General features: G+C 38.0%; 2 protein-coding genes across 6 annotated transcripts; both read left to right on the plus strand.

Moving 5' to 3' along the window:
- The first annotated feature begins 386 nt into the window (after window positions 1–386).
- dip2bb (disco-interacting protein 2 homolog Bb) lies at window positions 387–47926 on the plus strand. 4 transcript variants are annotated; one of them, XM_077198360.1, is made up of 40 exons: window positions 387–609; window positions 14443–14514; window positions 14900–15109; window positions 15988–16113; window positions 16756–17022; window positions 18674–18811; window positions 19116–19133; window positions 20137–20256; window positions 20350–20547; window positions 20650–20741; window positions 21656–21766; window positions 21843–21966; window positions 22080–22189; window positions 22273–22375; window positions 22499–22563; window positions 22903–22996; window positions 23069–23188; window positions 23290–23404; window positions 23482–23621; window positions 23840–23976; window positions 24070–24150; window positions 24744–24871; window positions 24971–25085; window positions 25632–25833; window positions 25957–26069; window positions 26196–26219; window positions 26342–26422; window positions 26511–26634; window positions 30205–30326; window positions 30435–30546; window positions 42529–42638; window positions 42940–43070; window positions 43231–43399; window positions 44139–44309; window positions 44436–44497; window positions 44812–44869; window positions 44967–45041; window positions 45529–45703; window positions 46217–46340; window positions 46432–47926. In XM_077198360.1, the coding sequence occupies exons 1-40, from the start codon at window positions 525–527 to the stop codon at window positions 46682–46684; spliced, it is 4875 nt and encodes a 1624-aa protein (XP_077054475.1). In that variant the 5' UTR covers window positions 387–524; the 3' UTR covers window positions 46685–47926. The 4 variants fall into 4 exon arrangements, with proteins under 4 accessions (XP_077054475.1, XP_077054478.1, XP_077054476.1 ...); XM_077198363.1 differs by lacking the exon at window positions 26196–26219; XM_077198361.1 differs by lacking the exon at window positions 19116–19133.
- Window positions 47927–50590: 2664 nt separating this feature from the next.
- Window positions 50591–56179, plus strand: atf1 (activating transcription factor 1). Of its 2 annotated transcripts, none has more exons than XM_077198365.1 (8): window positions 50591–50776; window positions 52546–52649; window positions 52770–52889; window positions 53003–53100; window positions 54099–54232; window positions 54499–54675; window positions 54777–54924; window positions 55063–56179. In XM_077198365.1, exons 2-8 carry the CDS (start codon window positions 52551–52553, stop codon window positions 55205–55207), a joined length of 921 nt encoding a protein of 306 aa, XP_077054480.1. In that variant the 5' UTR covers window positions 50591–50776; window positions 52546–52550; the 3' UTR covers window positions 55208–56179. The 2 variants fall into 2 exon arrangements, with proteins under 2 accessions (XP_077054480.1, XP_077054481.1); XM_077198366.1 differs by lacking the exon at window positions 50591–50776 and adding an exon at window positions 50875–51003.
- The last annotated feature ends 1670 nt before the right edge of the window (window positions 56180–57849 follow it).

Genomic DNA, 57849 nt, shown 5'->3' on the forward strand with positions numbered 1-57849 from the left:
ATCGACCCGATGCCAGTATCGGTATCGGGCCATCCCTAATTATTTATTCACCGTTATGTCGTTTATAATCTATATAAACTCTTTTTTGATAGTCTTGGTTGCTATGAGCTAGCCTTCCAAGGAAAAGGTCTGCGTGAAGCTTCGATCAAATGTGTCCTTTTGTGCATCACAAATTAAACAACTGCGGATTTAGAAAGACGTAAATAACGACAGAATTTTTATTTGAGTGGAAAACATTTCTTTAACCATAGTTGTTCAAGAGAGTGCATTAGACAAAGATTCTCTCTCACCACAGCAGAGGGAGCAAAATCGCCACGGCTTCTGACCACAGGCTCAGACTCCTCATCCCGAGCCCTGGTCATGTGACTCTTCCCATCGGTTGGGATTTCTCTCTCGGCATGGCGGGGATGATGGAGCTCGGTCTGCTTTCTAATACCATTTGTTATTCACTGTAAGGAGGACACGGGCATTTTTGTTGTCGGTAAACCTTTCTGCGCCGTTCTTTCCCCCGGTTTGTTGCCATAATGGCGGAGCGCGGTGTGGATGTGTCCGCTCTCCCCCAAGAGGTCCGGGAGCAACTCGCTGAGCTGGACCTGGAGCTGTCGGAGGGTAAGCCTTTAAACAACCATGGCTTTTCCTCTCTTGTTTGAATGCGTGCGTTCGGATAGATATGTGTTGATTTGACAGGCTCAGTCGTGCATCCTCAATAACAGCATCCACACACAGGTTCCGTGCTGATGATGCTTCAATGTCGCCGCCGATCGCGGAACCATAGGCTCCTGACCTCTTTTCTGCATCTCACTTGTTCAACCTCGCGTTTATCTGCATTTTAAACGTCTGTTCAGCTTCGGTTTGCTCTTTAATTTGTCCTGACATTAGTCTAATGTTTCCTTATTTACTGTTATGTTGTGCAAAACAAAAACACCGAGTCTGTGAAGCGCTGGACGTTTTATGTGGTTATTTACAGGCCATGGATATTCTGCATGTGTCCTCCTCATATTTACAGACTTCATCAACTATAGTATTCATTGGCAGTTGTATAACTGTTATACATCTTTACTGTCATTGGAAATAATATTCATATGTATAACAGTTTTAAAACAATAGCTTCAGTATTACAATAGGCTAATAGGTATTCTCTTTATGGTCAATCTATTGGGTAAACTAACGTTTATTTTAATGGTCGATACTTTATTAATAATGAGTGTAGGCCTACAGCTTGACATACTGACAGTGCTATTAATAGACAAAACTCATTTTTCCTCCATAAACAATCAACACCCAGGCTATAGCCTAAGATACAATGAGAGGTCAGGTATGGCAAGCTATTTAAACACTTACGAACAAGGTAATAATTCTTATTCCATGGTATTAAATTATTTAGTTAAGAATATCATTTATAAATTAATCTTTATGTAATTAATGTAGGTTAAACAGAAGTTGACTGTCAACATCCCAACCACAGACCACCATATAAATCACTGACAAAAATTTGCAGTTTATATCCAGTAAGTACTAGTGTCTAAAAAATAGTCAGTTGCAAATTTGACAAAGATACTAATCACTATTGAATTACTTGTAATAAATAGTATCATAAAAATAGAAACTTGTTCTAAGGAATAAATGTTTAAACAGCTTGCCACAGGACATGTAAATCGCTCACTCAAACAATGGAACTTGAGTGGCATGGTGTCACCTGTGAAACTTTTTTCTGGGCCTTTAAATGAATAGCATCAATATAATGCCGTATGCATGTGTATGAAATTGATATAAATAAAATATTACTCTTTTTTTTTAATTTCAAATGGTTTACAGCATGAATGGTGTGTCTAAACCTCTGCTAATCAGAAATACATTGAAGAATTATAACACAGATATGTGCGTGTTGTTGTTTACATTTTAGTGTGCCGTTATTGTCATTGTGATTCACTGCAGAAGGGGCTCGGTTTGTTTGTGTGTTTAGTCATCCTTATGTGTTATATAAGCCTTTCAGCAGTGGTGTGTGAAAGATTCAGAAGAGCAAAACAATATCTTAAACAGCATTACCCAAATATTAAAAAGAGATTCTCATTAATCTCTGCATCAGAGAATTGTTTGGCATAACAGCTGATCTGCCATCAGTGCAGTCTGGATTCATTCTCAGTATGTCTCCCACACAGCAAATCAAGAGAGCACCTGGAGGCTGATAACAAATGATGGACTAGTTTGCTTTTGGCTTCACTTACTATAGTTGGTGTGCTTTTGGATATCATTGCAGTTGTGAACATCATCTTGTCTCCTTGCTGGTGCAATTTTGCAAACACACACCCACTTTTTTCCTCCTTTCTGTCCTATTATATATGTTTATGTATGTTATGCCGAAGACTGTTTCTCAAAGCCCACAATGCAGTCCTGGCACAATTCACAGTCCCCACCTACAGTCCTCACTTTTTGGCTCTTAGACAGGAGATGCCTGCTGCAGCCCTTAGAATTTAAAATGGACTTATTCATTAAGTAGCGAGGTTTGCTTTAGTGAAATGTTTCTCATGTATATGAGCATATGTTTAGCGTCACGCCCATATCTTATGTCCTTTGCACTGAAGACTTTATAGGTGACAGCACAAAGAAAGTGTCACAATGAAAGACTCTTTATGTCAGTCTCTGAAGGACCAGTGGGAGTAGTAAACCTCTTTAGTGATGACTACCTCCAGCTCACTTCTGATGATTTTTGTTTAAGTTCAGGGCCATAGACGATAGTTTATAGAGCTGCTGTTATTTCCTGCTGAAATGGCAGGCTTTTTATTGTTTTAATAGCAGAATAATGTGTTATGACAATATTAACACTTTTGCATGAATAGTAACAGTTTTTACTGTACTGTAAAATATGATTGGATATGCTGGAATCAAAATATGATTTGGATCAGGGTTAACTAAAACTAAAGCTAAAATCATGTGGGGGAAAAAAAAATGTTTACAATATTTGAAGTAAAATAAACGTGAACAGAAATAAAATAAAATACACCGGTATAAAAAATTAGACTTATTTTATTTCAGCTAGTAGCTAAGATAATAACTTCTCATTTTCTTTTAGTTTAGCTTGAAGTACTAAAATAACTGAAGTAGGCCTACTAAATAAAAGTAAAATAAAAATGATTAAGAATTACATGGATTTATAAAAAACGAATAAAAATGACAAAATACACAACAAAATTACTAAAACTTTAACTCAAATGAAAAAAAAGGCAAATATAATAAAGACTAATCCAAAATATTAATAAAAAATAAAATGGTATAAAAATTATACTAAAGTAACACTTTTTTGGACATATACCACACAGGTGACAAAGGATATGAATCATTAATTTATACAGTATAATTCTCCCTCTCTGGGGAAGTGCATGTACTGCCGATTGTACTTTTGTAAAGTGACATATTTAAAAGTGAGATATAGGAGGATATTCAACGACAAATTGCAGTAAAAATATTATTTAATAAAAAAAACTTTTGTAAAGAAATCCTAATAGCCTTAATATATAATAAAAACATCCTCACATATATTTGCATACTTTAAAAAGAAAAATATCCTTATTGTTGAGCTCTGTAAATTATGCAAATTAAGGCATATACTCTACTTGTATATTATACATATTAAAGCAATAAATCACATGTATGTATTTGTTTACAGTAACAAGATGAGTCTACAGAGACTGCACCATATTCGTTATTTGTAATGAACGTGTGTTGTGAATGAAAGAGTTTGTCTCTATGTGTGTGTGTGTGTCTTTGTGACAGAGGAAGAGGGGTGGAGATACGAGGTTTTGACACACTCACACACAATGAGCACCATTGAAAGCATCAGGGCTGAGCAGTCGTGATCTCTGCTTGAATTCCCAGCACATACTCAGACGCTTTTATGCACTTAAGCTGATCAAATGAGCTGTGTGTGTGTGGAAATCCTCTTCCATAGCTAGTCAGCATATACTTAAACTAAAGAGGCTCGGACTAACTGTATAATGGCTGATTGTGTGCATCTGTTCAGGTAACCTCAGTAGCTTAAGCACCATTTGTGACTGTAGGAGGATAGGATGAGTTGTAAAGAAAAAGAGAGAGAGAGACAGAGTGGGAGAGAGAGACCTAGGGACAAAACAGAAAGAGAGAGATTACTTTAATCTAGGTCACAGAGCATCAGGAAGCAAATACACTCATTTACCCTTGATTCACAGCAAGCTTTCTGACATGTTGCGCTGTCTCTCCCACTATCTTCTCTCTCTTTTTTCCTCTTTCCCACCATCCTTATCCCATCCTTTAAAAAAACTCCTGGTTTGCCTAGCTAGTTCGCTCTAAAGCGCACCCCACACAGGACATGTTAATAGTTCATATCTTTTGCAATGCTTGCGATATGGGTTCCTCACTAACTGAATTATTCTGAATTACAAGTCTGTGATGGACATCAGGCTCGAAAAAGAAGAGATGCACACTTTACACACACTATATTCAGAGAGCAGAGTTTTCCATACTGCCAGTTGGAGCTTAAATATCTCTCTCATAACACTTGCCACTCAGGTAACACTTAACTAGAGCTTACGTGACTGAAAGTGGTATGAATAATTCATTTCTATATTATAACACTGCTATTCTCGGCTATGTTAATGTATGTTTGAAAGTTTCAGAATTTAGGTTGGACTATTTATGTGGTCTGAAGTCATAAGTAACAAAAAAGTACCATATTTTTGGATATTATTTATATTTGTAAATACCGTATATGAATATAGTAATAATTCATGGTGCATATCAAAGATCTGAGTTGTGCATTGCATCTGCTAAAGGACTGAATGTAAATGTAAAGTGGATGTTAATAACATGTTAGTAGCAAGCTGTCTGAGTAATGACAAATACAGTTGAATGGCACAGACATTTTTAAAGGGGTCCTATAATGCTATTTTCACAAGATGTAAAATAAGTCTCTGATGTCCCCAGAGTGTGTATGTGAAGTTTTAGCTCAGAATACCCCACATATATTTTATTATAGCATGTTAAAATTGTCACTTTTTGAGGGTGAGCTAAAAAGCGCCATTTTTGTGTGTCCCTTTAAATGCAAATGAGCTGCTGCTTCACAGAAGGCGGAGCTTCAAGAGCTCATGTGTTAGCAGCTCCGATTACCTCACACAGACATGCACTGAAAATGTCAAAAACCTTTTGTCTTTTATGTTCAAACCTGAGTCGGAAAAAGATTGAGAGACTCAAGAAGAAGTGACAACATGTAGAATACAACAGGAAATTTCTGAATGGTTAGTTGATGAATTTATGTAGCTGATGTGGAGTTAACTATCTTCTAGTCATTGATTAGCATGTTCTGTCATGATAATCTATTAATTGCGTTCTGAAGCGAGTATATGTAAATGTTAGGGTTAGCGATGTCACTAACCCGCACAGAAGCTCATCGTAGTCTCTACCAGCCATTTATTGTAATCCTTAAAAAGCGATTTCTGTAAAAGAAAATATATCCTTTTGCTTTGAAATTTGAGCGTTGTAACTTTGCAGATTTGTTTGTTCAAACAGCAACATTACACACTAACTATAAAAAAAAGTGAAATCATAATCAACCACCCCTTTAAAGCTCCAGTAGGTAGCTTTTGTAAACAAATATTTGTTAAAACTCTCATTATGTCCTGAAAGTAGAATATGAGACAGATAATCTGTGAAAAAAATCAAGCTCCTCTGGCTCCTCCCTGTGGTCCTACTGCCATTTGCAGAAATACACCGCTCCCGGTCAGAAACAACCAATCAGAGCCAGGAGGAATGTCTTAGCAGTGTCAATCACGCTCGTGTACGCGCTGATCACCCCTCTCTTGCACAGCGCGAGCGCGTACCGTCGTTCGTGACTCTCCTGTTCAAACTCGTTCATCCAAATGAACGAATCTTTTTTCGAGTCATTTCGTTCATTCAACGAACGAAATGACTCGAAAAAAGATTTGTTCATTTTGAACGAGTCTTTTTCGGAGTCATTTCGTTCATTCAACGAACGAATGACTCGAAAAAAGATTTGTTCATTTGGATGAACGAGTTCGAACAGGATCACGAACGTGCATCACAAAACAGAGCAAGGCGAGCATTTGTGCTTATAAAACTTAAAGTTTTTTATTTATTTTTGAAATGACCGATCGTTTCACTAGATAAGACCCTTATTCATCGTCTGGTATCGTTTAAAACCCTTTGAAGCTGCGCTGAAACTGTCATTTGGTCCTCGAAACGTTTGTGTCCTATTGAAGTCCATTATATGGAGAAAAAGCCTGGAATGTTTTCATCAAAAAACTTAATTTCTTTTCGACTGAAGAAAGAAAGACATGGCCATCTTGGATGACATGGGGGTGAGTAAATTATCAGCAAAAGTTTTTTTTAAAAGTGAACTAATCCTTTAACGTTATTTTAGTAGCTATAACTTATAGAAAGAGTGCAACCTTATAAAGTTACATGTATTGCAAAATACATAATGATTTGAGGACAAAGTTTGTAGTCAAAGTATGGGCAGGCCATAGTCAATGTAAAGCATATTGTTGATGTTTCGTCCCTATTAGTGAATGTTCCATAACTGTTTATAATCCGCCGTCATCGGTGGTCCTGCTTACTAGCCTGCGCGTTCACGGCAGGCTCCGCTGTGGGGGAGGAGCTGTGGAGGGAGGGCTGTAGCGCAGCAGAGAGCAAGGGGGTTGGACCTGTAAGTTGTGCTTGTTCCATTTTTCAGGCTAAGTCAACATTTTCTCAAAACTCCCTGCTGCAGCTTTAAGTTAACTCTTTTGGCCCCATGAGTAGCCTACTAAGGTTTGTTAGCACAAGTGCAACGCAGTAGTGTACATTTGCATTTGCATAAACTGTTTCTGGTCTTACATTCACACAGCAGTTTTGAGAGTTCCTGTACTTTTATTGTGGCTAAAATGATTTCTCTAAACATGCATAAATAATGTCTTATAATCTGAGTAGGCTTTTGTGTTGTTTTGGTATGTGTATTTGTGTGGGTTTTATTTAGAGTCATAGTTGCTATGGTAACAGTTGAGTTTGCCTTAGGCTGTTCTCATTCATAACGAATAAAGCTAAAAGCATTAAGAAGCACATATGCCACAAGAACAGCTAAAACACAACAGCATGACATAAAACCTTTTAACCATATTACTCACACCGCACAGTATGACCTTTATTAGAGTGCTGCTGAAAGGTGAAATGTGAAATTTTTGTATCACAACATAATTGTAAAAATAGCTGAAGACAGGCTGAATGGTGCTTTCCTGCACAAATCTTGCTGCCACAATGATAGAGGGGTCTGATTGTTTGCTAGAGTCTTACTATGTGGTTGAAAATGTGTTGAATGTTTTTTGTATTGTTGTTAGGTGATTATTCTGGGCGGTGGCTATATAGGTGGTTGCTTACTAGCCCTAGTCGAGTCTTCATGATAATTTGCTCCCTATATGCAGAGATGGGGGACTCGAGTCGCAAATTTAAGGACTTGAGACTTGCTTGACTAAATTAAGAAAATTACTTGACTTTGGCTTGAGATCCAATGACTCGAGACTTGACTTGACCTGTATGACCCGAGAAATACTTTATATAAATGTTTATAGAAATCATTTGCAACATCAATTGATGATCAAAATGAAAACAACGGAACCATTGACCCCCAGTCATCAGATTCTGCACGATTGCTTGACGCTGCACAAGCCCAGAAAAAACATAGGCTACATCGCTGTGAGCGTGCTAAATACAAAAATATCTCCCAGCATTGTTTCTTTTTGGATATAAACACTAGAAATTGACCGTATTCATACAAGAAGATTTGCTGTACGCATAATAACTGGCGAGGGATATCGGACACAACCATTACAACCTCGAACTTTTACACCACGCGCGCACAAAGGATGCCAGAGCGGACGATTACGAGCGATCACACGCCGGCCCTGTCCACATGTGCCTCGCTCTCTCCCAGAAAAACCCCCTCGCCGGTCCTGTTCACTCAGGCAGACCAACGCCCCTCTCAGCCAGTGGCCAGTCTCGTCTCTTTCAGTACACGGTCCTACCGTTCGGTCTATCTTTAGCACCCCGTACATTTAAGAAGTGTATGGATATTGTTCCCCGAGTTGACTCGGCTGCTAGAAATAGCCCCATGGCTGATTCCGCTGACGAGAGACCTCCTCTCACAGGCAAACGGAAGGATCTGGCAGCCCCGTCCCGACTTGTGGGCCCTACATGTATGGCCCCTCAACGGGTACCCGGGGACTTTTCAGAAAGGATGCTGAAAACTATTACTGAAGCTGGAGCGCCCTCGACCAGGCATCTCTACACTCTAAAATGGTCAGTTTTCCCCGGCTGGTGCACAGCTCGGAACCTGGACCCCTACTCATGCGGAGTGCCGAAGGTGCTCTCCTTTTTAGAGCTTTTGGACGCGGGTCGTTCCTCGTCCACGCTCAAAGTATATGTGGCGGTCATAGCAGCATTTCACGCTCGTGTGGCTGAGAATCACTTGGAAGAAGCGAACTGGTCGTGGGCTTCCTCAAAGGGGCCAGAAGGTTAAACCCACCTCGACCCCCCTCCGTGCCTGTCTGGGACCTCTCCAAGGTCCTGGAGGCCATTAAAGGAGCCCCATTTGAGCCTCTTTCACTCAAGCCTCTTTCACTCAAAACTACTCTCTTGCTGGCACTAGCGTCGGTCAAGCGAGTAGGTGATTTACAAGCGCTTTCAGTAAGCACTTCCTGCCTTGAATTCGGGCCCAACGACTTCAGAGTTGTCCTTAAGCCAAGGCATGGGTATGTTCCTAAAGTGCTCTCCACTGTTAAGAGCACAGGTCTAAGACCTCTCGAAGAGGAACCTCTAAGTTAATGTAACCTCGGTTCTGTGAGAGAAGGGAACGAGTATTGCGTAACCCGCCTTGCTACTGTGCTTAGATTGGGGGATCGCTTCAGTCGATTTAACTTTGTTGTTTGGCGGAGAATGGGGCCTTATATAATATAAGCCACGGCCATTCTGGCGGGCTATGAACCCTGATTGGTTCGTGCGCATTAGCCGCCTTGCCATAGGTTCGTGCAGTTGCTGCAGCACAGCCAATGACCGCTCTAGACGCTCAGCTTAGTGTCTGCTGTGCAGCTGCACTGCGTTTCAAAAAATTGGCTTCAATATTCTTGAGAAAAGGAGTTTCCCGTAGCATAAGCTACTTACGCAATACTCCTCTTCTCTCAAGGAACCGAGGTTACGTCAGTAACCAAGACGTTCTCTTGAAGCAGGGTCAGATGTTATCAGGGGGTTGGGTGGCAAAATGCCAGCAGATTTAATATGCAAACAAAATTCAAGATGTGGTGGAAAAAATGGCCCTAGTAGGGGTTATTTTTACATTTATAACATATGATATTAAAAATATTTCCAGAATTTTGGCCCAATTGCAAATGTGATAAGTTTTTTTTTTACAACAGTTCAGTAAACAAAGAGTGAATATTGTGATTTGACATTTTAGACGTAATATTGTAAATATTCTGTTTTTGCTCTATTTCTCAATGACAACAGTTACAAACAAAATCTGTGGTTTTTGTGATTCAGTGACTTAGTTGCTTAGTTCCAGAATGAATCAGTTGAATGAATGCTTCTACTCGTACATTAAGACAGTGATTTGGCGCCACCTATTGGCGGTTTTCATTTAATAATTAAAAATATATAGGCTAATTTGTTATTTTTTAGCATCTTATTTTTTCTATATTAAAATTATTATGTTTAAATCCTTAATCTCATAACATTATTTATGGTGTTGTAATTGCAGTGTAAATGCATGGTTAGAAAAAAATGGTTAGAACATAGTTAGAAAATGGTAATGTCTGCCGGCGATATTCCATAAAATAATATATAAGCAAAGTGAAACATATGACGTTTACTATAAAACCAATACAATTAATGCATCACACTTGTGAATTTACCTTCAAATGTTTTATCTTCAATTTTTTTTATAATCTTTTTTTTATCTTAATTTTTTGTATAATTGTAATTATAATAATAATAATAATAATTCCAAATTTTGAAAATCATGTATGCATTCTATAATAGATTATATGAATATTATTAATATTATAATTTAAATGTATAAGAAAGGTTCTGAGGGAAAAATAAATAAGGTTGAGGCCAATATAAACTCTTTCTATTTGGTATTGTAACTTGACTTCGACTTGACACTTAGTAGGACTCGACTTGACTTGCTTGAAGTGAACCACTGACTTGACTTGACTTGGTTGTGTGTACTGTGACTTAGACTTGATTGAGACTTGATTGTAGGGACTTGAGACTCACTTGTGACTTGGACATGTGTGACTTACTCCCACCTCTGCCTATATGGCTTCTTCAGTCTTTGTAGGAATATTTTATAATAGTTATGTTATAGTTATGTTTTGGAGTTGGTTCAAATCCCTAACTTTAAGTTGTAAGCATTAGTACAGGAATGATTGTCTTAGAAAGGGGATAAATCTAACAAAACCTGTAAAGAATTTCCAAGTCACAACTTACCCCGATATAAAATAAAATAAATAGTATGCCTTTCCATAAAGACTACTAAGGTCATTAGGTTTTTTAACATTGTGACATTTATTTTCAGGAAAATGAAATCTATTTTGCCCCCAATTCATATTACTGTAGGGCTTTGATATTGTCTTTCTCATATTTTTTTAAACAATTATTCTCATAACTGTAATTATTTATTTTTACAATCATTATTTTACGGTATTATAGTGAAAAAAATATTTTGCCATGCTTTTAAATGCAGTACAACAAATGCAATACATTTACTTTACAATTATATATTTTAATTATTTGTTACAATAATTAGATTGAGACTGAATTTCACATTTCTGTAATGAGAATTGAGGACTAAAATGAGCTTAATTGTCTCTAAAATAATAGTCATCCTAAAAGTAGACTTCGTTTTCCTTATTTACTCTTGCACATGGTAAACCACACTGTAAACACAGGTCAGATAATTCTATATACTGTATTGCAAAGTGAATTAGGAAGGTTACACCTGACAAGGCATGTTCCCAGGTGTGTGAAGTGGTAATCTGAGTCTTGTTGTCACCTGCATGCACACACCCTGGTAACCCTGACTTTACTGTTTCCATTAGCAAGTTTTCAAAGCCGGTTTGTGGATCTGGTTGTATAATGTAGAAAGAGGCATGAGCAGATAAGAATGAACTGAACTCCCTGTTGTGTCTTTTTCTCTGTCACTCACTGTCTGTCTGTGTTTCTCTCTGTCTCTCACAGTCTGTTGTTATGTTCTCAGCAGAACAGGAAACCATGTCATAGGTTAGAAGATTTAGCACAGGAGAACATGACATCATCCAGAGGGAAAGGAAATGTGTGTGTGTGTGTGTGTGTGTGTGTGTGTGTGTGTGTGTGTGTGTGTGTGTGTGTGTGTGTGTGTGTGTGTGTGTGTGTGTGTAAAGAGAGACAGAATGTTGGATGAGGACAAAAGAACAGGAAAGAAGGGCAATGAAATTCAACTTCAGGACAGTGTGATACAGTGCTGCCAGTTGCTGAATGGTGAGTCACCATCTGGTGGTGGGTAACCAAGAGTGTGTGTGTGTGTGTGTGTGTGTGTGTGTGTGTGTGTGTGTGTGTGTGTGTGTGTGTGTGTGTTTGTGTGTGTGTGTGTGTGTGTGTGTGTAGACACAATAGAGAGATAGCCGTATTGTGTCTTGAGTGAAAGTCATTGTGCGAGCTCTGTTGTGTCATAGTGTTTCAGGGCCAGTGATTCAGCACACAAGAGGGAGGGTGGATATGGGTAGTTAATGCTTTTCAAAGGAACAAGACTCTCAGAACTTGTCTCAGAGACAAGTTCTCTCAGTCAATAAAAAAACCCCTTAAATATGTTTCCCCATCTCTTTCTCTTTCCATACATACATATATACACTACTCAGACACAGATCCAAGATCTTTCCCACAGTCTGAGCAGCTGGTGGGCATGTCTGTTGTACAGAAAGTCACTGAGGGACTAGACGGTTCAGTCTCTATTGTATTTATCTTTACAGAAAATGCTTAATGTGAAACCATTAACATCAACATAATTTTTGCAACATTGAAGAATATATATATATATATATATATATATATATATATATATATATATATATATACAAACTACCATCCAAAAGTTGGAGGTCAGTAAAATACTTTTATTCAGGGCACTAAGTTAATCAAAAGTGACAGTAAATAAATATATAATGTTACAAAGATTTCTATTTGAAATAAATGCTGTTCTTTTGACATTTCTATTTCCACTCTTCCTCATTCCACAAAAATCTTCAGCAACTGGTTTCAACATTGATGATGATTTGTAACAAATTACATTTTAAAATATATTAAAATAGGAAATTTTAAATATTTTTTTTTCCCAATAATCAAGTTTTTACTGTATTTTGAACAAATAGATGCAGTGTGGGTCTAGCATAAGAGACTTCTTTCAAAAACAACTTCTTTCAAAATCTTGTTAGTGTTCATATATATCTTTTATTTACTCCCCCTCCCCAGAATTAAAAATAAATGTATTTTATTGATTTGTAATTTTTTAGTAAAAGTTGTTTTCATTTAAAAAAGTGAAAACATAATCCACAACCTCTTTATGGTAACTATATTGCCCCCATGCTGTTTTCAAAGTTGTTTTTATTTAGGTTACTGGTAGGTTACCAGAGACACTGTTTTATATGCTTTCTATCTTGATAATCACATTCGAACAATAACACTCATGTTGCTTTATCTCTTAAAGGAGTGACTTCCTCCTCCACAACCTTTTTCCCAGGGCCAAAAAACCAAAAAATGTCTGTTTGTGCATGCGTGACAGTAGTTGTTTATGTATGCATAAACTAAATAAAAAATGACAGGAAAAAACTGTTTTATTGAAAAAAGGTCACTTGTCATAGGACTTTTGCCCATAATGCCTTGCAAATACAAGATTACAGAGCTATCATGATTAAATCGATTTTCAATCAAACCCTCTTGATGTTTGGTTATAACCTCAATTCAGATGGCCGCCATTGGCCGGAATACAATACACGATTGTTGCTCATATTTTTTCCCCGATTTGCAGTCTGGATGAGTTGAAAAGAGTTTCCAAAAATCTGCACCAGTGATGGCTAATGTTTTAAAATCTGTTCAGATTGGTTTGATTACAGAGTGGATTTATGACATTGATTCTAGTTAAAATAATATTTAGATCTCAGGCCAGTACAGTTAGGCTTGTAGTCCTGAAATAAATTAATATTTTCAGGACAGGTTTGCAAGACAAGGGTTAAAACAAGGGTTTGCAAATTAAATTCAGATTTAAGGTTACATTTTGGCCATAATGTCTGGATTATATGATAAAATGTACAGATTACATGCAGGTTATGGGTTTTTTTCTGGTAATTTTACAACATGTTTCAAAAGGAACAGTAATAAAATTCCAAATTTAGAATTATGAATGTGATTTTTGGAAGTAAGATTCTGAGGTAGTATTATAGCATAAATGTTACAGGTTACAGTTGCATGGACTGGCAGTGTGTGTTGATGTCTAACTCTATGCCATGCCATGTGTATGAGTGAGTGATCAAGGATAAAACATAAACATAACCCCCTTCACAGCTACATGTGATAGAACAGTCTGTTGAAGCTAAAAATATCCCATAGTGCAGCTGGGTTCGGTCCTCATGCATTACTTATGGGAGTTGATTCCTTCTCTATTTTCCATTTTTATTTTAATGTGGAAAATGCTCTTGAAAGAATGGTTTGTTTAGTGGCCTCTACTTATGAATCCGTGCTGTTTGCGTAATGGCCAATCTGATTTCTATGGGATAATAAATATTTTCATGTTATCTCTTTTGAAATCTTTCCCCTTTAGGGGATGTGTTGAAATGAGCTTGAGCCGCTCACGTATCATAACCAAAGCTCACTCCATCCTGCATAATCCCACTAGATTACACATTCTGCTCTCTTTCACACTCACAAGCAGAATCCAGCATTAAATCGCACAAATCAACTTGGCTGTCAGAATGTAAGAATGTGATGATCTTTTAAGATTTGGGTGTTTGGGTTTTTCTAAGCAACTATTCCTCCTTCATCAACTCCAATAATGCATTTGGGTTTGGTATCAGAGCATGTTTTCTCATGCTTACCAAGACCGTAAAATCAGAATTTTTTTTAAATATTATTACAATTTAAAATAGCTATTTTCTGTTTTATGCAAAATTAAAAAATGTCCATTGCTTGGATGTTTTGTGATCTAATGCATTTTTAGAGGCCACTGTATGTTGAAAATTACAATGAAAAGGAAAAAGAGATCAACTGCAAAGGTGAACCACAATCTATCTGACTGTTCAAAGACATTTGACCAAAAAATGTAATCCAAAACAAAACGTGTTGAATTCATGCTGTTCGTGTTTTTAACTGGTAATAACACTATCTCTCTTTTTTTAGGTGACATCACACAAAAAGGATACGAGAAGAAGAGGGGCAAAGTTTTAGCACCCTACTTGACACAAATACAGAGTAAGACCTACAGAAATATCCCTGCTTTTTCACCCTCCTCCCTCTATTGCCTTTTCTGCCATATTATCTCTCTCTCCCTTTTTTACTTGGTCGTCCACTGACTCATATGATACTGTGGTTATGAAACATCTTCTCAGGCTGTTCCTCTTGAGGTTGAAGGGGTTCCATCCAAAGTCCCTCTGCACTGCCTTCTACTGCTCAAATATAGGACTGCAGCATGAAACATTATTTTATTATCAGTCCCTGTTGTGAGATAGAATTTTTGTTTTATTCTGGAGATATTTTAGATGAAAACCACAGTTCTTTGCATTAATATTTCCCATTTTCTGTATTCATTGACTGCATCTGCCAGTTTGAATGAAGTTCACTCTTATTATCTCTACAGATTTGGCTCCGCCTCCAGCATATGATGCACAGTCCCCTGGTCCAAGCTCCGCCTCCGCCTCCACCTCTGCCTCAGCCTCCGCCTCTGCACCTGAACCTGAACCTGAACCTGGCCCATCAAACTCAAACTCATCCTCTTCCTCTTCACGCCACCGGCGCACAAGGCGACCACATCGAAGCAGCGGGACTAGAGATGAACGCTACAGATCAGGTTAGAACAGCTTGACAACATATAAAATGTTTTGTTTTCTGTTAGATTTTCTTTATCTGTCATTATAGTGCAAGCCAGAGTTTGACTCATGTAAATTCAAAGATTTTTTTTTTGGTTACTAAACAAAATAGCAAAAATAATGATATACAGCCCAAGGCTTACTTATAATCGTTCTTATTGTGGTCTTTGCACTTTAAACTGGGATAGGAGAACGTTTTTCAACACTGAACAAACGAAAACACTTCACCTATAAAATTTTGTTATATAATTCCATTTAGCTGTATATAGACTAGACTTTACTTGAGATTTATGGGGTGTGAGGTTTACAGAGTGCCTGCAGATGGTAATATTTGCCTGTTCTCTGACCACATCCTTGTAAGAACTGTTTAGTCATCTGCCATGGCAGCCGCACTTGGACAAAATGGTTGCCTAGATGAAATGGGTCACTGTGGATTTCTGGTGCTTTGTGGCAATAGAAAGATAGTAGCTTGCTTATTTGATTGTGTAGGTTGTTTGTTCAGTTGCTCGCCACAGACGTGTATATATATTTTACTATCCTACTGTTGTCATAGAGCATGTTCATGAACCTTGTTGTGTAATTAGCACCAACACTCTGATGGGTGACTGCCTATTGGTTAAGAAGCTTTGCTGATAATACAAAAGTTACTGATTTGAATCGAGATCGCAAGGCAAACAGTTAATGAGATTCAAATCAGTCTTGTACTCTGGACCAAAGGATTTAGCCTCAGGATGTTCAAGGTTGACTTTACCTGTCACTTTGGATAAAATCATCTACTGAGGCATCTGCTAACATCACACTAAGTGCAGATGTCCTAGGAACAAAACTGCCTCTTACAAGTTTTTTTTGTCTGTCTCAGATATCCACACTGAGGCAGTTCAGGCAGCATTGGCCAAGCATAAAGAGGAAAAGATGGCGCTGCCCATGCCAACCAAACGTCGGTCCGCATATGTACAGTCACCAATTGACAACTGCACCCCACCAGGTAATGTATACAAGCACCAAATAAAGAAATGAAGATATATATTATCTTATATTTAATAGATAATAATAGTTAATCGAGATCTTACACTTTTCCTCTTTCAAATGGCAAAGTACTTGTATTTCTCTGTAAAACTCTGACAGCGTCAAATCCTTATCCTTATGTATTTTATATAATAATCATGCAGGAAAGATTATACCCTTTATTTCATTTTTAATTAAATCAGATTTTTTTTCTTTTCTTTTGTTTATTTTGTTTTGTATTTTTCAGTTTTTTAACATTTATTTAGCTACATGTAAATGTAATTATGTATATCATAAATAAGTTTATTAAATTTGTATATCTTATAAATGATTATAATTTTAGTTACTTTTTAATTCTTTAACCAATATTAATTCAATATATATAATGTATGTTCATCAGCAAAAAAAAAAAAAAAATTGGTGTGTTGTTAAAATTGATAGCAAAAATTGTGAAATGTAGCAAGTATTGCTATTTTGGTATTGTGACAACTGCATTTACTATTGTTTGGATAAAATAAAATAAAAAATGCTTCAATAGTTCTTGTCTTTATTCTTCAACTTATTCTATCATTCTCTTCCTTGTATTTCTTCCTCCTTGAAAATGTCTCTTTTTCTCTGTCAGACTCCTCATCTTCCTCTGATGATGAGGCGGTGTCAAGTGAAAGTGCAGGGCCTCAGCAGTCTCCAGACACCTGGATTAATAGCTCTCTGCACGGCTCCTCCACCTCCTCCTCTGCCTCCTCCACTCTCTCACATGGGGAGTCTCGGCCCACCCAGGCCCCTCAGCCTCAGTCTCAGCAGGTCCCACCTCCACCCGCACATGCCCACCCACCCCACTCCCACTCCCAACCCTCCGCCCTGGCCGAGGCTCTCGCTCAGACACGCATCGGTGAGTCACCATTACCCTACACACTTTGTGTCATTGTAAATACACTTTAGATTTTACCATTTGATTTTAAGTAATTTTAGCAGCTTAACCAGGCATTTTTTGCAAGTGTTTTCAGTTGCTTCATTATTTCTAGATTTTCTTCTGCCCAATGTTTAATTTCTGTTCATTTATATCTTTTGTGACCATCAGTGAGAAGAATAGGAAGAGGTAAAGTCAAGTGTTCGAAATCTCACCTTGTCCTGTGTGTTTAAGATTTGTTGTGAGTTAGGAATATTATCTACCCCTCCACACACTCCACCCTTAAGCCTCTGCCCCACCTGTGTGTTTAAAGCCTATGAATGATTGGTCTGTCAATAGAAGCTGATGAAAAATTAATAAAGGTTCTTAGAGATCTGGTTGAGCTTGTTATGTGGTTCAGGACTAATCATCTCATGACTTAATACACACTTGATCCCAGACTGTACTTATTCAGAGAGTGTGCTTTTCCTGCACATGACATACCCTGAGTGTGTGTGAAATTGTTAAGAGATGTAGAATAGCTGTAGACAGCATGCAGACTGTGGGGCTATCCAAGAGGAACTAATAAACTCATGTTTGCATTAGACTTGAAACAGAATATTCTGTAGGCTATGATGTTATATTTTTGGTAAATGATATGTTTCTCTGCCCTCACAGCCTTGGTCCACAGAGGCAGAGAAAGTTATTTCATTTTGATGAAAGATTATGAAAACACTGATGTACGATGCTGATGAGACACAGTAAAACCAGAGACAGTTATGTAAGATGTAATATACAGTCAGTCGATCATTAAGGCAAAATAAACCTTGACAGGGTGATCAATATTGTATCACCCTGAAGAGGTTCATTTTGGGATAATGAGCGAGTGACTGTATCTCATAAATTCACACGTCTGCTTAGCAAATAAATGAATCATATAAGATTAAATATTAATTTGAGTTTACATTACTTCATAATGTGAGAAGAAAGAGACTGCAAAGTGATATGAGAGTTTTCGCAAGAAGTGTCTTGCTCACCAAGGATGGATGTATTTAATGAAAAATACAGTAAAATATTAATATTGTGCTTAAAATAGAACTTAAAATATATGTCTTCTATTTTAATTTATTATAAAATATAATATATTCCTGTTATGATAAAGCTGTATTTTCAGCATCATTACTACAGCCTTCAGTGTCACATGATTTTTCAGAAATCATTCTAATATGCTGTTTTTTAAAATATATATTTCTTATTATTATCAGTGTTGAAAACATCTGTGCTGCTTAATATGTAGGAAATTGTATAGAAATATTTGAAGACAGAATGATTAATAAATCAGTATCAAGTATTTTAGAAATCCATATAATAATAGCAAAGGAAATAGTAAATAGTTTGATTTAATTTTACCTTCAAATATCTTTGGCCTCATTACTAGTTTACTCTATGGACATAGTTTTACACAGACTCTTAAAGGAATAGTTCACTATTGGATTGTAAAAAAGCACCTCAAACATGATTCTACTGTATTTCTCCTTTTTTCGTTTTTCCGCGTAAGAAAGAAAGGTGAGCTTTTCCTTTATGAGCAAGGGTAAAATATCTTTAAAACTTTGAGGGTTGATTATGAGTGAGTAATATGTGTTATTTTGATCAGATCCAGGAGGAGTCGGGCCTCCTGATGTGCCATCCCAAGCTCAGGCCAGAGGCTCTCGTGTCGATCTGCCTCCCAACGCCGCGGTGCGAGGCATGAGTCGAGGACAGAGCCGGTCCAGCATGATGGAGACAGCAGACGGTACTGAGTGTGTGTGTGTGTGTAGAGGGGAAAAAAAGAGTAAAAGAAAGAGAGATAAAAAGAGAAACATATATTTGTTGTGTGCTGCAGTAGACATACATACTCTAAAAATGTATGTCAATCTTTAAGCGCCTTTTTCATAACTTTCTTCTCATGTCTCTCAGAACTTTGTGTTAACATCTCAGTAGGGACATTTCAATAAGTCTTTATGAATGCTGTGTTTGATTGCTAAGTTAATCGCATCCCATTTCTTTTTTCTTTTCCACCTTTTATCCACTTGTGTCATGTTGCTTTTCTCTGTCAGTGAGAAGAATAGGCAGAGGTAATTAATGGTCTAGACATGTCCTGTAGGTCGACTTTAAAACTGTGTGTTTGTGTTTGTATACTGTATATGTGCTACACAAAGATACCGGAACCAGAGTGAAACCCTGTACTTTTTTAGGAAATAAATAAATAATAGTAGATCACTCATCCCTCCAGCTCTGCTTACATGTGATTTTTACTCAGTCCTGATCCTTCATAACACATTAGGGCTGCTTTACAGGTTAACCAGTGATATTTAAAGGAATAGTGTAAATCATTTACTCAACCTCATGTTATTACAGTTGGTCACTCTCTTCCATGCAGTACAATAAATGAGGACTGAAGATTCAGAAAGATGCAAAAGCACCACATTTATATGATGAAAAGTCAATATGACTTTTACACTCTATTCCAAAGTCTTACATTTTTTTTATATTGAATAAATACAAATATATCAGTATAAAGAAGTAATAATACACTACCGTTCAAAAGTTTGGGGTCATTAAGATTTATCTGATTAAGTAAAAACAGTAAAACAGCAATATTGTAAGATATTTTTCCAATTTAAATAGTCATTTATTCCTGTGATAATTTATTCCTCATTACTCCTGTCTTCAGTGTCCCTTCAGCAATTATACCCTATTATTCTAATTTGGTGCTCAAGAAACATTTCTTATTATTAAATGTTGAAAATAGTTTCTAGATAAAACTATTGATTTCTTAAAACAAAAATCTCAGTGACACCAAACATTTGAATAGTAGAATATATATAATTTAAATAATAAGTTTATAATTTTAAATAATGATAATACGTTTAATTTGATCTATAAGCCATTGTATATCAGGATATCTTTGGACCAGGACTGATAAAAAGCACTGTAGGAGAGTGTAAAACATGTATATACATGTACACATATAGTCTAGTTGGGATTTACGAATTCCCAGTTCAGTTGAAAGTGTGCGGGAGTGTGTCTTTGTTCGTCTGTCTCATCCCACCCTACCTGACCCCAATCCTGGTGTAGGTGTTCCGGTGTCCAGTCGTGTGTCCACAAAGATCCAGCAGCTGCTAAACACGCTAAAACGACCCAAACGCCCGCCACTCAGTGAGTTCTTCATGGATGACCAAGAGGAGATCGTAGAAGGTACTCCAGGATAAATGTAGTCCTCGCCATTTCTCAGACAAACTCTGAAAGAATGGTGCATTAATGTAGATCAACGTTTTTCCTCCTCCTCAGTTCCTCAGACAGATCCTAACACCCCTAGGCCAGAAGGCCGGCAGATAATCCCAGTGAAGGGGGAGCCGTTGGGTGTGGTCAGTAACTGGCCTCCTGCTCTTCAGGCAGCATTAACTCGATGGGGTGCCACACAGGGCAAAAGCCCTGCCCTCACAGCTCTGGATATCACAGGAAAACCCCTCTATACACTTACGTATGGTAAGACTGAGCTAGGCCACCTGCAAAGCACTTATCTTGATTGAAAGCAGATGCTGGGATTGGCAACAAAGGTCTATGGGCTGATTGGTGTGTGATTGACAGGGAAACTGTGGAGTCGAAGTGTAAAGCTGGCCTACACTCTCCTCAACAAGCTGGGAGCCAAAAATGAGCAGATCCTCAAACCAGGAGACCGGGTACGAAAACAAACAACTCTTTGTCATTTAACATCGTTTTCTGATAATATAACTCAGTTATGGGTGTTTATGACAAGTTTGTGCACATAAACCCAGGCCCCTCAGTCTCAGCAGGTCCCACCTCCACCAGTTGTGCACATTTTATTTTAGTATTATAAATATGCTTTTATAATATTTATCAAATTGTTTTAGCTTTTATTTTTATATTTTGAGTATTCATTTTAATTTTAGGCTAGGTTTTTAGAATTTTATGTGCTTGAGTCATGTTTTGTTTCTATTTAGCTTTATTTTTTCAGTTTCATTTTAGTAATTTTAGATCTTCAACTTTGTTTTTTTCAGTTAGTTGCTAAAGTACGGAGCCCCTAAAGGGATGGTGGTGGGGAAATAAACGAGATGGGAGGAAAAATAATAAGATAATGCTTTTGCGTTCCTCCGAGAAACTTTGTGTACGCTTGCAAAACATTTTGCGTTCCCCCAAGAGACTTTGCGTAACAAGGTTTCTCGGGGTGACGCAAAAGTTTTTGTGAGGGAACGCAAAAGTTTTTGCGAGGGAACGCAAAGTTTCTCTGGGGAACGCAAAACATTTGCGAGACAATGCCAAAGCATTGACAATTTTCTTTCCTTCATCTCAAATTTTTTCCTTAACCATGTCCCTTTAGGGGCTCTGTATTAAAGCAACATTTCTAGTTATTTCCAGTTAATTTCTATTAAAACAGTTTTTTTATTCCTACCTTATTTCAATTAAGAAAATTTATTTTGAATATTTTTTGTTTTAGTTAACAATACAACACTGATTTAAACACTCATTTACTTCACATTGCTATAAGTAATATTCTGAACTGTATATTGTTAGAAGCAAAAATGCTAATCTCTCACTTTAATTTGTTGCAAATCATTTTTTGTTATTAACCCAGGTGGCGCTGGTGTATCCTAACAGTGACCCTGGTATGTTCTGGGTCGCATTTTATGGCTGTTTGTTGGCAGAAGTCATTCCTGTGCCCATAGAGGTTCCACTATCCCGAAAGGTAGCCACTACAGCTAAATGGAGTGGTAACAATTCATATTGCTATTGTTGTCAAAATGTTTTCCGTGTGTTTACAGGATGCGGGTAGCAGCCAAGTTGGTTTTTTGTTAGGTAGCTGTGGGGTGGGTCTGGCTTTGACCAGTGAGATCTGTTTGAAGGGTTTACCTAAGACACCCACTGGAGAAATATTACAGTTTAAAGGTCAGAGACTTCACACATGCAAATTACATCCATTTCTTTTCAAAATCCAGTCAGTAATGAGAATTTTTATTTTTATTTTGAGATGGATCTAAAACTAGTTGGGTTTCTGACAGGCTGGCCCAGGTTAAAGTGGGTGGTGACAGACTCCAAATACCTCACGAAGCCTTCGAAAGACTGGCAGCCTCATATCCCAACAGCCAACACAGACACGGCATACATAGAGGTAAGATCATGTGCTTCATGTGATTCTGTGTGTGTATGTTTGTTGAATACATGTAAATCTCCTCCTCTCTTTCTCTCATGCAGTATAAGGCCAGTAAGGAGGGCACAGTGATGGGAGTTGCGGTTTCAAAAGTTGCCATGTTAACACATTGCCAGTCACTCACTCAGGCCTGTAACTACTGTGAGGGTGAGTGATGCTGTTGCTGTGGAAACACCATCCTTTTGTTGCACTTACACTAAACCAAAGAACTAGCTATTCAGGTTTTCACACTGCTTGTTTGGAGATGTAACGGAATGCGTCTGCACGCAGGTGAGACACTGGTGAATGTTTTGGACTTTAAGAAGGACATGGGTTTGTGGCATGGAGTTCTTACGGTGAGTGACAAAATGTGTACGTGTCATCAATTCTATTACTACAGATTTATTAAGATCAGTGCATAAAATATTACAATGATTAGGGATGCACCGATTTGAAATTTTTTACCAATAACCGATAATTCTTTATATCTGTAAGCCGATAACCAGTATATTGGACGATAAGTTTTTATATAATTTTTGAGAGGCTGATTACAAAAACAAAAGTCTCACCATTAAAATCCGTTTCCCAAGCACACAATTAAATTGATGTTCTCATTATAATGTTATGTAGCCTATGTGACAGACTTGCGCTGCACATATTGCACTTAACTGTATTTTCCTTTTTGTGTGTTTCAGAGTGTGATGAACCGAATCCACACCATCAGTGTTCCATATGCAGTAATGAAGGCCTGTCCACTGTCCTGGGTTCAGAGAGTTCACATACACAAAGGTACAAGACCAAATATTTGACTGTTGTCTACACACATTTGTTCGGATATGATAAATGTCTGTGTTTCTACAGCACGTATTGCCTTGGTGAAGTGTCGTGACCTGCACTGGGCGATGATGGCTCACCGAGATCAGAGAGACACCAGTCTGGCCTCCTTGCGCATGCTAATTGTTGCTGATGGAGCCAATCCTTGTGAGTTACGCTAACAGGCCTCCTGCAGAGACTTCACGGGGGATGATTTTCATTTAATATTTATATTTAACGATTTCTCTCTGTATCTCTTTCTGGCTCAGGGTCGGTTTCGTCATGTGATGCATTTTTGAACGTATTCCAGGCTTATGGTTTGAAACCAGAGGTCATCTGCCCGTGTGCTACATCACCTGAGGCCATGACGGTTGCCATTCGCAGGTATATCACTTTTAGACGATCCCATTTTAAAAGAAACGTATTAGTATTTGTTCCCTGATTGTGTGAAGTTTCTCCAGGCCTGGGGTCCCCGGTGCACCTCTTCCAGCGAGAGCCATCCTCTCCATGACTGGGCTGAGTCATGGGGTCATCCGGGTCAACACTGAAGACAAGAACTCTGCTCTCACAGTCCAGGATGTGGGACATGTTATGCCTGGAGGTGTGTGTTTGTTGAATTGTTTGTGTGTAATTCACATGTCTACACTTAGGAAAAAGAATATGATATTACCTTGGGTGTGTATAGACTATGGTAATACTATGGTATTGACACTCACAGAGATAAAAATCAGTTCATAATACCATGCTATCAAAGTTTAAAATATCTTATGGTCATATGTGCATGCCTGAAGTCAGCATGTGTGTTTATGTGTGCTTTAGCATTGATGTGCATTGTGAAACCGGATGGGCCGCCCATGCTGTGTAAGACGGATGAGATCGGAGAGATCGTTGTGAACTCTCGTGCTGGTGGAACCATGTACTACGGCCTGTCTGGAGTCACTAAAAACACCTTTGAGGTTGGCGATCAACTTAACACTCTCATACACAGACAATGATAAAACTTTGTACTGAATTGCACACCATAAACATATTTTTATGGTATCTCACAGGTGATCCCAGTCAACGCTAGTGGTGCTCCTATTGGTGAAATCCCATTTGTGCGGTCGGGATTGCTGGGTTTTGTTGGACCGGTAAGAGTGTGAAAGAGGAAAACAAGAGTGGGACAATGCCATTTTTTTATGTGTTAATATCAGGGCTGTCAAGGTTAACACGTGATTAAACTGATTTCGCTTCTCCGTTTGCAATCAGATCATTTTAAGTCGCTGAACTCTGTGAAAGTTTTCAGTCCAATAATCCAGTAAGCGAATTTATTCAAACAATCATTCAAACAATCAGTCCAAAACAGCACTAATGTAAAGTAAACCATGCTGATTACATCAGAGATGGCAGAGAGGATAGAGAGTCATGTTGCATTTTCAGTGAATTATTCATTCCAGTGTGTGTTTTGCTTTAAAACACAGAGTATGATCGAACATGTGATCCTGTTCGGTAATGCAACTTGACTTGTCTAAAAAGAAAACAATCTCTTTGCTGTTGCATTGTCCACAAACTATACACAGTGAATTCTGAAAAAAAAAAAAAAATTCATGTTCTAAAATGAAAGTGTTAAACAAGATGAATGGTCTATTCTTAATTTCACAATAAAAAGGGTGTGATTAATTGTGATAAAAAAAATTTGATAGCCCTAGTCAAAATCTATTTTTCATCTCTCCTCCTCCCGCAGGGTAGTCTGATATTTGTGGTGGGTAAGAATGAGGGATTGCTAATGGTTAGTGGTCGTCGTCACAATGCTGACGATCTAGTAGCGACAGCATTAGCGGTGGAACCAGTCAAAACTGTGTACAGAGGCAGGTGAGGGTTCCCCTTTGAATATACAGAACGAAATTTAGTCTTAACCTTTGTTTTAATGAGAACAGATATTAATCTGATGTGTGGGTGTGTGTTTTGTAGAATTGCTGTGTTCTCAGTGACTGTGTTCTATGATGAGAGGATAGTAATCGTAGCTGAGCAAAGGCCTGATGCCAGTGAAGAAGACAGCTTCCAGTGGATGAGTCGGGTGCTGCAGGTACAGACATATTTAATGCAGTAATTATAAAATAGACTGTTTTATACTTTTAAATCTGATCGGATGTACCATCTTAAAGCTCAGGTACATTAGCCAATATATGAAGACCTCCAATGCAAAAGCCTCTAAAAGCCACCTATGTCAAAAAATTAGATAATAATATTGAGTGAATGCTCTCCGCACATAGTATACGTTTATCAAATACTTTCACTTCAAACTCACTAAAAATCCCAGCCTCAGCCCATTCAGAATGTTGATACTTAGGTAGAAACCTATACATGATAAAAATGTTAATATTAACGAAAAACGTTAGGCGGACTTAGAGGCTTTTGAATCTGAACTCTTCATATACACACACCTATGACTGTACTGCCAATATGTGCTATTGACTTTACCATGTTGTGGAAAATTCACAGTGTTGAGTGGCTTATTTTCTTATATACAACATTTATTTAATTGTTTAGTTTAACACACAAATGTTTGATAATCCTTTATGTATGCTTTATTTATTTGTTGGTGGTTTTGTATATTGTTTCTCGACTACAGGCAATTGACAGTATTCATCAGGTGGGATTGTATTGTCTTGCACTGGTTCCTGCTAACACCCTGCCCAAAACTCCCCTGGGGGGCATTCACATCTCAGACACCAAGCAACTCTTCCTGGAGGGGGCGCTGCACCCCTGCAACATCCTCATGTGCCCCCACACCTGCGTTACCAACATGCCCAAACCACGTCAAAAACAACCAGGTGTGTATGCAGGGATTAAATGGAGATCTTGGAGTTGAGAGAACCTTCAAATCCGGAGGTAAAAAAAATCTGATGGGTGTGATATTTTTCTCACAGTGTTCTGTCCTGTTATGTCTTTCATAGTCGGTGTCGGCCCTGCATCCATCATGGTGGGTAATTTGGTTGCTGGGAAAAGAATTGCGCAGGCTGCAGGCAGAGATCTGGGACTCATAGAAGACCAAGACCTGGTCAGGAAGGTAGACTCAGATTTTGCATTGTATTGTTAGGCCGTATTGCAGGAAATAAATAATGCAGACAGATTATTTTAAGCAGTCTATTTGAATTGCACTGTGTGGTATTTTAATGCTTCCGTGTGGATGCAGCTGTGTATGTGGCCTACAATGATGGTAAGCACTGTGATCATTATGGCACAATCACATGTCACAGGCATGACATTAATTTAATGTGTTATTAATGTTATATGTTTGAAGTTATTGTTGATAAACTGTCTGTCTTGCCTTTTTCTTAGCATCAGTTCCTTACAGAGGCTTTACAGTGGAGAGCACAAACTGATCCTGACCATACGCTTTATGTACTTTTAAATGCCAAGGTAAAAAAACACTCATACATTCCAAACAAATAGTGGAAGGAATAAACATATTCCTATAGGATAATGTGTTTTCTCTTTCTCTCTCTAGGGAGTGGCAGTGTGTACAGCTACATGTGTTCAGCTTCATAAAAGAGCTGAGAAGATTGCTGCTGCTCTCATGGAGAGAAGTGGTATTAACATTGGAGAGAATGTGGTGCTTTTGTATCCACCTGGTAAATCACACACACTATGTCTTTTTTTAAGACTGTTATTTAAGAACTGGACAGTTAAAAACTGTATATAGGAGTGAACAGCAAAGTCATTGGTATTTACAGAAAAGTGCTTTTTCTCATTAACATATAGGTGACTTTAAAATGAAACCTTCTAATGAAAATTAAGTCATCTTTTACTCCTGGTGTTGTGCTAATGCTTTTCGAACCACAAAAGAATGTCCCACTCATGCATTTTTGTTAATCTTGATTTCTCACAACTTGTCTGCTCTTTCTGGGCGAGTCGAAGTAAACTTTTGCGCTAACAGAATCTCATGAACGTGCAGTCGTGCACAGAAGACCAATGGCTAATGATTTTTGTTAAATAATACATTACATTTCTGTTTATTTTTCAAAAAACCCTATCGTATACCCACAGATCACTTGGAATATATTACATGTGTCGCATGGGATCATTCTGTGATACTTTTGCTTTTTTTAAAAAAGCTTGATGCTGGTCGCTATTCACTGCCATTATAGTAAGTAAGTAAGTAAATTTTATTTATAGAGCACATTTAAATCAGGAAAGGCTAAAGTGTAAAGATGCTTCTTAAGTCTAGATTTAAAAACAGAAATAGAAGGAACATTCATAATGTTAGGTGCCAACTTATTCTATAACCGTGGAGCAGCAACTGCAAAGGCTCTGTTCAATTTAAGACGTGACCGTGGGACATATAGGAAAGCTTTATTGGCCAATCTGAGGGACTTAAGAGCTGAGTTCAGATAGATCAGAGATGTAAGATGGGGCTTGTCTGTTAAGAGCTTTAAAAACTTCTTGCAAAATCTTGAATTGAATTGAAGCCAGTGAAGGGAAGTTAAAATTGGACTGATATGATCACTTTTTTTGCACTAGTTAACAGTCTAACTGCTGTATTCTGAAACATCTGTAAACGTGCCAATTAAGATTAAGGAAGACGATGGTATAAAGAATTACAATAGTCTCGCCGTGATGTAATAAATGCATGAATAACTTTTCCAAGTCTTGAAAGGAAAGTGTCGATTTAAGTCTAGAAATGATTCTCAATTGATTGTAGTTGTTTTTCACAACTGAGCTTAATTGTTTTTCAAGACAAAGCTCAGAGTCAAAGATAACACCTACATTTTTTGCATGTGACTTAACATATGGAGTGAGATTATCTACAGGTGCTAGTCATATAATTAGAATATCATCAAAAAGTTGATTTATTTCAAGAATTCAACTTAAGAGGTGAAACTAATATATTATATAGACTCATTACATGCAAAGTGAGATATTTCAAGCCTTTATTTGTTATAATTTTGATGATTATGGCTTACAGCTTATGAAACCCACAAATCAAAATCCCAGAAAATTAGAATATTACATGAAATCACACAGTAATTACACAGGAATAACATGGTCATTGAACCAGGTTTTGGTTATTTTGGCAGTGTGGGCAAGTGCAAATCCTGCTGGAAAATGAAGGAAGCATCTCCATAAAACTTGTCTGCTGAAGGAAGCATGAAGTGCTCTGAAAATGTCCTGGTAGACGGCTGCGTTGAGTGGACAGCACAGTAGACCAACTCCAGCCAATGACATGGCTCCCCAAACCAACACAGACTGTGGAAACTTCACACTGGACTTCAAGCATCTTGCATTGTGTGCCTCTCCGTTCTTCCTCCAGACTCTGGGACCTTGGTTTCCAAATGAGATGCAAAATTTGCTCTCATCAGAAAAGAGGACTTTGGTCCACTGTGCTTTATTGAATCCAGAGTCAACGCAGCCATCTACCAGGACATTTTCAGAGCACTTCATGTTTCCTTCATTTTCCAGCAGGATTTGCACCCGCCAACACTGCCAAAATAACCAAAACCTGGTTCAATGACCATGGTATTCCTGTGTAATTACTGTGTGATTTCATGTAATATTCTAATTTTCTGGGATTTTGATTTTGTGGGTTTCATAAGCTGTAAGCCATAATCATCAAAATTATAACAAATAAAGGCTTGAAATATCTCACTTTGCATGTAATGAGTCTATATTCAATTCAATTCAATTCAAATTTATTTGTATAGCGCTTTTCACAATACACATTGTCTCAAAGCAGCTTTACAGAAATTGCATTTCGGAAATGTACATAGAAAAATACAGTTAGTTAATGAGTCGGCTTTGAGTCGTCTCTTCACAGGCGTCGAGTCGTCTCTTCACAGGCGTTGGGGCATCTGAAGTCTCCGTGAGAGGCTGGATACAAACTGGAGCTGACGAACGCTATTTACCTCGGGACTAGCGTCCCGAGATAACAGCAGAAAGGCAGATGGGAAATAATTAGCATAGCTGATGTTCATAATGTTAATGCATTCGAACTGATTCAGCAGTAGTATCAAAGGTTAAGCATTAAGTGAATGCTTGGTTAAATAGATGCGTCTTTAATCTAGTTTTAAACTGGGACAGCGAGTCTGAGTCTCGTACAATATCATGAAGGCTATTCCAGAGTTTAGGAGCTAAATGCGAGAACGCCCTCCCTCCTTTAGTGGACTTAGATATATATAATATATTAGTTTCACCTGTTAAGTTGAATTCTTGAGATAAATCAACTTTTTGATGATATTCTATTTATATGACAAGCACCTGTAAGTAACTAGAGATAGAGTTTCTGGTTTTGGAGATACCAAAGATGGTCACCTCGGTTTTCTGGTTTTCGGTTTAAGCCGGAGGAAATTATTTGCCATCCAGCATTTAATATCCTCAAGACAGTCCATGAGAGGCTGCACAAAGTCTCTAGATTTTAGTGGAAGGTACAGCTGAGAATTCTCAGCATAGAAATGAAAAGGAATTTTATATTTCCTAATTATTTTACAGAGTGGAAGTATGTACAGATTAAAGAGTAATGGCCCCAGAATGGACCCTTGAGGAACCCCACAGGAGATAGATACAGAATTATATGTACGAGCAAGAGTGAGACATTTATTTTATTTCTCATTTTGTGGTCCGAAAAAGAAAGAATGGCATACTGCATTAGAATAACACCAGGGTGAGTAAATGGTGATTTAACTTTCATGGACTTAACTATCCCTTTAAAGGCAAAAAACAGTGTTGATATTGTTATTACTATTTTATTAAACTATTAATACTATTATAATTTTTTTTTGCAGTAATTGAAATTAAGCTGAAATAAATTAATTGAATTTTTAAATAAATTGGAAAAAATTCATAAAACTTAAATGAAATGAAAATTTTAAATAACTGAGATGAATAAGTTTTAGCTGAAGTACTAAAATTACTAATAGTAAAGCTGAAACAAAAAATTAAAGCTAAATGGAAATACAAAAAAAATACAAAGTATAAAAGAAAACTAAAAATATATCAATAAGAGCAAAATATGAATCAATATTATATATATATATATATATATATATATATATATATATATATATATAAAATACTAAAATAACACTTATTATATATATATAAAATAGAGAAAAATGAGCATAAAAACTTATTTTTGACTGTTTTGGCATAAATAAATAAATGTGCATTAAAAATTTTTATTGCATATGAATTGTCTGTATGTGCAGGTATAGATCTGATCGCAGCATTTTATGGCTGTTTGTATGCTGGTTGTATTCCTGTCACCGTGAGGCCTCCACACCCGCAGAACCTCTCAGCCACTCTGCCCACTGTCCGCATGATTATCGATGTAAGTCTCTGTGTTGCATCTATTAAACATCTTTATTTGTGTGTGTTTTCCTTTAACTGCTTGGTAGCTTTGTTAACTTTTTTTGCATCTCTCTCCTGGTTTCCTCAGGTCAGCAAGGCTGCTTGCATTCTCACTACTCAGGTTTTAACGAAGATTCTCAGATCTAAAGAAGCAGCAGCTACAGTCAACATAAAAACATGGCCCATCATAATAGACACAGGTAACATACAACAATCAATTTTCCATATAGCTACTGTGCAGATTGCAGAACATACTGTACTTTGTTCATATAATAATAGGTTAAAGTCATCTGTAGCATCTATATTGGATCAGGGTTTGCTCTTTCATTGAAACAACTTTTAGTTTTGTGTAACAGTTTGTCCAACAACAGACTTACCACCACAGTAGTCACTTTAAGCACTAACAAGTCTCAATGTTACATAAAATAACATAACATGTAAACTTTTTATCCGGTCTCACACAAAGCATGCAAGGAAAATATATGTCTTGATTTGTCATGTCAGAAATGTTTTAAAAAAATATAACCCTATGACAACAAACTCAGAAAAAATCGTATCATTAGAGACTAGTAACAACAACTATCATTAACAAATCAAATATGTTTTGATAAATTATTATTAGAAATATCAACAAATCACTATTATAACTTTGCAGAGCTAATTGGTCTGTATGAAAATGCCAAATGTCTAATAATATTTTCATTACGTTTATAAATAAGCACTACAATCTCTGAACAAATGACACACATCAGTTTAACAGAAAGAATGAAGGCATAGTTACTTTTTTGTCAATTCTTCTTTGAATTTTCAGTCTATGTCATTGCCTTCTGTGTATCAGATTAATCAATTGAGTCATCGCATTCATAATCAGACATACCGCTTTATCAGTGTCCTTATTTGCACATGGAAGATGTACGGCCCGCCCAATCGGCCCAACAACTGTTTCCAATAGAGTGGGTGAATGATTCCGGTGTAACCCAGGTTACTAAAGATGTTTTATTTTTTGAAATAGAAAAGAAAGAAACTGACACTTATGTGAATAAACAGTTATTTTATTAAATATCTGTAAAGAAAAGAGAAATCAAGAATACATAAATTAGAGAAGAGTGATTTGATTAAATGAGACAATGATTGGTCCTAATAGACGAATCAGAGTTGGCCGCCTTAGTGGGTGGAGTCATCGGAGTCGAGAGATGATGCAATGATCTTTTTTTTTTCCGAGAGAAGCACCGAGAAAGAAGCACTGAGCGCGATCTGAGAAGAGAAAGAATTAGACTGAGCGAGCTAGTAGTTTGTTTAGAGAGATTTAGAGATATAGAACATAAAGATTTTGAGAAATAGAAACAGAACTTGATGCTGTGATTGATTGATTTTGAGTAAAAGTGAAACTAGCTTTTGTACGTGCATTGAAGTACGGGCCTAAAGCTGAGAGAGCTGCCGCGAACTTTTTCTAATTGATATTAGAAGTACTCTTGGTTGGGTTTTTTTCTTCCCCCCCCCCCCTTGGGCTTTCCATTTCTTTTTATATCCTTTCTGGATTTTCTTTTGGTTTTGTCTGATATTTTCTATTTGCTGAGTTTGGATGCTGAACGAGAATCGAGAAAGCTGCACGTGAGATGTCCCTGCTTCACAGCGAAAGTTCGAGAGTTGGTGCAAGCAGGAACTGGCGAGCCATGCCCAAATAAGGATCGAACTGCGAATCGAACTGTGTGAATATTGTGGTAGGATTGAGTACAGGTTTTCTCTTCCTGTTGCTATTGAACTGTGAGTTAACTTGAGTTGCGGAAGAAGGATCTCGTGAAGGAACATCGAACTGGAGCTGAGAACTGAGATAAAATCTCATATCACATTGAGATTTCTGTGAACACTGAGATAATTGGACGGTGATTTATTTTCTTGTTATTTTGTTTCAATTCTATTGTGATTTATTTCTTTTGATTTGTCTATTAAGTGTTCATAATTTCTATTTTTGGGTAATAAGAGTGAACTGAAAGGTAATTTGAAAGGTTGAAATTGAAAAGTTACATTTAAATCAGACCAGAGGAGAAAAGTATTCTTAATATAAATAAGTCAAATTAGGAATAATTCAAATAACTAAAGAAACCTTATATCTTACTTATACCAAAATAAAAGCTAATTAGGTGAAATTAGATTTAAAACTAAATAGAAAGTATAAATTATAGTAGATAAAAAGAAAGAATAAAAGGTTACAATTAGGATTCAAATAAGAGTTTATTTATTTCTGGTTTATTTTCTTTTATGTGATGTGGTAATAATTTAATTTTATTGTCTTTTTGAACATTTTCTTTTTTTTTTTTGTCTTAATTGCTTGTTATTCCTTTTAGATATATCGTACCTGTTTTTCTAACTCAAACAGTGTGTCCCTGTGCTTCTTTGCTGCTAACACAGTCTCTTGAGCGAATTCTGGTCTTCTGATCGCTGGTCCATAGATTGAAGCAGTGTCTTCTTTCACTTCCCTCTGTGTCTTTTACTGAGGAGAGTGAGGGTAACACACTTGCCACGACACGGGTTACAGAAAGTTGGCGAGCCAGCCAGGAGACTGTTGCTTAGCAACAAGGATAGTAGTAGGAAACGAGCTAATTAGTAACCGAAAGTTTCTCAGAGTGTTGATCTTACATTGTGACGATGGAAATCATTGAGAGAGAGAGTGTGGACGTAGCAAATGCGCTTCTTGTCAAAGGTCTCACGTTGACCGAAACGGATGATGAGCTGAGTATTTTCTTGCAAAGGTATGGCTCGGTTAAACGTAATTTGATAATTGACGATCAAACGTCTGAGTTCCATCAGCATGCCGTTGTAGAATATGCTCACAGCTCTGCAATGCTGGACTTAGCGCCAATGTTACCCATAACTTTGGGAAGTCTTTCGAATCCAAGCGTCATGTTCCAAGTACGAGCTTTGGCTAGTGTCCGTAACCAGACGACCAGTGAGAAACCTCTTTCAAATGTGTTTCAGGAGGAGTTGAATGAACTCCAGGAAGTTCACTCTACCAACTGTACTCCAGAGAGAGTGCGAAATGTGAGCTGTGATGATTCTAGGAAAGCAGAAACAGTAGAAATGCGAGATTTAGAATTCAAAAACCCAATCAAGAGACAGACGGGCCCTATGGCCTTTCCAGAAACCACCGTTGATGGTGTTACAGTGACTACTCGTTCTGGTTTCCCCATGAACATTGTAGACCCACCAGGTGTTCAGAAGATGGTTGTAGAGCACATAGTGAAGTCGGCTGATGCTACGATGTTACAGCAAACGTCAGTCCGTCTTAGGAATTTCTCAGGGAGGTGCCCGCGTCCTCCAAATGAACCTGACTTTGACACCTGGCGAGTAAGTGTAGAACTCCTGCTAAGTGATCCGGCTATTTCCGATTTGCAAAGAGTACGTAGGATCCTAGATAGCTTGTTGTCCCCTGCCGCAGACGTAGTGAAGCATGTACGACCTCCCGCTTTGCCTGCGGTGTACCTTGAGTTGCTAGAATCAGTGTATGGTTCTGTAGAGGATGGTGACGAACTGTTGGCCAAGTTTATGGGCACCTTGCAGAACCAAGGTGAAAAGTCATCAGATTTCTTACACCGGTTGCAAGTTCTTCTGAGTTCAACGATTAAGAGGGGAGGCATCGCGGAGAAAGATCATGACCGTTGTCTTTTGAAGCAATTTGTAAGGGGATGTTGGGACAATGGTCTCATTGACAGCCTTCAGTTAGGGAAAAGCGGAGCCCAGCCACTCACTTTCGCTGAGTTGGTTGTGTTAATTCGAACAGAAGAGAGTAAACGTACTTCCAAAGAAGAAAGAATGAAAAAGCACCTTGGGTTGCCAAAAACTCCTGTTGTTTACCCGAAACCTCGAGCTGCCACCCAGCAAGTGGCAGTGTATTCTCATGAAGCACCAAATGCTAGTAGTTCTGAAACAGATTCTCTAAGAAAGCAACTTGCAGAAGCCCAGGCCCAACTTGTTACTTTAGGTGGAAATTCAGATCAGAAACGCCAGAGCGGATGTTCTGAGAAAACAGAATTTGATGCTTTGAGAAAAGTAGTGGAAGAGTTGCGTGCTCAGATAGCCGCTATGCGAGTTTCCATGACTCAAGAAGCAAAACGTGAAGATTCAGATAGCTTAGAAGTCGCTAACCTACGACGACAGGTAGCTGAACTGCAAGCTCAGAATGTTGCTCAGAGAAATTTTAGAGATCACTCCCATGTGACTGCTAGTCCTCGAGTTTTTCCGCCTCAGAGTTTAATAGAGACAGATACTGGTCGAGATGTTAGAAGGGCCCAACCAATGACCAATCGGCCTCGTCCCGGATATTGCTTCCGATGCGGAGAGAATGGTCATTTGGCTGTTGCCTGTGATAATCCAGCAAACCCCTTGAGAGTTGAAGAAAAGCGTCGTAAGTTGAGAGAGCAGCAGGCCCAGTGGGAATCTCTGCAAGGGAATTCTTCCTTGTCTTTAAACCAAGGGACGTCTCTGTAGCGGGGCATACAGAGACGAGGTGTAATTTGAACCGCCCTAAGTGTTATAGACAAGCGGCCGTCACGAGTAACCAGAATAGATCACCATTAAAGAACCTGCCAGAGGGGTTAGTAGGAGTAAAGTGCACAGCGCAGATTGTTATTGGGGGTAAAGAAGTTAGTTGTCTCCTAGACACAGGATCTCAGGTTACTACCATTCCTCAGTCGTTTTACAAGTCGCATCTGTCTGATCATTCGTTGAAGTCATTGGGAAACCTACTAGAGGTAGAAGGGGCCAATGGACAAGCAGTTCCATATCTAGGGTACATAGAGTTGGTCTTGAAGTTTCCGAAAGAGTTTGTGGGTGCAGAAGTTGAAATCCCTACCTTAGCTTTGGTAGTTCCGGATCTCAAGAGTCTGTCGCAAGTTCTAGTAGGTACCAACTCATTGGATGTGCTTTATGGTCACTGTATCAACGAGAAACAGAACAATCCTTGTTCAGACTTTCACGGGTATCAAGCAGTGCTTAGAGTTCTTGAAGCGAGATGGAGACAAGCTGGCAGTGAACCGTTAGGACATGTGAAGTTGATGGGAAGTATACCCGAGGTTGTGCCTGCCGGGAACACAGTAGTCTTGAATGGTTATGTTCAGCTTCGGGAACCTTGCTTAGAGAAATTGATAGCTCTTGAACCGCCTTCAACCCCAGCGTTCAGCGGTCTTTCGGTGGCGAGTTGTGTACACACTTTGCCATCCAGACGATCCTCCCAGCTGTCAGTTCTGCTTAAGAATGACACTCGGACTGATATAACGATTCCTCCTAAAGCTATACTTGCAGAGATCCACGCTGTAGAGAAAGTGATAGAGAGCACCAAGAGTTATTGCGGAGTAGAGTCATCAGCACCTACCTCTGCCAACCTTACCTTTGTCTTTGGAGATTCTCCTTTGCCTTCACATTGGAAAGAGCGAATTTCGAACCGGCTAAATTCCATGCCTGAAGTTTTCTCTTTGCATGATCTTGACTTCGGTTGTACAAGTCAAGTGAAGCACCAGATTAGATTGACAGATGAGACACCCTTTAAGCATAGGGCGCGTCCAATTCACCCTCAAGACATCGATGCCGTTCGAAAGCATCTTCAGGAATTGATTTCTGCCGGAGTCATTCGCGAGTCCGAGTCTTCCTTTTCTTCGCCCATAGTGGTGGTCCGGAAGAAAGATGGTTCGGTTCGGCTCTGCATCGACTTTCGGAAGTTGAACTCTCAAACGATTAAGGATGCTTACGCGCTACCTAATCTAGAGGAGGTCTTTTCTGTGCTTACTGGTTCCAAATGGTTCTCGGTACTTGATCTGAAGTCTGGATTCTACCAGATCGAAATGGATGAAGCTGATAAGTGTAAGACTGCTTTCGTATGTCCCCTAGGCTTCTGGGAATTCAATAGGATGCCTCAGGGAATCACAAATGCGCCTAGTACATTCCAGAGGTTAATGGAGCGGTGTATGGGTGATCTCCATAGGAAGCAGGTCTTAGTTTTCATTGATGACTTGATTGTCTTTTCAAAGACTTTAGAAGAACATGAGTCGCGGTTGGTACAGGTCCTAAACCGGCTTAAGGAGTACGGGTTAAAGCTAGCGCCTGAAAATGCCGTTTCTTTCAGACATCAGTCAAGTATTTGGGGCATGTTGTTTCAAAGGACGGAGTAAAGACCGACCCAGTTAAGGTCGAAGCTTTAAAGACTTGGCCGAGACCTACCAACTTGAAAGAGTTAAGAGCTTTCTTAGGCTTCGCAGGGTACTATAGGAGGTTCGTGAGTGACTACTCGAAAATAGTCAAACCTCTTACGGGACTCACTGAGGGGTACCCTCCACTTCGCAGGGGCCGCAGTGGGAAACGAGAGGGGGGCGAGTATTTTAACACGAAAGAGCAGTTTGGTGATCGATGGACGGATGCATGTCAGAATGCGTTTGATGATGTTATTTCAAAGTTGACCTCTGCTCCTGTCCTGGGCTTTGCTGACCCCAGACTTCCGTATACGCTTCACACTGATGCTAGTACTACGGGGCTGGGTGCGGCATTGTACCAGGAGCAGGACGGGCAGATGCGAGTGATAGCGTTCGCCAGTAGGGGATTGACAAAAAGTGAGGCTAAATATCCGGCCCATAAGTTGGAATTTCTTGCATTGAAGTGGGCTGTCACAGCTAAGTTTAGTGATTATTTGTATGGTACAGACTTCACTGTTGTAACAGACAGTAATCCTTTGACGTACGTTTTAACATCTGCGAAACTTGATGCTACCAGCTACCGTTGGCTGTCTAGTTTGTCGACCTACACTTTCAAGCTCCAATATAGGGCTGGGAGCCAGAATCAGGATGCGGACGGTCTTTCCCGGCGTCCACATGGTGAGCCTTTAGATGATTTGGTCTCTCAGAAAGAACGAGAAAGAATTGAGAAGTTTACACTTCATCACCTTGCAGATCCTGAAAACAAGTCTGATGTTCTCATGGCCAATGTAGTGAAAGCTATATGTGAAAGGCATCAGGTGATTAGTTCACCTGAAAGTCTCAGTTTGACACACCCTTCTATTACATTAGTTGAGTCTCTCGCTCATTGTGTTAATGCTTTGCCGAAGGAGTTGCAACATGAGACTGAGCATGGGTTGCCTGTTCTTCCCAATCTCTCGGAGGCAGCATTGGCAGAATGGCAAGAGAAGGATCCAGAGCTCAAGGTGATAGTTGAGTGGATGAGAAATGGAACTAAGCCAGGTACTCTGAGGGGTCAGCCATCTGATTTAGCATTGTGGTTGAGAGAATGGAGTCGATTTGAGTTGAAGAACGGAGTGTTGTATAGGAAGAAGCAAGAGAACGGAGACTCTCACTATCAGTTAGTGTTGCCAGTTGGACTAAGAGACATGGTGTTGCGTAGTCTTCACGATGATATGGGGCACTTAGGTATTGAGAGGACTTTAGACTTAGTGAGGTCCAGATTCTTTTGGCCAAGAATGTCCCAAGCCGTGGAGAAGAAGATCAAGACGTGTGAACGTTGCGTGCGTAGAAAAAGACCTCCAGACAGAGCCGCTCCCCTGGTTAACATTCAAACCAGTAGACCCTTGGAATTGGTCTGTATGGACTTCTTGTCATTAGAGCCAGACCGCAGTAATACCAGTAACATATTGGTTATTACGGATCATTTCACGAAATACGCCGTAGCAGTACCGACCCAGAATCAAACGGCTCGTACAGTTGCGAAGTGTCTGTATGAAAATTTCCTGGTACATTATGGGTTTCCCGAAAAGCTACATAGTGACCAAGGACCCGATTTTGAATCCCGTACAATAAAAGAGTTGTGTCATGTAGCGGGTATTCACAAGATTCGTACTACGCCTTATCACCCCAGGGGTAACCCGGTAGAGCGTTTTAACCGGACGCTTCTCCAAATGTTGGGAACGCTGGAGAATGAGAAGAAGTCTAGGTGGAAGGAGTTTGTAAAGCCCTTGGTACATGCATACAATTGTACGCGTGATGATACAACAGGGTATGCTCCTTACGAGCTTATGTTTGGACGTCTTCCTGTAGATTTAGCTTTTGGATTGCCAACAGAATCTCCAGCTAAATCTCACTCTCAGTACGTTAAAGATTTGAAAGAACGGTTGCGAGAGAGCTATGAAATAGCTAAGAAGAATTCTGCTAAGATAGCAAAGCGCAACAAGGGAAGGTTTGATAAACGTGTGGTTGATTCAACCTTGGAAGAGGGTGACAGAGTTCTTGTGCGCAATGTTAGGCTGCGAGGAAAGCACAAGCTCGCAGACAAGTGGGAGCAAGGAGTTCAAGAAGTAGTTAGGAGAGCGGGAGATTTACCGGTGTACACTGTCCGACCAGTTGGGCAGAGTGGTCCCCTCAGGACATTACATCGTGACTTGTTGTTACCTTGTGGATTTTTGCAGCCGAGTCAACATGAGAAACAGCCTAAGCAAAGGGGTCGCAGGCCCAGAACTAGAGCCTGTGCAGATGATAATGATTCACAAGAGCCAGAATCTGAGTGTGAATATGAGTCTGACACTGATCGATTCATTAATCCTGCATTTAGGGATACAATTGATTTTGAAACCCGAGTTTTGGTGAGCCCCGAGCACTTGCCTTGTCGAAATCCTTGTAACGTCCCTGTTGACTTAACTGTGGATGAACCTGTGAGAGAGAACTTACCTGAATCTGGAGAAGCAGAAGCTCCTTCTGTTGAGATAGAACCTGTTCGTGTTGATTTAGAGATTCCAGTGAGAGAAGATCCAGAAATTGATCCCTGTTCTGAGTTTCCTTCCCAGGGAGCTGAAACAGAAATTGGTTGTGAAGGTGAGAACAGAAATGAAGAGAGTCCAGTTTTGATTGAAGCTGGAGATGTTGAACTTGATCAAAGTGAACAAGAGAACGACACAGAGTTTGAAGAAGGAACTATTCCCAGACGTTCGCAGAGAGAGCGAAAACCTGCAAAAAGGCTTGAATATCCCCAGTTAGGGAACCCACTTACCGTAGTGATTCAATCTCTGTTGCAAGGTCTAAGTGTGGCATTCAGTACTGCCTTAGAGGAAGTAAACGCTTCTTCTGTTGATGTACCTGTGGTTTTGATTCAATCCCAAAAATGTGTAGATGCAGCGGGACGTGCATGTATTCAAGAGGGGAGGGTGTAACCCAGGTTACTAAAGATGTTTTATTTTTTGAAATAGAAAAGAAAGAAACTGACACTTATGTGAATAAACAGTTATTTTATTAAATATCTGTAAAGAAAAGAGAAATCAAGAATACATAAATTAGAGAAGAGTGATTTGATTAAATGAGACAATGATTGGTCCTAATAGACGAATCAGAGTTGGCCGCCTTAGTGGGTGGAGTCATCGGAGTCGAGAGATGATGCAATGATCTTTTTTTTTTCCGAGAGAAGCACCGAGAAAGAAGCACTGAGCGCGATCTGAGAAGAGAAAGAATTAGACTGAGCGAGCTAGTAGTTTGTTTAGAGAGATTTAGAGATATAGAACATAAAGATTTTGAGAAATAGAAACAGAACTTGATGCTGTGATTGATTGATTTTGAGTAAAAGTGAAACTAGCTTTTGTACGTGCATTGAAGTACGGGCCTAAAGCTGAGAGAGCTGCAGCGAACTTTTTCTAATTGATATTAGAAGTACTCTTGGTTGGGTTTTTTTCTTTCCCCCCCCCTTGGGCTTTCCATTTCTTTTTATATCCTTTCTGGATTTTCTTTTGGTTTTGTCTGATATTTTCTATTTGCTGAGTTTGGATGCTGAACGAGAATCGAGAAAGCTGCACGTGAGATGTCCCTGCTTCACAGCGAAAGTTCGAGAGTTGGTGCAAGCAGGAACTGGCGAGCCATGCCCAAATAAGGATCGAACTGCGAATCGAACTGTGTGAATATTGTGGTAGGATTGAGTACAGGTTTTCTCTTCCTGTTGCTATTGAACTGTGAGTTAACTTGAGTTGCGGAAGAAGGATCTCGTGAAGGAACATCGAACTGGAGCTGAGAACTGAGATAAAATCTCATATCACATTGAGATTTCTGTGAACACTGAGATAATTGGACGGTGATTTATTTTCTTGTTATTTTGTTTCAATTCTATTGTGATTTATTTCTTTTGATTTGTCTATTAAGTGTTCATAATTTCTATTTTTGGGTAATAAGAGTGAACTGAAAGGTAATTTGAAAGGTTGAAATTGAAAAGTTACATTTAAATCAGACCAGAGGAGAAAAGTATTCTTAATATAAATAAGTCAAATTAGGAATAATTCAAATAACTAAAGAAACCTTATATCTTACTTATACCAAAATAAAAGCTAATTAGGTGAAATTAGATTTAAAACTAAATAGAAAGTATAAATTATAGTAGATAAAAAGAAAGAATAAAAGGTTACAATTAGGATTCAAGTAAGAGTTTATTTATTTCTGGTTTATTTTCTTTTATGTGATGTGGTAATAATTTAATTTTATTGTCTTTTTGAACATTTTCTTTTTTTTTTGTCTTAATTGCTTGTTATTCCTTTTAAATATATCGTACCTGTTTTTCTAACTCAAACAGTGTGTCCCTGTGCTTCTTTGCTGCTAACACAGTCTCTTGAGCGAATTCTGGTCTTCTGATCGCTGGTCCATAGATTGAAGCAGTGTCTTCTTTCACTTCCCTCTGTGTCTTTTACTGAGGAGAGTGAGGGTAACACACTTGCCACGACACGGGTTACACCTGCATGTTCCTTCTTTTCAGTAAGGCAAAGTAATTTAATTCCAATTTACTTTTATCTGACTCCATTTTATCGTGACCTAGTATTTAGGTTAGAATGGCAATTGGTTATTGGTCATTTATATGATACTTTGTTGAGACATTTGATTATTCTATTTAACTCTTTACTTTATATTTTACCCCTTCATTAGGAATCTATGTTGCACAGAGAGACTTGCGCGGGGCGTTTATCGCGGGTCACATGATCACAAACTCGTCAGTCTTGGTCACTAGACAGGGGTAACTGACAATACTTTTTAGAAGGCCGCCTTCACGCTTGCTCTGTCTAAAAGTATTTTGTTTAGTCCCCATAGATCAAATAAAACATTATGATTTTTATATATTCTTTATATGTGAACTGGGTGAAGAGAAGAATGTGTAAAGCGTAGGAAGTGGGGGAGAAGGAACAAATGTGAAGGAAGGACAGGATGGAAAGAAGGAGGAAAAGAAGCTTTTTCTTAAAGGGTTAGTTCACCCAAAAATGAAAATTATGTCATTAATGACTCACCCTCATGTCGTTCCAAGCCCGTAAGACCTCCGTTCATCTTCGGAACACAGTTTAAGATATTTTAGATTCAGTCCGAGAGCTTTTTGTCCCTCCATTGAAAATCTATGTACGGTATACTGTCCTTGTCCAGAAAGGCAATAAAGACATCACCAAAGTAGTCCACGTGAGCTCAGTGGATTAGTTAGAATTTTTTGAAGAATCGAAAATACATTTTGTTCCAAAAATAACAAAAACAACGATTTTATCTGAGGTTCTGTTTATTTTACAAAGACATAATAAAAATGTGCGCATACACGTTATTGTTTAGGGCACTAGAGTATACAAAATTTGTCTATAAAAACTTGGAACATGCTTACTCCAGTCCGGATATGAAATGTGATCCACATTGCGAGGGTTGATAAACTCATTGTGTCGTTCCATGCAGAAACCGCACTGTTGTTACTGTTGTAACACTTTGTTGTTACTGTACTAAGGAAACATACACTTACAACACATGTGTCTAAAGGACAACAATGGGCAGAGGTGAACAAAGCGCTGAAACGGTCTTTTATGACATTTGAATTCTCCACTGTAATGCGATCTCATGCATAATACAGCGAAGTGATTGGAGTAAAAGAGTTCGTTCTCATGTATAATGCAGAGAAAAGCTCAGAAACTGATGTCTCTCCAGCCACTGCAGCCAATTAACACAAATTAAATACCCCCCCCCCCAAAATGCTGCAGTATATGCAACATGTACATATCTGTTAAAATCTCAAAACATACTTTATGGTTTCATGACCCTTTTAAATGAATCAAGTTTACAATGTACTGCATGAGACTTCAGAAACAGCAGGAAAAGGAATAAAAACTATTTTTTAAATTATTCAAACTTCACATGGTTGGCGAGCTTAGAAATATATTCGTAAGTGCAAGTTTAACATTCATTTCTCTTATTTTTCCCCAGATGACTTGCCTCGCAAACGACCTCCCACAATCTACAAACCGCCCAATGCTGAGATGATCGCCTATCTGGACTTCAGTGTCTCAACCACAGGCATGCTGACAGGAGTGAAGGTGAGACATCTCAATGGATGTGTTTCATCACTGTTTCAGGCAGTTTTGGGGAAATTTCATTCTAGAATCAGAGGTGTTTTAGGATTTTGTTAATATATAGTGCTGTCCAAAAGTCTGAGACAACTAGTGAAAATGCTTCTATTTTTGAATCACATTTTGGTTTATTAAATTAGACTTCTTGATTTTCAGTGTTGTCTTAGATGTTTTGGACCCCATTGTAGCAAATACCTCCCTCTGACATAAAACAATGTTAGTTTATCTGTACATTTGAGACTCCCCTCTCTGATTGGCTGTCTATCAGATCTCTCACGCGGCAGTGAGCGCTCTGTGCCGCTCTATAAAGCTACAGTGTGAGCTGTACTCCTCTCGCCAGATCGCCATCTGCCTCGACCCCTACTGTGGACTTGGTTTTGTGCTCTGGTGCCTTGCGAGGTAACAGATGGATACACACAAACAGTCACATACAAATGTCTCATACTAACATAGAAAGACTCACAGCTTTGTCATCTCACGCTATGGCTTGTTCCCTTCATAGTGGATATGAATGTGTTTTGAAGGTATTATAAACCTAATATGTGGTTGTGTTCTGCAGTGTATACTCAGGTCATCAGTCTATCCTGATACCTCCTATGGAGCTGGAGAGCTCACTGCCCCTGTGGCTGGGCACGCTCAGTCAGTACCGCATCAGAGACACCTTCTGCTCTTATTCTGTCATGGAGCTCTGCACCAAAGGCCTGGGTGGACAGACGGAGATGCTGAAGGTATATTACTTAAAGTCGGCATAAAACAAAAGTTATGATTATGTTTTCTTCTATATTGTGAAACGTGTTCACGTACAAGAAAAAATGTAGGATGGGGCTTCATTTTGTCCATTGGAAATTTATTGAATCGTTGTGGTTTGCTACTGCTGTGATCTCATGCGAGTGACAGGTTGTGCAAGTTATTTTGATTAAAGATTATGCACATGAATTTAAAAGAAAAATCATTTATAATAAATAATCCAATATTCAATAAAAAAATAAATAAGAATGATCAATTTTGATTTCATGGATAGTTCACCCGAAAATAAGAATTGTCTTCATTTACTCACCCTCATGTCATTCCAAAACTGTATGACTTTCTTTTTTCTACAAAGCACAAAAGACAATATTTTGATTCATTTTTTTTTTTGTCCATTCAATGAAAGTCACTGGACCTGGTTGTTCATTGTAAAGACAAAAAAAAACTGAACAAAGCATACAGGTTTAATAGGACATAACAACATTTTTGTTTTTGGTAAACTAACCCATTAAGCTTTGTCCGCATCAAAATCATTGCAACATAGTGTGGGAAATATTAGAGTCTGCTTCTAAAACAAGTTTGCATATGAAGCAAAACACATGCTGTCATTCACATCTCTGCTAATTTTCCCCACTAACACAAATACAACATAGCTTTTCTTTTTTTCTTTTTTTATATTCACATGTTCTTCTGATATTCTTCGTGTCCATCCGACTTCAGGCACGTGGTGTGAACCTGTCGTGCGTGAGGAGCTGTGTGGTGATTGCTGAGGAGCGTCCGCGCTTGGCTCTTACACACTCCTTCTCCAAACTGTTCAAAGACCTTGGACTCTCCATGCGGGCTGTCAGCACTGCTTTTGGGTCGAGAGTTAACCTGGCCATCTGCCTACAGGTAGATTATCTGAAGTTTGAACTTCGCAAGTTGATTTTCCTCTGCAATATGTGTGTTAGACTTGCTGTTTCAGTTATTTGAGGTGCAGCTGATCTGTATGTTTGTGTGGGTTTGTGTTTTTCACAGGGTACAACGGGACCAGACCCCTCAACTGTGTATGTGGACATGAAGTCCCTCCGACATGACCGGTAAGAGAAACGCATATATATGTACTCAAAACAAATAAGGTTTAAATACTAAAAGGTGAAGTGTGTTTCTGTGTGTGAAAGTGTCAGTTTCTGGCTCAGACAATTGTAATTGCATTTGGTGCCATTAGTAGAGCAGAAATCACATAGTTTTTACTGTTTTAAATACTGCAGAATTGTATCTATTAAGATCCTGGGTTTTGTCAAATATGAAAAAAGCTCCAGATCTGCTGGTTCCTCTCGACTCTGTGATTATATTGTGTCATAAACACTCTTTCTTCTTGTATAACACTGATAATGGTGTTTCTGTGTTGTAGGGTGAGGTTAGTAGAGCGAGGAGCGCCACAGTCTCTTCCTCTCATGGAGTCTGGAACAGTAAGTGCATTCCACTGTTGGATCTAGAATGAATGTAAAAAAAATAGGGAGTTTGAACATTGTTAATGCTTTCATTCTTCTTCTCTCTCTCTTTTAGATTCTTCCTGGTGTGAGGGTGATCATAGTCAATCCAGAAACTAGAGGACCGCTAGGGGACTCTCATCTAGGAGAGGTGCGTTTACATATAGTATATGTAAATAACAATTGGTTGTTTCTTCAGCTTTGTGCATTTTTAGAAAATAAACTACCTAAAAACACATTTTCAAACACTCTTAACAAGTTATTTTATTTGTATACTAACATTCACAGGAGAGTTAATTTTGCCGCTTTTTTATTTTTCAAATTTTTCTGGAGAAAATTACACTCTAAACATTTTTAGGCAAATTTCAAAGCTAGCATTATGTATCCCAAATACACAAGTAAATAATATTTTTTTTACACTTTTTGCATAACTTTACAAAATTACAGGTTGATTGGAAATGACACAAGATAAGTGATAACTTGATTTTTGTTTTGTTCATACATCGCGTCTCATATTTCATCTCAGGTATGCCTTTCAGACACCGTTGTTTCCATGATGATAAACAAGCGATATAAATAGATAGAGGGGCAAAATAGATTCCTAAACTTTTCCAGTAATATACTTCTCTCTTTCCCAGATTTGGGTGAACAGTCCCCACAATGCAACAGGATACTACACAATATACGGAGAGGAAAACCTGCAGGCTGACCATTTCAACACTAAACTGAGCTTTGGAGATCCTCAAACACTCTGGGCCAAAACTGGATACCTGGGATTTGTCAAGAGAACAGAACTCACAGACTCCAGTGGAGGTGAGAGAGAGAAACACAATTGGATGAATTAAGAATTAAGGATGAAGTACTCATGAAAGACGAGTGGGGGCAATGTACTGTGGGATGCAAACGTCTAAGACCAGATTCTAAATCTTTTTTCATTTTTTTTTTTCATGCAGTCCCAGAAAAAACAAAAACAAACTAAAATAAAAATGATGATGTAAAATGAATTTAATTATGTTTAGACTCTAGGTCACTAATCAAATTTAAGTAAATTGTGATATTGACCATTCTCAAAAAAAATTTTTAGTTAAAGTTTTAAATAAATTGTTATGCGATAATGTCATTTATAATTACATATATATATTCTGTATATATACATGTATATATATTTTTTATTATTAAATAAAACATTGCAACTGGTGGTCTCAGACTTCTCACTATAAGAGATACATAAATTATGAGACTATGCAGGGCATTGTTATGCCACACTAAATTAATGTTCTTGTAAAAATGCTTGTAATGTCCATGTTTGTAACATTTTGTGTTTAGATCGCCATGACGCCCTGTTTGTGGTGGGCTATCTGGATGAGACTTTAGAATTGAGAGGTTTGCGATATCATCCAATTGACATTGAGACCAGCGTATCACGTGCCCACCGCAGCATCGGTGAAAGGTAACATCTCAGAGACACGCTCTTTGCTTCATTTTTTTCTTGCAATCATACTACCCTTTAACTCTTATTTGCTCTTTTGTTCCCAATGCAGTGCTGTGTTCACCTGGACAAATCTGCTGGTGGTGGTGGCTGAACTCTGCGGATCAGAGCAGGACGCTTTAGACCTGGTCCCGCTGGTAACGAATGTTGTATTAGAGGAGCACCATCTGATTGTGGGTGTGGTGGTTATTGTTGACCCAGGGGTCATTCCTATAAACTCCAGAGGAGAAAAGCAGCGAATGCACTTGAGAGACTCCTTCCTGGCAGATCAGTTGGACCCCATATACGTAGCGTACAACATGTGAGCTGGGATATGGGTGAGCCAAAGGCCTTCCAGAGCGGTGCTACGGAGCCTGGCCTCAGAACTTGGATTGAGTTCATAAACAGAAAGACTTGGCCCTGTTTTTTCAGGGATAAGGTGTCATTTTCCAAAATACAAATGTGTGAGATGAAGTTTTGGAGAAGGGATGCTATAATAGAATTTCCCTTTTAGTTTAATTCCTTCTCCCCCAGAACCCCACTCTCACACAATGCCACATAATGTCAGTCCAATTCTTGGTCATGATTTAAATTTACTTGAATTACATAGCTCTTTTTTCTACTCAAACACTCTCCTATTCTAGCACTGGCTGGCTTGTACTTTTTTATTATTATTAAAATGAGCTTAAAGCCTCAGTCTGTAAGTTTACACCTGGGTTGTTGGATTTCAGATTTTTTTTATTCTGATTCCAAAGTTTTTGGAATCAATGGAATTGATTCCTGGAGTCAATTCTCAGACTAAATGTTAAATAAAAAAAGGGAGACAAAGTGAAATCTTAAAATAAACAGTGCAATATAAATATAAATATAAATAATGATTCATAAAAGGAATGATAGGAGCTCATGATGAATGGATGGACGGGCTACAAAAGATCAGTGGAGTAATTAAGTAGGTTTAGCAATATAAATTCTGTATTTTGAATTAGTGTTGTTAAGACTCTTCTGGGTTGTGTAGTAGTGTGGTAATCAAGGTAATGAACACAGACTTAACAGACTAGGACGTCACAACCCCGGATATAAATATATATATATATATATATACAGGACTGCAACCCAGCTTATCTATGGTGCTGTGTGTTACAGGGCTCTAAAATGTAATATTTATTGGACACCATTGGGGGTAATAGGGGTCTTTTGTCATTCGTCAGATGCTTGTGTCCAACTCAGCTTACATTATACTTAATACAGACAGTCCCTCAAGAGCAACCTGGGGTTAAGTGCCTTTCTTAGTAAGGGCAGTATTGATGATAGGACATTTCTGTAACGCTACAGTTCATAGAATGCCCTTACCCAGGTTAAAACCCACTCCTTCATCCACCATTATTTTTGTTAACACACAAATGTATTATTGAGACTGCAATTGTCAGCTCATTTTGCTCTGACAGCAAACCATTTAGTGTTCTAAATCTTACCACTGGGGCTTTAACAAAGTTTATTTTAGATATGCAGCTATTCAGGTGACAAAGCTGCATATTTTAATTTGTTTTAATTCTAAAATATTTACAAAATACAATATACAGTTTTGAATAAAAAAAAAACTCCAATGTAATACCCAAAACATTTTTTTTACTTTTTTTTTAACCCTTATTCAACAAGTTGTTATTTAGGATTGTCCACAAACATTATTTTAATAATCAATTTGTTATTGTCAATTGAATAAGATGTGTTCTAAACCATGGGCTATTTAAATGCTTCATACATCTGATATGGACCCTTTTATTTAATATTTTTATTACTCAATGCAAATATGAAAAATGTTTCATAAAGAGGACCACAATATCTGTTTCACACATTCTATCTATACTCACTGAAAGAATCATATTTGGCTCGAGAGCATCGGTTCTCTCTATCTATCTGGCAAAAATTTGTTTAATGAATTACTTAAAAATGAAAACTTAATTTCCTCAACCCCCTCAAGTTCAGCATGAGGATAAACATCCCTATTGTTTTTCATTATCCATTATGCACTTTATTGGATAAATGCAGATATATTCTGTAATATGGACTATTAATTTCTTTCAATAAGGGCATATGTGTGGTTTTTATTATATAATTACTTGCATATTTGAGTAGCATATGAAAGTGCAGGCACATAAAAACACATTTTTTGGGACTAAATGCCCAGTCTAACCTCAATACCTGCATTTACAAATTGTTCACAGTTTACTTCTCCACATACATGTATAACAGAAAGAAATACACATATACACTTAGTATGGATTCATTCAAAAACATTCAACTGCAAACCTCATCACACACCAAGCCCAAACCAAACAAACTGAGATATGTATAGCTCTATTTTTGCTCTCATCTAAAGGTGCTTATACACATCAGGATTAGCCATTTAAACTTTTAAATGGCAAAAAAAGAGGAAAAAAATTCAGGCATCTATACAATAAAATAAAACAACTGTAAAATAACACGACTGTCTGTACAAGCAAACCCCTCGTGAACACCTAACTGTACAAACGCATCGATTTTACATGTTTGGCTAAGGATCTTATGTACTATAACCATTTTTACGAGGAATGAATATCTTCTTGTAAACCATAAATAACTGTAAATAATTGCTTGTGTACAGATGAGAAATTCTACTGTACTGTAAGTTAGTTGCTGTATTCTGTCATTTTTTTGATTAATATGAATATTAACTACTGTCACTGATATCCCTTCGTAGCTGAGCGGGGGTCTGAAGTTGGAGACTGGTTATAAATAGCTTGCTCTGTTTCTGTTTGTTATTTTCTGGTCGATCAGAAATGTGATGGGTTGAAGTCTGTACTCAGATTTGTCTGTCATGCATTTCTATTTAGAATTCAGATAAGAAATCTTACAGTATGTACAAGTTTTAATGATGTAAGCATGATAAAGTCGAGCACTGTGGGGGCTTGAAAGACTACTTTCAGAGTCCTTACACAAACTGATCACTACAGTATGTTAGCCTAACCTCATTCTGTATGATGGGGTTGAGTATGTGTGCGTATGTATGGTCACACCATTGAAAGGTCATTGGTTTGCTGATGAGTTCCACAATACCCGTTCCCAAATCAGAAACACTGTCATAAAATGTATTCTCTCATTCTCACTGTTGTGAAGGGCATCAGAGCTGAGTTTATGTGATGAAAGCACAAGTGAGCGAATTAGCTTTTTACATGGGGCATTCAGGGAAATAGTGCTTTCCAGGATGGAGAGGATATTCATTTATAAATATTCACTTTCATGTTTGCAATGATTTTTGGTTCTTTAAATAAAAAGAATTTATTTGTCATTTGCGTTAACCACGTCTTAATATATACAAAAACAAAACAGAAAATAAGCCATAATCGGTTCAGTTTATTGATAATCTGACCTGCCAGCTAAGTGCTGGAACCAAAAGAAATGTTTCACACATTACTGAACCAGCTGCAGTTACATTTTAAAGTATGCATCCACCTTACACACTATACAAGAAAAAACAAAACACATTATTTGCTTGCATTGTATGGAATAAAATAGGAACATTTGTTTAGGCAATACATATTACTCTTCTGTGTTAAAAACATTCTGTTCTGTTAATTTTTTCTAATATTAATAATAAGAATGTGATATTTCACATTCATGGACATAAATGAAAGTCATGATTATGCAAGCAAGCATTTTCTTGTTGGTTCACATCTTTCTTTTTTGTACATTGGTTAATAACCGTTTTTTACTCCAATGAAAAACAAAAAAAAAATAATAAAAGGCTTTTATTTTGCATCTCTGAAATTTTTTTTTTATTAACTTTATAACTTTTTTCTGTTTGTCTGTCTATCTATCCATCCATCCAGAGTGAAAGTTGGTATAATGGTGTAACTGATAATATTCTCAGTATTGCCAAAGGCAGTTAATAAAGAAAAATATAATAATCAATATAATCGGGCAATATATTGTAAAGATTCAAAAAACGCGTTGTCCAAAATATAACTTATTTTCACTAGAAATAGAGTCGCAGCGCATCTAGTAAAAAAAGTTACATTTTGGAATACGCATTGACCATTTTTGAATATAGTTTTTGCCATGCATAATAGAAAAATGCATTACATAGTAGGCCTATAGATAATTGCATTGGTTTCATTCATTTTGCCTGACCCTTTTTGCGTTTCAGTGATATTGGCCAATCACAAAGCTTAACACAGATTTACGTAATACGTCCTTCTAGGGGGAGGCGCTTATTGCGGCCTTTAGAAAAAAAAACCCTCAAGCCATCTAGATTTTTCAATGGAAACCGCCCAGGTTTATTCTATGCATTATTAAATAATTACTTTTCAAATTATATTTCAAATATTGGCATCTATATAGACAGCGTCGTTGTTTCCAGGAGCGGCTCAAACGGAAAAAAGGTAAAGCGTTGCTTTTGTTTTGTACTCTTTCTCTTCTGCCGAGCTGTCTCTGCAGTCATGGCGCCCGTCCGCTCGGTTTTAGCACTCGTCTTACGGGAAGGTGTTTTAATGGCTCCCCGTATCGCTGACGTCTGTTGACGCGGGCACTTGCGTGCCAGTGACTAGCTTGGAACTTTCTGCAGAGCGCGGCATTAAGTCGCACACAGGCTTCACAACACACCGCAGCGGTTGTTTTATTTAGAGATGTGCTTTTGATCAGGATCTCATGGGGGAATAAGACTTAAAGTCTCTGACACTCGTGCAACCTTTGCAACTTAAAAAAATAGATCAATCTCCTGTGATGGAGCTTTTTTGTAGTAGAAACAACCCCGCTTATACCGGCGGAATCTTATGTATTTTGACAGATAAGTTATGAAATGACATCATAGACATCTGTCTAATTTTATTTAGCCTGTTAGCTGTTGTAGCCTCAGATTGTTTGTTTTAAATGGGGACTTTTTACGGATAATATTATCGAAAATACTGAATCAACAGGTCAGTATATATCACACGGTTATTTTAGCTTAATTAAAAATAGACGCTAAACCGTTATGGCTATTTTTTTTTTTTTGGATGAATGCGGGTATTTGATGGGCGTTATTTAGCATCCGGTTCTGTATGAAGTGCTGTTAATAACACAAAGCATCTGATTTACTGCTACAGGAACAGTAGTGTCTTCCATGTTAACTAGCTTATTCTGTTTTCCCCCCCCAATTACATTGTTATTTAGGGATTTTATTTCTTATTTACTGTACTGCCTACATGGTTTTACTGGAATCAAATCATACATGACAACATTTGCAGCAATACGGTGTAGAAAGCAACCCATAAGGACAGTGTAAGTGTGTTTGTGTGTGGTGGAGCCATAGACTGTAAAAAAAAAGAAGAAAAAGATAAGGTTTGAGAGGGTCTGACTCAGGGCTGGGGTAAAATAGAAACACTGACTAAATCAAGGCTTTTTACTGTTAGCCACAACACACACAAACACACACTTTTTTATTTTATTGAATTTATTTTTCTTTACTTTTTTAAATTTAAATGTATATAAAAATAGCATTTATTACTAAACGTTTTTTGTATTTGTTTGCAAGGCATAAAAATGTATGTACATAATCAAAACTGTAAAATATGTCAGGAAACTGGAAATATAATAGCAAATTAATAAAAGGATGTGGATATTTCTGTAACTACTTATTCAATTTTTAAAAGGTATAATCATCAAGGTATAATCATTATGGCATCAATATTAGCCATACATTTCTAATTTTAATAATGACAGAAAAGACTAGCGCTCTGTCCGAAATCACGTACTGTCTGTGTAGGTACTACATTTGAATTTACTTCACAACCATTAAAAAAGTACGCTCTATATAAATGCTCTATGAATAACATTTGGATGTATTGACATATTATGTATAATGTGACCTACCAGCGTTGGTTTGGGCCGCTTCACTGCCATACATAAATCCCCTCCTGTGGCCTCAGAGAGTTGTAAAGTGTCAATCAAATACGCACTTAAGAATCTGTCCGGGGACTTTTTTCCTAATACTATGTTTTCAGACATACTACTCTTTTGGTATACTGTTTTTCAAATACTCTAGTAGGGAGGTATTTGATTTCAGACGCAGCATTGGAAAAGCCATTTAAATGGGTACTGAGTCTACTGACCGTGGAAAGCATCACATCTACATTAAGTATTGACCAAATTCTGTCTCAATGTTCATTTACAGTGGCAATGGAGGACGTCCACCAGAACAACAGTAATGGCTCTGAGTCCCAAACTATTGCCATCCCCACAACTATAACCGCCTCTCACATATCACAGATAGCACAGGTACTGTTAATGTATGTACTTATGTACACACATTCTCATGATGTATAAATATGCAGTTTGACTAAAACCGCAATAAATATGCTTGTTTCATGTAATTCATTTTCATCATATTGTGGAAAGATGTCTCTGGGTGGGAATCCAGTGGCTGTGTTTCAGCTGCCCAGCGGTCAGTTCCAGGTTCAAGGTGTGATTCAGTCAGCACAGTCATCAGTTATCCAGTCTCCACAGGCACATGCACAGGTTACATGTACACACTCATGCAGTGTGATCTTCAACTTCCTGATCTTTGTTTTTACTTAAGGTTGGAGTCAGTGACATGTTTTCCCTCCAATTAAACACTTGTTTCCTATTAGGGTCAAGGATCTGACAGTGATGATTCTCAGGAATCAAGCGACAGTGGGGCATCTAACCAGAAGTCAAGAGAGATCTTGGCTCGCCGCCCATCCTACAGGTATAGAGCCTGGGAAAAAAATTAAATATGTATGGCTCCACTGGGCACTATGCTGAATACCACCCCAACATCACACAGATTCTAGCTATATATATGTATCTAGGGTGCCTAGCAAGGTTGAATTTATTAGAGCCATTCGGTTGGGTGGAGGCTCATGGCCTAGGCGGTGGCCAGCAAGCTTCTTCTCACACAGAAGAACTGTGGATCTGTTCCAAAATATTCCCTCCATTAATCCATTCATGTTCATGGTGATTGTGTAACCAAGCATTTTCTCCCAAGCATGGTTCTCCCGCACTTTAATGACTAATAAATTAATAATCAAAGACATGAGACATTTTTAGTTAAAGTCTGCCTATGGAAATGAAAGGAAGTTAAATATTACGTGGGCACATTAATTAGTACACATAATAAACACTGCAACAAGACATACAAATAAGATTGTCGAGTTTGATTTCATTGTGAATTTAATGTAAACGTTTCTCTCATTGATATAGTGCTTTCTCCGGCAAGCAAACCAACCAAATACATTTTATACACCCAATCACAAACATTAGTATAGTTCACAAAGCTCACATTTATGTGCATCCTAAATCAGTTTATACAATTGTTTATGTTTGTGTGGTATTTTTATTCTTATCTATTCTCAGAGAAATGTCATTTATTTTATCACCCCCTCTTGCATTCATAATAGGTGAGTGTGACAGATCTAAAACAAAAGTTGGCAAGCTTGTTAATGCAGCATAAATGTATTCATTTACATTTAATCACATACTTGTGAAGTTGATTTTTGACTCATGCGGAAAACAAGATGAGCACAGATTTTAATTTCATTTTTGTTTCTGGATCCTTTTGCGCTCTGTTTCAGACATGGCCTTAAACACACACATAGGGGAGCTACAAGCAAAAATGACCAAGCTCTAAATTCCAGGCATGTCTCTGGCACACAACAAAGAGTTTAGGCACTACATGAAAACTTTCTGTTCCTTTTTGTGTTTCAGGAAGATTCTAAATGATCTATCAGCTGAGGAAGTGGCGACTCAGAATGAGGGAGAAGAGGACATCTCTACCTCCTCTGCCACAACAAGTGTCTCGCTCCCCACCCCAATCTACCAGACAAGCACTGGCCAATATAGTAAGCCAAGCCAGCATGCTATTTAAACACAATGGGTTTTGAGAGGTATTGAATGCATCATGTGGTAATTTCCTACATATTTTGCAACAGAAATTAAGTAAGTGGTTAACGACAAATGACACAAAAGTCATGCAGTTTGAACTTGATTTTCATACTGTATACAGTATCAACTAGAGCACAATTGTAATAACAAACAATTGCATAAAATCACATTATGCACGATTCATTATATACTGTAAACCACAGATTGGTTTGCTCCTTTGCAGTTGCGATTTCATCCAATGGCTCTCTGCAGCTCACCAGTGCTGGTTCAGAGGGCATGCAAAGCATGCAGACTCTCACCATGACCAACTCGAACCCAAACCAGCCAACTATACTGCAATATGCTCAGACTGCCGACGGACAACAGATTCTGCTGCCTAGTAACCAGGTGGTGCTCCAAGGTTGGCAATCAAAGTCAAAAAGAGCTTTTCATTTGGCAATCAGCTCATATTGTTGTTTAGGTACACATGGGACACACTCTGGTTGTGATGCTGTGTTGTAGGTGCGGGGGGAGAAATGCAAGCTTATCAGATCCGCTCCTCTTCCTCTTCGCTGCCTCAGACCGTTGTCATGACATCACCCGTTATCAGCTCTCAGGGCAAGAGTGATGACCCGCAAATGAAGCGAGAGATACGCCTGGCGAAGAACAGGTGGGTGAATTGATTTGTTCAGCTAGATGAAGTTTGTTGTTAATGTATAATATGCTGGGGGTTTTGTCATGTAGGTATTTTTTTTTTTCATTGTAAGCCTAACCGGGCTTTTTGTCTTATCTGAATCTCTTCATGCAGGGAGGCAGCCAGAGAGTGCCGCAGAAAGAAAAAGGAGTATGTGAAGTGTTTGGAGAACCGTGTGGCTGTCCTGGAGAATCAGAACAAGACTCTTATCGAGGAACTCAAGACGTTAAAGGACCTGTACTGCGTTAAAACTGGCTAGTGGGACATCTCTCCAATCATGCTAATGGGACTTTACTGGCAGACCTGTCTGCCTTTGTGCTTATACAAAAACAGACACAGGGACTTTTTTTTGGCTTGGAGAATACATTTAATCCTCCTGTCAAATGCTTGTTTTTATACAACTCATTTTTAACTAACAGCCTAAGAACGACTGACCAGATACAACAGCAACAATTATGCTTTTAATAGATAGATGGAAAGAGGGATACATTTTTCCATTAACATATTTTTCTTTGCAGTCAACAGATGTTTATATTTGTATATGTATCTTGTGCAAGCATTGGCACGTCTACACTGGGAGATCTTGCTTTATTCTTGACCCATTTGGTTTCCAGGGAATTTTGAATGTTCGTTTTATTGAAGCGCCAGCTGATATTTTTTTTTTTTTTCTATGGTAGAAGTGCAGAAGTTACAGTGGTATTTTTACACCTTTCTCAGAAGCGCTTGTATGTATGAAAACTTTGACGCGATTGTGTTTCATGAAGTCATGCAGCTGTGTTCTTTGCATTTTTGCTATTTCCCCCTTTATAGGAACCTCTGGTATTCCTATCCCCATTCCATATTTTATTTTACTGAGTTTTAGTGAGACGTTTTCTACAATGACTGCAGAATTTAAGGTGAGGACTTTCAGCTTTATTATTATTATAAGTAACATGAAACAGTGGTAAGTTCATTTAAGCCTTATTCTGGATTGATAGACTAATCGTGTATAATTTAATCTGTGCCCTTTTTAGTCCAAGCCCTGGTAATATGTCTGACTGATCTTTAAGCCATATACACACTTGGGTTGGGACCGTTGTTGGTTTTAACTGAGTAATTGACCCAAGGCTTACCACTGTTTATAAGCCAAGCTGTTACAAGACAATCGAATCAGGGAGCATCCGATGAAAAAACAATGTCACTTGTTTTTGTTAAAGTGAAAAAGCTAAATAAATATTTTTCCAGCCTTTGACTGTTTTTCTCCCTTTCAGTTTCTATGTTGCTTGATTGCTTTTTGGCTCAAGGAGGCCCTTGAAAACTCTACTCAGATGGTCAAATAGGAGATACAAGGTTAGCGTATGAAATAATGGTGGTCAGGTACGTGGGAAAAGATAATGTCTTGGTTTGTTGCATTAAAAAAGATAACCAGAAAACCATTTCATCTTTAAAATTATAGCTTTATTTTTTTTTTCATACCAAATATAAAGAATAGTATGGAGCCCCTAAAGGGACATGGTGGTGGAAAATGAGATGGGAGAAAAAATAATAGCTTTTGTGCTTTAGGTTAAACCCTTTGCGCTCCCCCAAGAAACTTTGCAAACACAGTTTCTGGGGAGAATGCAAAGGTTTTTGCGAGCGGATGCTAACATTTGCAAGAACGAGAAAATAATGTAATAATTGAGCATTGACAAATAATTTTCCTCCATCTCTTTTTTCCCCCCTCCCCACCACCATGTCCGTTTAGGGGCTCTGTAATTCGGTGTTCCCACAGTCACGGACATGAAAACATCCGATTATTTTAAAAGTATTTTCCGGGTTTAGGAAAAGTTGTATAAATTTATAAAAAATGTCTATAGTGAAAATACTTTGTTCTTTTTCTGAGTACAGTGTTAGTGAATCCCTTGACATCATAACAGGTATAGAAGTATGAAGGCAAAATTATTAAGTTTATGCTTCATGAATGTGACATGCAGAGGAGCTTGGATGTGGCGTAGCTCCAGGTCAGAGAAGCCAGCTGCCTCGATGTGCTTCCAAGTAGCATGGGTTGTCACACAGCCATCATTTAGATAGTACCTGACAACTATGCAGTATGTAAATAGTACCTTATAATACAAGTGAAGTTAGACTCTTATTGTATTGTGATCATATGCTTTGCTACCAGTATTCCAACACTGACATGTTAAATAGATGCATCCTGGTTTTATAGCAAATATATATATATATATATATATATATATATATATATATATATATATATATATAAAATCAAATCATTCCTCTATCTCTCTGTGTCAAAAGAACCCTTGAACTCCATTTATGTGTGGGTGATAAGCAGTGGAGACTATATATTTGATATATTCATGCAGGCATTTAACCAAGCCCATGTTTTCAAAGTTTTCTTAGCTTTTACATTTCCTAAAGCTGCAATTTCAATTAGAATGTTAGTAAATGGCCCTAATTTTACTTATTTACTCTAGCTTGAGATAAATAACTTTATAAAAGTTATTTACGTTCAATGAAGACCATAAAATATATAATGGAGAGTGATTGATTTTATAAATACGATTTTTATATTACCAGAATGGCTGAAGAACATGTTGAAAAAAGTAAGTCCCGGTGGAGGGGTCAGACACCATGTTCAAGGAAGAAAAATCGTAAGTGGGCCATTCCACCGAATGGGTGACATTTGCTTGTTGTAACTCTTCAAAATTAAACTTTATTTTTTATCTTTTTTTCAACACTGAATCTAATTCTACACATATTTAACTATTCAAAATGTGTATTGGTCAATCTCAGGTAACTTTAATTAATTTTATTTTTTTACAAGGTTTCTAAGCAGAAGATGGACGCATGTTTTCTCAGTCCTGTTACCCAAACTCGTGCCGTTTAAAGCAATCAATTAAATAAAATTGTCAATTAATT

This window comes from Siphateles boraxobius, unplaced genomic scaffold, assembly GCF_051911475.1.
Source record: "Siphateles boraxobius isolate OS27281-9 unplaced genomic scaffold, OSU_SipBor_1 41, whole genome shotgun sequence".
NCBI lineage: Eukaryota > Metazoa > Chordata > Actinopteri > Cypriniformes > Leuciscidae > Siphateles > Siphateles boraxobius.

Excerpts from the sequence above, each read along its gene's own strand:
- dip2bb (XM_077198360.1), top strand. The coding sequence starts at position 525 with ATGGCGGAGCGCGGTGTGGATGTGTCCGCTCTCCCCCAAGAGGTCCGG. Across the intron at positions 20,742-21,655 it reads TCCTCAAACCAGGAGACCGG|GTGGCGCTGGTGTATCCTAA; the intron begins GTACGAAAACAA and ends TTATTAACCCAG. Across the intron at positions 44,310-44,435 it reads ACCTGGCCATCTGCCTACAG|GGTACAACGGGACCAGACCC; the intron begins GTAGATTATCTG and ends TGTTTTTCACAG.
- atf1 (XM_077198365.1), top strand. The coding sequence starts at position 52,551 with ATGGAGGACGTCCACCAGAACAACAGTAATGGCTCTGAGTCCCAAACT. Across the intron at positions 52,650-52,769 it reads ACATATCACAGATAGCACAG|ATGTCTCTGGGTGGGAATCC; the intron begins GTACTGTTAATG and ends TATTGTGGAAAG. Across the intron at positions 54,925-55,062 it reads ATACGCCTGGCGAAGAACAG|GGAGGCAGCCAGAGAGTGCC; the intron begins GTGGGTGAATTG and ends CTCTTCATGCAG.